The 72089-nt window shown below is 41.6% G+C and overlaps 1 pseudogene; it reads right to left on the bottom strand.

Annotated features, from left to right (window-relative positions):
• Positions 1-1951: 1951 nt before the first annotated feature.
• On the bottom strand, positions 1952-37503 carry LOC121300463 (annotated as a pseudogene).
• Positions 37504-72089: the final 34586 nt, after the last annotated feature.

Genomic DNA, 72089 nt, shown 5'->3' on the forward strand with positions numbered 1-72089 from the left:
ACTGTCGATTTCAAAATGGCTTGTTTTGGTCACATGGTTTGGCGGCCATATTGATAATTGAAAAACTGCTTTTATGACCCATAACAAGAACAGTGTTGCACGTATGCTCTTCAACGTTGGCACAGTTGTACGGCTGTCACAAAGACTGCTGTAGTGGATGACATCAGACCAGAACCAGGAACCAACAAATAAACAACAGAGAAGTGGAGTTTGGTGAAGCTGAGCAATTGTTTTCGCTCAGCATTTAATAATTGAGTAGACAGAAAATAAAAGGTTGTAAAGACAGACAAAACACAGGACACGGCACTAGCAGCCAAAACAAAGAAACAAACAAAACAAAAAAAATCAGAGTGAGCTGCTGTTACAATTAATCCCAGTCCAGTTCTCCACTCACTGAACACAACCCTGAGTGAGTGAAAACATGCTGCTTTTATGCAGCTTTACCGAGTTTCAATTTCTATTCAATCATTCAATTGAAGTCTCGGTATAACTGCAAGTGAATTAATAAGTGCAATTCCCTGTGCTCACTTATTACTACATTTTACCTGCACGTGAAGTGCTGTGCAATACTTGTGCCTAAATACAAACGTGCTAACAGCTCCCAGAACTACTCCTTCAGCCAGGGCAATTCCAGCAGCGGAAAAGCTGCTGGGGTTGGTGTTCTCCAGACCTTCCCCCCCTTCACAGCCGGCAGCTCCTTCTGGGGGGACTCCAGCCCCCAGAACTCCTGCAGCAGAATTACTGCAGGGGAAGGTGGTCTCCTGACCTCTCCCCCCTTCATAGCTGGCAGCTCCCTCTGGTGGGGTTATGGCCACACTGACCCCTACGGTCAAGCAGAGCTGACGGCGACCCCTGGCGAAGCAGTTCTGGCGACCCCAGACGATGCCAGGCGGGCATCCTTGGGCGATGATGTGCAGGGAGTCAGGACAAGCTGGGGTGCGGGTTTTGGCCCTCTTCTCGGCCACTGCGGCTGGGCGGTTCTCGTGTTTCCATAACAGCCTATGCAAGGGCTGCTGAGGACCGCCAGCATCCAGTCCTGGTCCTTCTGGTGAAGGAAGAGGCAGCTCCTGCTCCTCTCCCCTTGCTGGTGATGGAGGCAGAGGCAGCTCCAGCTCCTCTCTCGTGATGGTGGGGTAAGTGATACCAGCAGGCATTCATCCTCTGCTGGTGGAAAGGGACCCAGCAGGCATTCACCCTCTGCTGGTGCAAAGGGATCCAGCAGGCATTCACCCTCTGCTGGTGAACGGGGACCCAGCAGGCACTCACCCTCTGCTGGTGGATGGGGACCCAGCAGGCACTCACCCTCTGCCGGTGGAGGTGGCGGAGGCAGAGGCAGCTCCTACTGCTCTGTTCCTGGCGGTGGAAGCGATGGAGGTGGGAGCAGCGTGTAGTCTCCTGGCAACGGAGGTGGGAGCAACGTGTAGTCTACCCTTGTTACAGGGGACTGGTGTGGGTCTCCCTCACTTGCAGGGGACTGGTGAGGCTCTCCCTCACTTGCAGGGAACTGGTGCGGCTCTCCTGCTGGAGACAGCAGCGTTGGCTCCTCTCCCTCTGGCGCTGGAGACAGCGGCGGAGCTTCTCCTGATGAGACCAGAGATGGTGGGACCCCTCCCATATCTGCAGCCAGGTAGTTGAGCACCATGGCTGCGATGTCTCGGAGGGACACTGGGTGGTGTTGCTGTTCCCAGGTTTCCCAACGCTCTCCATCTCGGGCCCATAGCAGGTTAATCACCTTCGGGAGATCTGTTTTCAGGCCCCCTTCAGGATCCGTCACCAGTCTCAGATCTCCCTTGATGGTGGGCCTTTAGCAAGCAAAGCTTCTCCCACCGACGCTGGAGACGGAACCAGCAGGCACTCTCCCTCTGCTGGTGGAGACTCGGGCTGTGGATGCTCCGACTCCCCCTTTGCGGGCTGTGGACGCACTGACTCCTCCCTCTTGGGCTGTGGACGTTTAGCCTCCTTCCACACAGGCTGTGGAGGTGAAACCAGAAGAAACAGCATTCTTCCTCTGCTGGTGGATATAAGAACAGCTGCCTCCCGGGCTTCGGACTCCCGCGGTCCCCCCTTCTGGGCACTGGACGCTCATTGTTAAGCTGGCATAGGGGCATCTTGACCAGTCATGTACCCCTTCTTCACATCCCCCACACCAGCTCGGTGGCACTTCGGAGCAGTCCCTCCAGCGGTGATCCTCCTTTCCGCACCAGGTGCACCAGGGGAACAGGTTCTCCGGCTCCACTGGCCGCTGTGGCTGTTGCTGCTTGGGTGGTAGCAGCAGCAGTCTACCACCCCCTGCTGGTTGTAGAGGCGACCCCTGCTCCTCCCTCTCCTGATGGACAGGGCAGCGGGTCACGTAGTACTCACCTCCACAGATGACGCTGTCCGAGGGGCTACCAGGGACAGTTGTTACTGGAATGCTCCGGCCCAGCACAGCAGTAACACCTGAGCTGCTGCTGTTTTTTTTTTTTTTCTTCTTTTTAATCCAGGAGAAATATCCCTATGCAGTACCTGCTCTGACCTGAGTCCAGGAGGCGCTGTTGTTCCAGTCTGACACCATAAGAACATAAGAAAGTTTACAAACGAGAGGAGGCCATTCGGCCCATCTTGCTCATTTGGTTGTTAGTAGCTTATTGATCCCAGAATCTCATCAAGCAGATTCTTGAAGGATCCCAGGGTGTCAGCTGCAACAACATTACTGGGGAGTTGATTCCAGACCCTCACAATTCTCTGTGTAAAAAAGTGCCTCCTATTTTCTGTTCTGAATGCCCCTTTGTCTAATCTCCATTTGTGACCCCTGGTCCTTGTTTCTTTTTTCAGGCTGAAAAAGTCCCTTGGGTCGACACTGTCAATACCTTTTAGAATTTTGAATGCTTGAATTAGGTCGCCACGTAGTCTACTTTGTTCAAGACTGAACAGATTCAATTCTTTTAGCCTGTCTGCATATGACATGCCTTTTAAGCCCGGAATAATTCTGGTCGCTCTTCTTTGCACTCTTTCTAGAGCAGCAATATCTTTTTTATAGCGAGGTGACCAGAACTGAACACAATATTCAAGATGAGGTCTTACTAGTGCATTGTACAGTTTTAACATTACTTCCCTTGATTTAAATTCAACACTTTTCACAATGTATCCGAGCATCTTGTTAGCCTTTTTTATAGCTTCCCCACATTGCCTAGATGAAGACATTTCTGAGTCAACAAAAACTCCTAGGTCTTTTTCATAGATTCCTTCTCCAATTTCAATATCTCCCATATGATATTTATAATGTACATTTTTATTTCCTGCGTGCAGTACCTTACACTTTTCTCTATTAAATGTCATTTGCCATGTGTCTGCCCAGTTCTGAATCTTGTCTAGATCATTTTGAATGACCTTTGCTGCTGCAAGAGTGTTTGCCACTCCTCCTACTTTTGTGTCGTCTGCAAATTTAACAAGTTTGCTTACTATACCAGAATCTAAATCATTAATGTAGATTAGGAATAGCAGAGGACCTAATACTGATCCCTGTGGTACACCACTGGTTACCACACTCCATTCTGAGGTTTTTCCTCTAATCAGTACTTTCTGTTTTCTACATGTTAACCACTCCCTAATCCATGTACATGTGTTTCCTTGAATCCCAACTGCGTTCAGTTTGAGAATTAATCTTTTGTGCGGGACTTTGTCAAAAGCTTTCTGGAAATCTAAATAAACCATGTCATATGCTTTGCAATTATCCATTATCGATGTTGCATCCTCAAAAAAATCAAGCAAGTTAGTTAGACACGATCTCCCTTTCCTAAAACCATGTTGACTGTCTCCCAGGACCCTGTTACCATATAGGTAATTTTCCATTTTGGATCTTATTATAGTTTCCATAAGTTTGCATATAATAGAAGTCAGGCTTACTGGTCTGTAGTTACCTGGTTCAGTTTTGTTTCCCTTTTTGTGGATCGGTATTACGTTTGCAATTTTCCAGTCTGTCGGTACCACCCCTGTGTCAAGAGACTGCTGCATGATCTTGGTTAGCGGTTTGTAAATTACTTCTTTCATTTCTTTGAGTACTACTGGGAGGATCTCATCCGGCCCAAGGGATTTGTTTATTTTAAGAGCTCCTAGTCCCTTTAACACTTCTGCCTCAGTTATGCTAAAGTTATTTAAAACTGGATAGGAACTGGATGACATGTGGGGCATGTTGTCAGTATCTTCCTTTGTAAAAACTTGTGAAAAGTAATCATTTAATATATTTGCTATTTTTTTTTCTTCATCTACGATTTTGCCATTTGTATCTCTTAAACATTTAATCTCCTCTTTGAATGTTCTCTTGCTGTTGTAATATTGGAAAAACATTTTGGAATTGGTTTTAGCTCCCTTAGCAATGTTCATTTCTATTTCTCTCTTGGCCTTTCTAACTTCCTTTTTGACTTGCGTTTGCAGTTCCGTGTACTCTTTCTGCGTACTTTCTTTTTGGTCCTTTTTTAATGCTCTGTAAAGTGCCTTTTTTCGCTGAATATTTTTTTTTTAATTGATCTATTAAACCATTTTGGCAATTTAGTTTTACATTTAGATTTGTCTACTTTAGGGATATAATTGTTTTGCGCCTCTAGTACTACATTTTTGAAGAACAACCATCCTTCTTCTGTGGGTGTTTTCTCTATTTTACTCCAATCTACTTCTGTTAGTCTCTGTTTCATACCTTCATAGTTTGCTTTTCTAAAATTGTAAACCTTAGCTTTAGTCATTACTTTTGGGGTTTTAAAAAACACTTCAAATGAGACCATGTTGTGGTCTGAGTTTGCCAGTGGTTCTCTGACCTCTGTTTTAGTTATTCTATCTTCATTATTTGAAAAGACTAAATCAAGGCATGCCTCCCCTCTAGTCGGTGCCTTGACAAATTGTGTTAGGAAGCAGTCATTTGTCATTTCCACCATTTCTATTTCATCCTTCGTGCTACCCACCGGGTTTTCCCATTTTATTTGGGGGAAGTTGAAATCCCCCATTAGTATGGCTTCTCCTTTGCTACACGCATTTCTAATGTCATTGTATAACAGATTATTGTGCTCACCATCTGAATCTGGCAGTCTATAGCATGCTCCTATTATTATGCCCTTTGAATTTTTGTCCGTTATTCTGACCCATATTGATTCGGTTTTATTTTCTTTGTCCAGGTTTAACACCTGGGCTTCAAGACTGTTTCTTATGTATAGCGCTACCCCTCCTCCTCTTCTGTCCTGCCTGTCTTTCCTATACAGTGTATACCCACAAATATTATATTCGTCCCCATCACTCTCAGACAACCACGTTTCTGTAACACCTATCACATCATAGTTACCTGTTAGTGCAGTAGCTTCAAGTTCTAGAATTTTGTTTCTGATACTTCTAGCATTTAGATAAATACATTTAATGGTTGTCTTACCTGAGTTGTTGTTCTTGTTTTGATGCGGTCTCCCTTCTGTTTTTTTGTTGATTTCTCCCCCCTTCCTTTCTAGTTTAAATGCTTCTGAACCTGCTCGAGGATCTTTTCTCCGAGTAGACTGGTTCCCTTGTTATTTAAATGCAGTCCATCCCGTCTATACAGATAGTCCTCGTTGTAGAATGTGGTCCAATGATCAAGATAGGTGAAGCCTTCCCGTGTGCACCACATCTTCAGCCATGCGTTTTGATTAATTATTTCCAGCTGTCCATATGGTCCTTTGCAAGGTGCCGGTAGTATACCAGAAAATACCACAGTTTTGGTTTTCTCTTTTAATTTCCTTCCTAGCTCTCTGAATTTGTTTTGCAGGGATTTTGGTCTGTCTCTTCCAATGTTGTTTGTACCGATGTGGACGACTACTACCGGGTCGTCTCCTGTTCGTTCTAGGAGCCTGTCCACATTCTCAGTGATGTGCTTGACCAAGGCTCCCGGAAGGTAGCACACTGTTGTAGTAAGGGGGTCCAAACTGCGATTTGAACTTGCTGTGTTTCTCAATATGGAGTCCCCAACAATCATGACCTCCCTTCTTTTTGCTGTCTGGTCACCACTGTTAATGGGGTCCTGGATGTTGTTCCTTTCATTCTCTTGTTGTTGGTTCTGCTCATCAAAATTCTGAAGTGACTCAAATCTGTTGGTTGTTTTGATTTCTGGTGGTTGTGTTTGACGAAGTTTCTTTTTTGACCTGCTTCTGCCTACCTGAACCCAGCTGTTCTGACCTTCTATCTCCCTGGTGGCTTTCAGTCTGTTAGGGGTGATGCAGACTTCCATGAATTGTGGGTGTGCCAGTTTCTCAAGATCCTGTTGCTGTCTCACTTCTTCCAGCTCCATTTCTAGCATACTTACTAGTTTATGCAAATCCTGGATCGCGCGGCACTTTACACACACATGGTTTAGCTCTGCTGGGTTTTCTCGGATTTCCCACATCAAGCAGGTGTCACAGATTACTGGCTTGAAGACCATGTTGAGGGTTTTTTTTTTTTTTTTTTGAAGTTTAGTTTCTTCTGCAGCCGTCAGCCTGCTTTCTTACTGCTTCTAAACTGCTCTGTACTTTTCCACGCCTGTACTTCTCCCACTCACTGTCGCTGGGAAGACTGCCTCGTTTAACTGCGTTGTTCTGCTGTGCTGTTGGCTCCTCCCCTGGCCCGTGTCTCAGAACGGCGCTGAATTTGAATCAGCTGCTCCTGGTTTCAGCTTGTTTGTTATCAGAAAAACACAAGCGGCTGTTTGACTTTGAGCTGCTGCTGTGTTTCCCCAATGTCCTCTGTTTTCTGATTAAAGCAATTAAAGATGCAATTTCTCCTTTCTGCTTCTAAACTGCTCTGTACTTTTCCACGCCTGTACTTTTCCCACTCGCTGTCGCTTCCACTCGCTGTCGCTGGGAAGACGGCTTGAAACAAAAAGTAGGACTCACTTTATCCATTACTGTGTTGTATCAAATGAAAGCCTTTATTTGTGACAAAATGACCACTGAAAACACAACCTGGGAACGTAACCGTAACCCACCGTTACACACTCTGCTGTTTTAACATGAACGCTCTAATGCTTTAGCATCGGTACCAAACTGGCTTTTTTTTTTTTTTAAAGTTCAGAATAGTAAATAGTTTTTTTCAAGGAATATAATATTAATAATTGTCGACTTTAATGCTGCTCCACTACATCTTGTGGCATTAACTGACTGACTGGCTTAACACTTATTTACTTACCTATAAATGTATTATTTATTTTTTTTTTTTTTTAAATCACCCTGAGAAAAAGGAGAGTCACCCTCACATTATAACACACCAACTCTGCATTCATTTTCTCCACCTCAATTTAGAATTGCAAATTGTATTATTAATCCTGGAGGCTGAAACATGCATCCTCTGAAACATGTTCCTGCCAAGCTGTCATTTTTTGCATTGCAGATCCACAGTGAAGCCATCAGACCTATAGTGCTGGAAGACAACACAGATCTAAATGGCTCCACTGCAGACCCACAGGTGCACTCTTGGCCACACAGGTTGCTGGTGTATGGTGAACCATGGATTGTCCTGCCGACCTAAGCCCTCCCTACCCAGATGGCGCTCTGCCAATTCTTGCCTCCTCCCCTCCGAACCCTTGGTCACAGTAGGCAATGACATAGCCTGGATTTGAACCTGTGATCTCTGGGCTATAGGGCTATTGTTGCACTCCACAAGGAGCGCCTTTACTGCATGCACCACTCGGGAGTCCTTCCACCTCCTTGAAAAAAAGGTAGTCCCATTACTTTTTGCAACACTTTCATTACAGTTGCATGCAACAAAGGCCCTGTCGACACTACCAATCCCCAGAACTGTACTAGAAACCGTTCTAATTAATCCAGCTCAAAGCGTCCACGCTGAAGTACCGTTTCATGTTTAGTCGGGCTTAATGCATCCACACATTATTAAAATAGTTTGATTACAGTTCCTAGCAGAACAACAAAGAGTGGAAATTAATAGATAGTTTCCCACCATGCACTGTATTGTAGTTATAATACTATGTTATGCCCCATATTAATAGAGGTCTATATTGCTAAAAAAAAAAAAAAAAAAAAAAAAAAAAAAAATTGAAAACACACCCACAAGTAGGGCTTGAAATGAAAAGTAAATATGAACACACACCCACAAGTAGGGCTTGAAGTTTTCTGGTTTTATTTTTAATCAGGTGACATCCCTTTAAACAAATTTAGCTGATTCTGTTTCATAATTAAACCAATTAAAACAATTAAAGCTGTAAATTATAAAACAATCTTTTTTTTTACCTTCATATCTTACCCCGGCCTAGTTCTGATCCCCTGAATTTTATTTCAAACAGAGCTGACAATTGTTCATCCCTATTGCTACATTTGACTCGCATTTTATTTTTGCAGTCTCCTGATTTAACGTTGTGCTTTTGTTATTGTCCCCGCTTATTTAACAGATGTTCTGACAGATTTTTAAATTTTTTTTTAATTTTTAAAAGCATAGTGCAGAGTGCACACTGATAGCAAGTCTTTCAGGCACCAGTATTTCACCAAACATGCCAGAAGGCGTTCTGGGATATCGGATACCCTAAATTACTTCATTGGACCAATTTAGCTTCTAATAAGCACTTAATTGGTCCAATTAAGTAATTTAGGGTAGAGTTGGAACAAAAACCAGGAGGGACACCAGCCCTCCAGGACCAGGATAGGACACCCTGGTTTAAAGGTATAGCGTGGACAGGGCCAAAGCCTGAAACTTGTAGCTTGCATCTTGCATGTCACTTTCTACAAAAAAAGGATCCCTTTCTACATTTTTCTAGTAACATGTAGACTAGTGTGCCCTCAGCGTTAGACAGACAAGACTTACAAATCATGTCAGATTCCAGTATAGACAGACTCCAGATTGTAGAGGGGATCACACCATTCATTTCAATAGGGATTGTATTGAGGATCACACCATTCATTTCAGTAGTGATTGTAGAGGGGATCACACCATTCATTTCAATAATGATTATAGAGGGGATCACACCATTCATTTCAATAGCGATTTGGTCGAGATCCAGGAATCTGGCAGTTCTACAGAATGCCGGTATGTAGAGGGTCTGGATTAGACAGGTTTTACTCTACAGATATTTTTTCCATTTCACATAGGGATTTATGAGGGCCCGCTGATCTGATCATTGGTGTCAAAGGTACAATAAGAAATGTATGTGTTTAATTTCTGTTTTGTACATTCAAATTCAGATAAAGAAACGGTGGCAGCTTCCTCTGTGTTAGACTGGCAATATTAATGGAAATGTGAACTAGAAATTACAATTAACAACTTATTATTGAATCGTTGCAGAATGTGACCAGGTTCCTATGGATGGGGTTTAGCATGGCCTGAATTCTTAGCTCAGTCTTGACCATTTTAGTTGCACATTTTAACAAGGTAATGAGATACACGGTTGGGTGCATGACAGTGCAACATTTCCTCAGATACGCTACTGGGGGCTTTAGCTACTCTGTATTAACTGGGAATTAATGAGTTTAGAAGCTTTAGAGGTCATCTCTGTCCAGCTATGAAATGCTTATAACAGGTTCTTAGCAGCTTTAAGAAACTGCATGTGTTCTTAATAGAAGTACAGTTGTGTTTGTTTTTTATTGCTGAGGAATACAGTTTGGATACAGGGTTCAAAGCGTCTTTTTGTCTTGCTGTTTACGTCTCATCCAAAAGATGGAGCACAAGAACATTCAGTGATTAGGTCAGAGTCACACACAGTGAGTCAGTGGCTGAGCTGGGATTGAACTGGGACCCTTCTGGTAAGAAGCCCCTTTCTCTAACCACAAGCCTACATATGATCTAGCCTGTTGCATATATCTTTGGGAGGCAACTAGAACTGAAGAGCAGCACCTGAACTCAGGTGATAGCACCCTGACACAGATATACAAAAAGTAAGAAAATGTGTTCTTTGCAGATTACGCATTATAGTTAATAAGATGATGTGCTAGATTTTAGGATTTAAAACACTAGTTGGAAGTAACATGATGACAGTTCAGACCTTCTAAATGATTCTTAGAGAGTCCCTCTGCTGCTTGTGCTCCCTGGGGTCAATTGCATCATAAGAACATAAGAACATAAGAAAGTTTACAAACGAGAGGAGGCCATTCGGCCCATCTTGCACTTATTGATCCCAAAATCTACATATGATCTAGAATGCCTGTTGCATGATAAAGTCCCTTGGGTCGACACTGTCAATACCTTTTAGAATTTTGCAACTAGAACTGAAGAGCAGCACTGGTCGCTTCTTTGCACTCAGGTGATAAATTCAACACTTTTCACAATGTATCCGAGTATCAGCCTTTTTTATACAACAAAGTGAAGAATTTCTGAGTCAACAAAAACTCCTAGGTCTTTTTCATAGATTCTTCTCCAATTTCAATATCTCCCATATGATATTTATAATGTACATTTTTATTTCCTGCGTGCAGTACCTTACACTTTTCTCTATTAAATGTCATTTGCCATGTGTCTGCCCAGTTCTGAATCTTGTCTAGATCATTTTGAATGACCTTTGCTGCTGCAACAGTGTTTGCCACTCCTCCTACTTTTGTGTCGTCTGCAAATTTAACAAGTTTGCTTACTATACCAGAATCTAAATCATTAATGTAGATTAGGAATAGCAGAGGACCTAATACTGATCCCTGTGGTACACCGCTGGTTACCACACTCCATTCTGAGGTTTTTCCTCTAATCAGTACTTTCTGTTTTCTACAAGTTAACCACTCCCTAATCCATGTACATGTGTTTCCCTGAATCCCAACTGCGTTCAGTTTGAGAATTAATCTTTTGTGCGGGACTTTGTCAAAAGCTTTCTGGAAATCTAAATAAACCATGTCATATGCTTTGCAATTATCCATTATCGATGTTGCATCCTCAAAAAAATCAAGCAAGTTAGTTAGGCACGATCTCCCTTTCCTAAAACCATGTTGACTGTCTCCCAGTACCCTGTTACCATATAGGTAATTTTCCATTTTGGCTCTTATTATAGTTTCCATAAGTTTGCATATAATAGAAGTCAGGCTTACTGGTCTGTAGTTACCTGGTTCAGTTTTGTTTCCCTAACTGTATCATCATGATTCTCTGGGTTCAGCAAAGATCTCTGAAAAGTGGCTTGCAGATTCTAACGTGGACCTGCTGACATTCTAATTCCTACTGATTAACCAACCCATTGAATAGCCACTAAGTGGAGCACACACTCTATTTGAATCTGGATCACTTTAAGAACAAGCTGTGAAAACAAATTTGGGAGAATGAAGTAACTGTCCACATGCGCTGCCAAATGTTTCCATTGCTATTACTTTCAAACTGTATGCAGCCACCATAAGGAATGACGGCACACTGAGCAAGGTGTATTGGGGTGCTACTTCAAATTCTCAGCACCTGATTTCATGTTTACAAGATAAATACAATATAAATATACTTTAAACTCTAGAAGACGATTGAATTTTCGAAGATGATATTTATGGCTCTTATGAACAAATTGTTTACATTGTGTACAGATTTAGACAGTGAGATTTTCAGACAGAGTATTGGCATTCAATGAGAATGGCTTGCTTTGTCAGATTTACTCGTAACACTGGCAGCTACAATGTGTTTCTGTAACACTGCCCATACACTACTGCTGTTCAGAGAGCAGAGCTCTACACTCACTCACTCAATAAACACAACTTGGTTGCAGCTCTTGGATCCCGGTACTTTTGAAGAGCTGACCCTTCAAAAGTCTGGTTTATTTATTATTGTGCTTTTTATATAAAATGGAAAATCAAAGGTGGGTTTAGCTGTGTGTGATTGGAAAATCAAAGGTGGCATTAGATGTGTGAGATCTGAGAAATGATGTGAAAGCTTCATTTGAAAAAGTACATTTTTAAGTATTTTTGTTGTGTGAGGGCTTCTGTCTTTGTATCTTTGCATTACCATTTGTAAATGAAATGTAATAAAAGCTCGATTCTTTTCATCATACTGGTTGTTTTTTGTTTGCTTATACACACTGCTAATAATATACAGGTGTAGTCAAAAGTTTACATATCCCAATGGAAATGTATAATGTATATAAATGAAGAATTTTAGAACAAATCTTTTGTAGCAAAAGTTTTGCTTTTGTGGGTGAGGAAAAAAAATTACAAGTTACAAGAAATAGATGTCTACAATTATTTATTTAAGCAATTATTTTATTTATTTATTTATTTATTTATTTATTGCAAAACTCCAAAAATGCTAATTCAAAAGTATTCATACCCTTTGATATTATATATATTATATTTGTTATTATAGTATTGTCTACTGGATTGGACAGGTTTTACTGTAATTGCAATAAGAATCATTCCCAATGGTTGCAAATATCATATAAAGGCGATTTGAAGAGCCAGTTTGAAGCTAGTTATTCTCTAAATGACTGGGCCTGTTCAGTCTATTTCACACTAAATGATCAATTAATAACCATTTCATCTATCATCAATTAATAACTAATCTGAAAAAAAGTATTATGTTTATTGAACATTGAACAGGAAACTGTCATATAGCATTGTACAACAAAATATATTTTCAATTACAGTATAAGAAACAAACATTTCATTACATAATCTCATACAAACAGTTCTGTGAACAGGATAGAAATGGTAACAAATTAACCAGCAGCAATGTATTAACATGTTTAGTTTGAATTGTTTTATAACTGCCAAAAACAGACAAGTGAGTTGTTTAAAAATGCAATTTTAAAGGATTGTCAGCCTCCCTCTGTCTGTACAATCTTCAGTCCTGGAATTAGACCTGTTGAGTTCTGTATGTGTCAAAATCTTCAGGGAGGGTGTCTAAAAAAAGAAAACATAACCTGTGAAACTAGCTGCAGTCACCTGCGCTGCTCAGTTGCCTCTTTCCCAGGTTCCGATCCCTCCGATGGTTCCTGGTACCACAACACCAATGATTGCACATGAGCGGATGCGCTTAGCATGGTGGACGATGATGTCATTGACTCTGGCTTTGCTATGCCATTTCTCCCCGGAGTATATACATTTTACAGGGTGCCATAAGACCACAAGGACTTCCTTTTTAAACAGCTCGAGCTGAATTTCATCCTGGTTACATCAGCTGCGCGTGCCAGGATGCGTTACGGTCTCATAGGAAACAAAACAATTTTGAAAAACAAATCATAGAATATACACTCCAATGCATTCCATGCATCCATCTTCATCATCCTCAATAATATGCATTATATGCTGAAAACTACGGTAACTATGGCACTAGGAATCTCATTGCCATGCACTTTGACTGGGATTCCAAATCCTGTATAAATCGATGCTGTACAATTTGGATAAGGAGTCCATGAACAGCATAGCTGAAAGAAATGGCAAATTATTCTCTTGGAGTAAAAGCAACACTTAAATACCCTTTATTAAAAAACAAGAAAACAAAGAAAGCAATTAAGTGGTTTCCATTCTCTAGCTGATTAAATTGCCAACAAAAAAAGATCTGCCCTTAGTGATTTACAGTTCTTAGATCCACCGCTGTTGAGATGAAGCAAATAAACACCACAACATATTTCACAGGGTTGCACTTGGTACAATATTAAATCTTTCTTTTATTAACACTTGATGGAAAATCACAGGAAATGAAACCGGTGTCATCATATCTGACACTGTCCTATGGTTGGACACCAGTATGATGGAGTGTCAAAAGGATCTTGCCTAGTTATCCTTTTGTTCTAACTTGTTGCTTTATATAACATATATATTAGGTAAGATTTACTGCAGTAATTTTGTTTGCACCATGCACCTTCTCGTACATTTCTAAACTTAATTTCCAGTTCCTGTGCTAACTTTATGTACTATTGTGCAATGATAGGGGTGATAGTAAAGAGAAGGGTTCACATTTTCTATTGATTAAATGGGTATGGGGTCCTCAGTCAGAGTGCTTTAAGTTACAGGGGGCCACAAGCCAAGAAAGTTGGAGACCATTGATTTATAATGCCAGTTTTAGTCCATTCTGCTCCCTCCTGGTCTACCTTGAGCTGAATCCCAGGATCAGCCACTGCCCTGAAAGAGTTAGCCTGCCAGTAGATCTGCTCCACCTGCATCCACATCACCACGTAGAAACTGGAGCTGTCCTGGTATCCAAAATAAATCTGACGTAGTCGTCATCCGTGATTGTGTTCACTTGAAACATCCCTTTAAAATCCACCAAGTTGAAGGCACTGTAGCCTGCGAGTGACAAATCTCTGTGTCTGCTTAGCAATGCCGTGCTGCTCGCAGGCTTGTTCTTCTGCTTAGCAATGCCGTGCTGCTCTCAGGCTTGTTCTTCTGCTTAGCAATGCCGTGCTGCTCGCAGGCTTGTTCTTCTGCTTAGCAATGCCGTGCTGCTCGCAGGCTTGTTCTTCTGCTTAGCAATGCCGTGCTGCTCGCAGGCTTGTTCTTCTGCTTAGCAATGCCGTGCTGCTCGCAGGCTTGTTCTTCTGCTTAGCAATGCCGTGCTGTTCGCAGGCTTGTTCTTTGGATTTGAATTAATGCAAGATTCCAAAATCAAATCTGGTAAAGTTGCATTTATCACTCTGTAGCATTTAAAAGGAAAAAAGGTTAGACTGCTTACCAGCAGCTATTCCAGGGTCACTGTTCATGGTCTGAACAATTTCTCTACCCTGTAAAATTGAAAAAACTTACTTAGGAAAAGTGCTGTCATATCATTCGAGCACCCTACACAATAATACTACAGCGTATCGAGGACTACACAATTATACTACTGTCTCTGTACACAAATCTACTGAAAGCATTTTATTAGGACTGTCCAGTTTCCCCTTTAAGTGTTCTAAGTCAGCAGGTATAAATTCAATTAGAGAGAAAAATTATGTCTTTCCCATCATTTGCATTCTAAGTGTAAATCGGTGATAAAAACTGTCTCTGGTAGTGTGAATGGATATAAATGATCTAATACCTTTCAGAACCTAATCTTAAAACCAATCCTATTTTATGTGCAACTCTTTCTCCTACCTTAGATTAGGGTTTAACTCACTGGTTTTATTTTATGAATATACAGGAAGAGTTAACTACAATATTCAAGGAACGCAAGGAAATGTTTATCTATGTAATACAATCTAACAATAGTGAGTAAGTGTGAGTTTGTTTGAATCTTCAGAATAGAGTTTGTGATGGCCTAGATGCAGACAAAACATTATTGAAACATTCTGCATAACTTGTGTGAAATGCTTCAGGCCTAGTGTGTTACCTGATTGAGGACCACCCAGTTTGGATCAATCTGGATGTCTCCTTCAGGGTCAAGGATCACTGTCTGATATGCTCGGAAGTGTCACTGTGACCTCAGCGTTCTCCAGACACACATCAATAGTGTCTATAACTGTGTCATTGTCAAAGTCATACTCACATATATTACCAACCCCGTCTCCTGCATCAAAGAAGAGTAACACAATGTCACACCAATGTCTCGCTGCAATGTCTCAAAAACAAGGCACATGTATAGAGTTCTTCATTTTAATGATTTTTGAGAAAAGCACAAAAAGAAATCCCTCATGTTTTGGAGTAAACCTTGTTTGCATGCTCAGTCTGACCAGACTCCAGCTGCCTGTTCAAGGAAATGATTCCCACATGCTCTCTATATATTCTGCATGCAAACCAGCTGCAAGCTGCACCTGGCCTGATGGTTTAACAGTTTCTGCCATTTCTAACACACCTTAAAAGTTGAAATGATTTTGCTTCCACACTCTCTTATAACAATTACAGACTTTTCAAAACTTGGTAAGTATAGATTTTGTATTTTAACTTGCATTTGTTTTTTTGCTCAGCTAAGTGTTGCTCAAATAAACAAGCAAAACATCTACTCTTTATGGACTTCTGTGTGGTTACGTTTTGGTCTTTTATCAACAAACTAGGGTGCTACTTTATTAAACAACAGGGTGGAGTCAATTGATGGCAGACGGACACAGTCAGGTCAGTGTATTCAGCTGATAAAAATACTATTGAAATCATCAGGATCGCTAGTGTATTTCTGTCTGTAAGAATATGTAAAATGGTAAGGAGGCTCCTGCAATGTAAAGAGATGTAAAGCACAATCCTTCACTGTTATGTCAGTGGAATCAAGCCCATGGATTGTTACCAGCGGAATCCTCCTGCCTGGGATTCGGAATGAGTCTGCAGTTGTCAGGTCTGGGAGGAAGCTCGTCTGGAATTCTGTCTCCATCATCATACTCATCTCCCAGCCCGTTCTGGCCCATGTCCGGCTGGGAGCTGTTGATGACAGTGGGGCTATTATCCCGAGAGTCCTGGTGCCGTCCCCATCACTGAGGAACCAGGGACACACAATGCAGTGCTTAAAAAGTCACCTTCCCTGAGGAACCAGGGACACACAATGCAGTGCTTAAGAGTAAAGCAGGTATATGTTTGGAAGGTTTGTTACCTGTCCTTATTAGTGTCACATGAGTCTCCAACAAGATCACTGTCTACGTCCATCTTTCAAAACATATGAGAAAGGAATAGTTTCTCACACAGTTAAGAACATAAGAAAGTTTACAAACTAGAGGAGGCCATTTGGCCCATCTTGCTCATTTGGTTGTTAGTAGCTTATTGATCCCAGAATCTCATCAAGCAGCTTCTTGAAGGATCCCAGGGTGTCAGCTTCAACAACATTACTGGGGAGTTGGTTCCAGACTCCCTCAATTCTCTGTGTAAAAAAAAAAAAAAGTGCCTCCTATTTTCTGTTCTGAATGCCCCTTTGTCTAATCTCCATTTGTGACCCCTGGTCCTTGTTTCTTTTTTCAGGTCGAACAAGTCCCTTGGGTCGACACTGTCAATACCTTTTAGAATTTTGAATCTTGAATTAGGTCGCCGCATCGTCTTCTTTGTTCAAGACTGAATAGATTCCATTCTTTTAGCCTGTCTGCATATGACATGCCTTTTAAGCCCGGAATAATTCTGGTCGCTCTTCTTTGCACTCTTTCTAGAGCAGCAATATCCTTTTTGTAGCGAGGTGACCAGAACTGAACACAATATTCAAGATGAGGTCTTACTAGTGCATTGTACAGTTTTAACATTACTTCCCTTGATTTAAATTCAACACTTTTCACAATGTATCCGAGCATCTTGTTAGCCTTTTTTTATAGTTTCCCCACATTGTCTAGATGAAGACATTTCTGAGTCAACAAAACTCCTAGGTATTTTTCATAGAGTCCTTCTTTAACTTCAGCATCTCCCATATGATATTTATAATGCACATTTTTATTTCCTGCGTGCAGTACCTTACACTTTTCTCTATTAAATGTCATTTAAGAACATAAGAACATAAGAAAGTTTACAAACGAGAGGAGGCCATTCGGCCCATCTTGCTCGTTTGGTTGTTAGTAGCTTATTGATCCCAAAATCTCATCAAGCAGCTTCTTGAAGGATCCCAGGGTGTCAGCTTCAACAACATTACTGGGGAGTTGATTCCAGACCCTCACAATTCTCTGTGTAAAAAAGTGTCTCCTATTTTCTGTTCTGAATGCCCCTTTTTCTAAACTCCATTTGTGACCCCTGGTCCTTGTTTCTTTTTTCAGGCTGAAAAAGTCCCTTGCGTCGACACTGTCAATACCTTTTAGAATTTTGAATGCTTGAATTAGGTCGCCACGTAGTCTTCTTTGTTCAAGACTGAACAGATTCAATTCTTTTAGCCTGTCTGCATATGACATGCCTTTTAAGCCCGGAATAATTCTGGTCGCTCTTCTTTGCACTCTTTCTAGAGCAGCAATATTTTTTTTATAACGAGGTGACCAGAACTGAACACAATATTCAAGATGAGGTCTTACTAGTGCATTGTACAGTTTTAACATTACTTCCCTTGATTTAAATTCAACACTTTTCACAATGTATCCGAGCATCTTGTTAGCCTTTTTTATAGCTTCCCCACATTGTCTAGATCAAGACATTTCTGAGTCAACAAAAACTCCTAGGTCTTTTTCATAGATTCCTTCTCCAATTTCAATATCTCCCATATGATATTTATAATGTACATTTTTATTTCCTGCGTGCAGTACCTTACACTTTTCTCTATTAAATGTCATTTGCCATGTGTCTGCCCAGTTCTGAATCTTGTCTAGATCATTTTGAATGACCTTTGCTGCTGCAACAGTGTTTGCCACTCCTCCTACTTTTGTGTCGTCTGCAAATTTAACAAGTTTGCTTACTATACCAGAATCTAAATCATTAATGTAGATTAGGAATAGCAGAGGACCTAATACTGATCCCTGTGATACACTGCTGGTTACCACACTCCATTCTGAGGTTTTTCCTCTAATCAGTACTTTCTGTTTTCTACATGTTAACCACTCCCTAATCCATGTACATGTGTTTCCTTGAATCCCAACTGCGTTCAGTTTGAGAATTAATCTTTTGTGCGGGACTTTGTCAAAAGCTTTCTGGAAATCTAAATAAACCATGTCATATGCTTTGCAATTATCCATTATCGATGTTGCATCCTCAAAAAAATCAAGCAAGTTAGTTAGGCACGATCTCCCTTTCCTAAAACCATGTTGACTGTCTCCCAGTACCCTGTTACCATATAGGTAATTTTCCATTTTGGATCTTATTATAGTTTCCATAAGTTTGCATATAATAGAAGTCAGGCTTACTGGTCTGTAGTTACCTGGTTCAGTTTTGTTTCCCTTTTTGTGGATCGGTATTACGTTTGCAATTTTCCAGTCTGTCGGTACCACCCCTGTGTCAAGAGACTGCTGCATGATCTTGGTTAGCGGTTTGTAAATTACTTCTTTCATTTCTTTGAGTACTACTGGGAGGATCTCATCCGGCCCAGGGGATTTGTTTGGGACCCAAACATATAAAGCCTCTGTTCAATAACCTCTTAATCAGACCAACATGTTGTAAACTAGATTATTTTTAACAAACCCTCTGATAACTTGGATGAAACATAATGTAATACACTGGGTGCATTTTTGTTTAATAATCAGAATCCTGTGGTAAGTCATTCTCAGTCCCTTCAGCAGTAAGACCCTCCCCTATTAGACTCTTGACCGGCCCTAATAGCAAGTTGCATTTTAAATACAACTCTGGAATTAAAAGCTGTTGTTTCCTCGTCCTGTTCTGCGCTGTAGAGTATATCCCTCAGACCATGTGAACTACACCACAAGAATTATTTCTTTTATCAATAGGACCAAAAAATCCCAAACTGAAGTAAAAAAAAAAGTTGCAAAGAAGCAAAAAGATTTTAATCACATGACAGAGTTTTTAAGTACAGTTGTGTCTGCTGAATGTTTGTGAAGTGCTCAATAATATTTGTGCTATCCTCACAGTGCAGGTGACCACTCCATCTCTCTGAGTGATGCACTGTGTGTTCATGTGGCAGGGGCTGGCCTGTCCGTTCATACAGCCCTGCTTTGCCCGACAGCCGTGTCTTTGGTCTCCGCTATATCCAGATTTGCAGGGGCCGCACCTGAAGGATCCCTGCACAGAACATAGAGACACAAGCAGACAGGTGGGGAATGCTTTATTTGAATTAGACACAATGTAGGATTCAGAACGCCTTCATAAAGTCTACATATAACTACGTGCAGAATCCTTCAGAATCACTCTGAGAACTCACATAACATGCATGTAAGTAGGCTGAAAAAAATAAATCTATTTTGCACTTCCACCAGATACACAGGTCTTAGCAAACATGTTTATTTTAAAACCTGATACCTGGTATTATTTTAGGTTAAAGGAGGTGTAGCAGGCTGGTGAGTGGATAGAGGCCCAGAGACAGTATGCAGTTAAAAAAAATACTAATTTTATTATAAATAACACAAAAATAAAGTGCACAAGGGCAAAATAAAGGGATTTAAAACACAAAAAGCAAAATGTACAAAATAAAGGTTTCCAGGCTGGGCAGTGCCTTCACTGGATTCACAAATCTCAAAAATACACACAAACCAAAAACTACCAACCTACTTCCTCAACTCCCTCCTCCCAAATGAGAAGCAGAGGCCTCCTTTTATGTCAGGTGGCTGGGCGCTGATTGATCGTTAATTAACCTAATCAACCCCAGCCACCTGAACATAAGAAACCCAGGCAGGTAGGGGAAATTAACCCCATCCCTGCCAATTTAAAAAGGGCAGAGCTTTGCTCTGCCACAGGGGGTTTTGATTTTCTCTGTCTGTTTCACAGGAAATATCAATTTCAATATATTTTTATGAAGCACCTTTCATGCCATCCCAGATATGTAATACTAGCACTTCCTGAGTCATTTCACCTCAGCAGTGTATTCTAGGTTATAGCATGTACCTGGCTGATGGCATTTCAGTCAATAGGGGAAGCAGCTGGTTAGTTATTGACAGGTGAAAAGCCAGTGAAGAGGGTTAAGTGCTTGTATGTGAGTTACGGTTACAAATCACAAATGAGAAATCAACAAATCACATTGGAGGGTTTGTGACAATCCCAGTACATCTCATCCTGTGTATAACTGTCACCCCCTGCATAGAACATACAGCATGACATTAAATACACTGCTTCATCTGGCTAATGGTTCCTGGATATACCTTTGTTTTGTGATGTATAGTAAGTTAATGCGTCGAGTGCAGGGTCTTTTATTGTATAAGAGATTCACAAGATGACATCTCTCAGACACCTTACACACAACATACTAACTTAACCTCCTTTTACTAGCACAGAGGGAGAGGCAGCCCTTCAATTGAAATAACAATAATAATAATTCTAATCAGTACATTTTGACCAGGCACTGACCCTAGTGTTTCCCTTTATTACTTGTACCTGTGTGTTGGAACAGATAGAGTTGGCAACACAACCCCCATTGTGACCATTCTCACATTAATTCACATCGCTGCAAACCTGCACAGGAAACAATGTCACACAAGCATTAACATGGCTATTTATGCTTTTTTTATTCACAAATATTTGCATCTTTGACAACCATAAACAAATATAGGTGTTTCCAAAATACATCACTTAGTCATCTCCAAACAAATACACTTCTTGAACCTTTGTTAAGATATGTACCTAATATTGGGTTGGGCAGAGTTTGCCCAGACCACAGCCTTGACACAAAAACGAATCTATGCTTTCGTCTTCCAGCAATGCTCTATTCGCTGGGCTTTGTTAGGAAATGTACTAACCAAATGTAGGACCTCCCAGAGACAGGTGTATTTAACCCAAAATCATGTGAAACACCTTAATTGCACACAGGTGGACTCCATTCAACTAATTATGTGACTTCTAAAGACAATTGGTTGCACCAGAGCTTATGTCATAGCAAAAGGGGTGAATATTTAAGCAATCAAGTATTTTCTGTATTATATTTGTAATTAATTTAGAACAATTTGTAGATTTTATTTTTCACTTTGACATTATGGACTTTTTTGTGTTGATCAGTGGCAAAAACTCCTAATTAAATCTATTTTGATTCTATGTTGTAACACAATAAAATGTGGGAAAAGTCCAAGGGGGGGTGAATACTTTTGAGAGTCACTGTATATACCCAAGTATCTGGTGTGCAACGAGCCAGCACACGGGCTGCGATGAGCCAGCATGTGGGAATGTAACAAGCCTGCATGTTGGAACTGCTGCCACCCTGTGCACTGCAAAAGTTCCAATGATGTGCCTTGTTTTTTAAAGGATTGTAAAGAGCTTTAAACTGCATTCTCTTGGTTAATTTTTATTGTGCCCTGTAGGAATTCAGGAACTACTCTTTAATTTTAGTTGCCACATACATAGATAGCTGTGCCTTTGCAATAAAATAGTAAAACAAATATGAAAATGTACTTTGAAGCTTATTGGAGATAAAACATATTATGCAAATACAAACAGTAACCTGTTTTTATATTTCCATTTTAACCTGAAGAAACATTACATTAAAAATACATTGCCTATAGAAAGTCTACAACCCTTGAACTTTTATACATTTTGTTGAGTTTCATGCATTTATTTTCAACTTATCTACACACCATACTCCACACTGTTAAGGGGAAAAAAACGTTTTATTGAGAAAAAGTTACATGTTAAAAATACAAACCCGAAAGATCATAATTGGATAAGTCTCCGCCTCCCTGAGTTAATACTTGCTGGAAGCACCTCTGGCAGCAATTACAGCTGTGAGTCTGTTGGGATAGGTCTCTACCAACTTTGCACACCTAGATTTGGCAGTATTTGACCATTCTTCTTTACACAACTGTTCAAGCTCTGTCAAGTTCCTTGGGGAGTGTTGATGGACAGCAATCTTCAATTCATGCCACAACTTTTCGATTGGATTTAGGTCAGGGCTCTGACTGGGCCACTCAAGGACATTTACCTTTTTCTTCCTTAGCCACTCCAGTGTAGATTTGGCTGTGTGCTTTGGGTTGTTGTCATGCTGAAAGGTGAACTTCCGTCCCAGTTTCAGCTTTCTTGCAGAGGGGTCTTCCTCAAGGACTTCTCTGAACTTTGCTCCATTCATTTTCCCTTCTATCCTGTCAAGTGCCCCAGTCCCTGCCGATGAGAAACATCCCCATTACATGATGCTGCCACCACCATGCTTCACAGTAGGGATGGTGTTCTTTGGGTGATGCGCTGTTTTGGGTTTGCACCAAACATAGCGCTTTGCATTTAGGCCAAAAAGTTCCATTTTAGTTTCGTCAGACCACAAAACTTTTTGCCACATGGCCTCAAAACCTCCTGAGTGTTTTTTTGTATACTTCAAACAGGATTCAAGGTGGGCTTTCTTGAGTAATGGCTTCCTTCTTGCCACCCTACCATACAGGCCAGATTTGTGGAGTGCTTGGGATATTGTTGTCACATGTACACTTTGACCATTCTTGGCCATAAAAGCCTGTAGCTCTTGCAAAGTTGACATTGGCTTCTTGGTAGCCTCTCTGATCAGTCTCCTTCTTACTCGGTCATCCAGTTTGGAGGGACGGCCTGATCTAGGCAGGGTCTTGGAGGTGCCATACACCTTCCACTTCTTAATAATCATCTTGACTGTACACCAAGGGATATTCAAGGCCTTTGATATTTTGTTATACCCACCCCTGATCTGTGCCTTTCAACAACTTTGTCCTGGAGTTCTTTTGAAAGCACTTTGGTGCTCATGGTTGAGTCTTTGCTTTGAAATGCACTACCCAGCAGAGGAAACCTACAGGAACTGCTGAATTTATCCTGAAATCATGTGAATCACTACAATTTAACACAGGTGGAGGCCACTTAACGTGGTGTGTGATTTTGAAGGCGATTGGTTACACCTGAGCTAATTTAGGATTGCTATTACAAGGGGGGTGGACACTTATCCAACCAAGCTCTTTCAGTTAGGGATGCACATCCAGGATTCGGTTTTGGATTCGGCCCGAATACCTACTTTTTGAGCAGGGTTTGGATTCGTCTGAATCCGAATCCTACATCTATACATCCATTTTAATACATCCCTCCAATGTGTGCAGTTCTTTTTTAAATAAAAGACACTAATCCTGTATCGAATGTAACCGTTGTGCAGTACTAATAACAAGAACACGTTTTATAAACTCTGGCGCTGCTCTCAACTCCCTTACTGGTGGTGCGGTGGGGTTACATCCCCAAAAGTAATGACTAAAGCTAAGGTTTACAATTTTAGAAAAGCAAACTATGAAGGTATGAAAACGGAGACTAACAGAAGTAGATTGGAGTACGTGGCGACCTAATTCAAGCATTTAAAATTCTAAAAGGTATTGACAGTGTCGACCCAAGGGACTTTTTCAGCCTGAAAAAAGAAACAAGGACCAGGGGTCACAAATGCAGATTAGACAAAGGAGCATTCAGAATAGAAAATAGGAGGCACTTTTTTACAGAGAATTGTGAGGGTCTGGAATCAACTCCCCAGTAATGTTGTTGAAGCTGACACCCTGGGATCCTTCAAGAAGCTGATTTTGGGATCAATAAGCTATTAACAACCAAACGAGCAAGATGGGCCGAATGGCCTCCTCTCGTTTGTAAACTTTCTTATGTTCTTATGTTCTTATGTGCACTCACTAAAGACTATTTGCTGACAGTTTTGAATGATTTCATTGTACAATACATAATATACTCTGAATATTAGCTAATAAATAAATAAATAAATAAATAAAACAAACAGCGGTTCTGGTATTTTAAATTGTGACTAACATTAACTACCAGTGTTTTTATTTTATTTTAAATAGTACACATCGTGTAGCAAATATCAATTTATATATTATATATATATATATTATAGATATATATATATATATATATATAATAATAGCCTATATATATATATTAAATCTTAAATGCAAGGGCAGTCGTTCACTCCAACCCCCGGGTCTGTGACCGACATACAAAACAGTTTTAAACCGTTCTTTATGGTCACAATCGTAGCATGCACTTCTGCTGTCAGACGTCGTCGGCGTTTTTACAAAAAAAAAAAAAGTATTACCGTTCTTAAAGTAGTACTGTAGTTTGTAATAGAAGTACTAATGTTCTCTTCAGTGCATCACAAGGACGACTGAATCAGACAATCGCGGGAGATTTGCCTAAACACATTTTAAACAGGTGCTATTCAGAGACTCAGATTCTGAACGCACCATCAAAACTGGTATGTAGGGAATCGGACCCTGTTATATTTGTTCCTAGTGCTTATTCAATGGAAAGACAGAAAACAGATCGCTTCATTGGTGCCCAGCCATCGAAATTACAGCGATCTGGCTCTATATAAGCATTTTCATTAAAAAGAAAAAATGGTAAATGTTCTAAAAGTACTGGAACGTTTTTCCAGAGCGACGATGATGCTTTCCTTTCTTATAACGATAAACAGTTCTGTATCTTGACATCTCAAGGGGGGAGGGGGCGGGGGCTAGCGGTAAATTGTGTAAGTTTCAAACTGAAATCTTATTCAGGGATATATTTCCATTCGGTAATAAAACATACTATTAACTAAAATGTTCAAAACAGACTTTCTATAGGAACTGTGTATACATTTGGCTATTGCAGTTCATAGTAAAATCCGTAATAAAACAGACTGCTTTATTTCCACCCCTGTGGTAATGGTAGACACTCTACCTCATCAATATCAGTGCAGTGTGTTCCGTTTCCCAGCATGCCATTGGGACAGGCAGCACACTTAATCCCTGCAATCGTCTCCACGCACGGCACGCCGGGGTGGCACGGACTCGGCACACAGGTCTGTTGGGGGGCGGGCTTTGGGGGTGGTTGACCCAGTAATTCCGAATCCCTGCAGGAAACAAATGTCAGAAACAGTGGGAGCATTTTTTCCGTTTTCCAGGTGACAGAACCCCACCTGACCTCGCTTTATAACCCAGGTAACGGGACCCCACCTGGACCTCACTTTATAACCTAGGTAACGGGACCCCACCTGACCTTGCTTTATAACCCAGGTAACGGGACCCCACCTGGACCTCACTTTATAACCCAGGTGAGGGGACCCCCCTCTCACAGTGACCACCGGCCCTCATCCCCAAACCACCGCCACCAGGACCCCCCCACCCCGGTATCTCCCCACATTTATAACCCCCGTCCCCAACGTTCAAAACTATAGATCCCACACCACCTGGACCTCACTTTAAAACCCAGTTCACGGGACCCCACCTGGACCTCACTTTAAAACGGGGTGCATCTTTTTGCGAAGCCGAGAAGCCACTGCTCAGAAGTTATATAGCAATAGGCTTTGAAAAGAAGAATTAAGTAACAATGCATCTTCCAGCAGAGCAGAAGTTCAGTAACACCACGTACGATCTGGGATGAGGTAGAGGAAGGCCACAAAAACCAAAAAACCTTTGGCAGACCGTACATTCATTTTAGTGGGCTACAACATAATGCATAACTGAAAAATATTTGCTACAATGAATGCAACACGTCAACATACAATTAACCATGTATTAACAGGGTACAACTATACATGTCACTTACAGCAAATAAACTTTGCAGATGAGTAAGCGATAAATAATTTATCATAACAAAAATTTAAATAATGAAAAAAAAAACATCTTTGTAAATGTTTTTTTCTCATGTTGTGTTGAGACATGTTTAAATGGAAGCCCTTACAAGGACTCCTCGGAACTAAACGATCACACTGATGTGACTGGCAGCAAAGAACTGGGCAGACACATGGCAAATGACATTTAATAGAGAAAAGGGTAAGGTACTGCACGCAGGCAATAAAAATGTGCATTATAAATATCATATGGGAGATACTGAAATTGAAGAAGGAATCTATGAAACAGACCTAGGAGTTTATGTTGAATCAGAAATGTTTTCATCTAGACAATGTGGGGAAGCTATAAAAAAGGCCAACACGATGCTCGGATACATTGTGAAAAGTGTTGAATTTAAATCAAGGGAAGTAATGTTAAAACTGAACAATGCATTAGTAAGACCTCATCTTGAATATTGTGTTCAGTTCTGGTCACCTCGATACTAAAAGGATATTGCTGCTCTAGAAAGAGTGCAAAGAAGAGCGACCAGAATTATTCTGAGTTTATATGCAGACAGGCTAAAAGAATTTAATCTATTCGGTCTTGAACAAAGAAGACTACGTGGTGACCTGATTCAAGTATTCAAAATTCTAAAAGATATTGACAATGTCGACCCAAGGGACTTTTTCGACCTGAAAAAAGAAACAAGGACCAGGGGTCACAAATGGAGATTAGACAAAGGGGCATTCAGAACTGAAAATAGGAGTCACTTTTTTACACAGAGAATTGTGAGGGTCTGGAATCAACTCCCCAGTAATGTTGTTGAAGCTGACACCCTGGGATCCTTCAAGAAGCTGCTTGATGAGATTCTGGGATCAATAAGCTAATAACAACCAAACGAGCACGGTGGGCCGAATGGCCTCCTCTCATCTGTAAACTTTCTTATGTTCTTATGTTCTTAAAAGACTGTCTGACTGACTGACTGAGCGACCCCCACTCTCACAGTGACCACCGGCCCTCATCCCCAAACCACCGCCACCAGTCGTCCCCCCCCCCCCCCCCGGTCTCTCCCCACATTTATAACCCCTGTCCCCAACATTTAATTACCCCCTTTCCTCATTTATATGCTACCTGTGATCCTATGCACTATGTAACTATTTTGCGTAGCGCCAGTCACTCAGTGAAATGTGTGGTTCAGGCTATATTCCATTGGCACTGCCACGAGGCATTGGATTTATCTCCATTTTCACGTTGGAAGACTTGGTTTTCTTTATCTAGCTTTGTTTTATGATAAAACGATGGTTTGTAAATGCTTCGCTTCCCATCTGATTTGCGCCGCAGGGGTAAACTGTAGTGATATGGACCAGGTAATACAGTATGTCTTCCTGTTTTGCATTGGCCTGTTATTTACAGTTATAACATGTCTTGTTCAATTAAATGAAGCTAGCACTGTATGCAACTGCAAAACCAGGACATTGTACACAACATGGCAGGTTCCAAGTTAGTTAGGTTAGCCTGTAAGCATCTTGTTTCAATAGCTTTACTCACCGCATGCTTCACATTCCATGACCTTGTTCTTCAGAAAAATGATCTCCTTTATCTGATAAAACACAATAAGAAACACAATTCAACAAAAAATAACCCCATACTGGTAACATGCAGTGTGCATTCTGTGTGTAGAGGCTGCACAGCAGGAATCTGAAAATGAGGGGGCCTACTTGTGATTGATCCCTAAGTAAAAAATAAATCAATTTCTGAAAACGTCCTCTTCTACGGGTGAAACTTCCATAGTAAATATTTCATTCTTGGCCGTCACGGGGAGGGAGAATTCTATTCTCTATACCCTTGTCCTTTCTGTGTGGTACAACACATTAACAATTAATTACAAAAGCAAATCACTTTTAAAATAATACTGTCAGCTCTGATTGGTCAGCTAACATGATGTGATTGAATATGATTTTAAAGCTCTCATAGTCATTGATTTATTATTTTTTTCCGGAAACATCTTGTTAGTGTAACTGGTAGTTGTGTACCACACTGCCATTCCGGACTATGTCCCCTGTTGATGAGATGAGATGAGGTTAAATGCTCTAAAACCAGCAATGCAGACGAGCTTGACTATTTTGTATAGCGGTTAAGACACTTGTTTGCAGTGCGCGGGATCGCTGGTTCGCTAATAATGGCCATCCAAAATTACTAAAACAAAAAGAAAAATCCATATTGCAAAGTGAGGAGGTCCAATGACATTCCAGAGACAGTTACCTTTCATGCCACACATGCAAGAATATAATGTGAGGAAAGCAAACCTCTAGCTTGTGTATCAAGGGTCTACAAGATGGTCCATGATGAAATATTTACTATGGAAGCTTTCTTCTTTAATGGAAGTACCATAGAGTATCTTTACACAAAGTAATGTGTCTACTACCACGTGCTTAAACAACTGCAGTCTCCCGCATGTTGTTTATCATTATGAGATGAAGATGCAAAGATTATATTGTTTAAAGATGGCACTCGCATTAAAAAACGGGTGCAAAAATGAATAAATAATTTGTGCCTACAGAGGATTCTATAAACATGGAAAAAATAAGACATGCAACAGACAAGGTCAATTCTGCAGATATACCATATGGTACTTCTACTAAAGGTGAAACGACTCCCACAGGAAATATTTAATTTTTGTCCGCCACTTGTAGACAACATTTCTCATCTTATAGACCCTGAGAAAACCAACCCATTCAAGTGCTCAGTTAGGACATTGCTTGTATTGTAAGCACTGTATTCATTTGCTTACCTGTTGCTTTAAGAGTTCTTTGATTTCAGACAGCTTAATTTGTCTCCTTTATCTGACTGACAATTTGCCCTTCTGTTTTTGGAAGGAAAAAAAGAACATTTAAATGTGAAATGTTATAGTTAACCAGAGTTCCATGTCTGAGTTCAAAGGACTGGGTTCAAGTTCAGCTGAGGGGATGATTTTGGTGTCCTGGTCTTCTTATTTCTATAAGCACAGTTTGGTTTCACACAGAGATCAAATGGAATTTAAAGGGATACTTTGCAACATCTTCTTTTCCTCACTGTGTCATGCCTTACTTTTTTCAGATCCTATTGCTTTATGTATGTTCCATATGATTCTCCTTGGTTTTTCTCAGATTATTTTCTGGAATAGTCAAGGTTAAGGTTGATTGCAGGGAAGGGAAGACAGTTGTTGAATTTTCAAGTATCATTCCTAATTTTAGCACTAGTGAGACACTGAGCTGAGGAGGCATGTTGGTGCTGTGCATTGCATTAAAGTCGTACGTGCTGCATTGCACACTGTGCCACACAACTGTGCTTCCACCACACCACAAAAGGAGCCTTAAAGAATAAGTAGCCGGGTTCTGCAAAATACTACCGGAAGCCATAATAGTAGTATAGTATTTCACGTTGGATGCAAGTATATGGAAAACTATAAGGCGGCATGTAATTCAATATGTTAACGTTACATTATTCAGCAGGTTTCATTTGACTTTATGAAGCAAAATTAATTCATTCTATGGCGTGATGCAAAACTTTTAACCATAGCTGTAGAAAAAAGTGTTCATTTCATGTCACCCTGGTTGAGAGGCAGAGAGATGACAGAGTACACCCACAGATGTTACAGTAATCACTAGAGGTCTGTAGAATGTGTTACAAATGCCCCATTTATCATTGTTAGTACCGTATCCAAAGCAGCTACCTGTTGGTTCCCAAAGACTATGTTACTAATGCTAATTGGAGGTAAGAATTGAAAGTCTCATTAGAACCCCTTTAAATGATGTCCCAAAAAACTTAATGAGTTGTAGCATAAGGTGTTTTAAATATAAATGTTTAAAAATGAATATGTTCGATACACCCTACATGCCACATATTAGCATTATCAATTTGGCTAATCTTGATCCCTGATTTCTATTACAGTAGGAACTATTAACAATATGAATAAAAGAGTTGGAATCAAGTTTACCCCAATTGTGTCTACTCAGAGTTAGATGCACATAAAAAAAATGCAATAGACAATAATAATATTTCATTTCTGGCCATTACCTGTAGGCAGAATTCTCAATTTCTAGCCAATTGTCCTTTAACTGGTTTAAAAGTTCTGGAAATGGTCTGAATTTTCTATGTGCTGTTCTGTTATGCATTGTTTGGAACCAATACAAATGATGCAGCTCTTGCTGTTGCGTTGGTGTTTCTGTCTGTCTGTACATGTTTTCATCTGTGTGTCACACTTACATACAAAAGCATGTATTAAATTATGAAGGAACTTCATTTTGCAGGTATTATTGGGAGTGTCAGCTTGCAGGGGTGTATCGAGCCTGTCTATCAGTCTGTCATGCTGTGTCATGGTCATCAGCAGATGGTAATACTGTCAGTACTAACTCTCAGTGTTTGCCAGTGATATACTCAGCCCTTGTTGTCTCAGCACTAACTCTCAGTGTTTGCCAGTGATATACTCAGCCCTTGTTGTCTCAGCACTAACTCTCAGTGTTTGCCAGTAATATACTGAGCCCTTGTTGTCTCAACACTCCCAAGGGGATTGTGTACTGATTTCTTCAAGCCACTCTGTTTCCCTTCCAGCGCGTACACTATCATCCTGCTGACATGCTGCCTTCCTCTACCCCCAGTTGAGCGAATACCCCCTGGGTGTTCTTATACTAAGATGTTTCCATTCAGAAACACTCTATTTTCCTTTTAAACACGGAGAATGTATTTACAGGGTGATTTTCAACAAGGGCTAGCTGCCAGACTCTCTGTAGAACAGGTTTGTAACCTGAATCCTTTGGGACAGGTGAATGACTATAGACTGACTGGGGTTGGCTCAGTCATTTTACCCCCTATCTGCCCCTCATAGTAAATAGCATGGCTTAATTTGTATTGTATTTAAAGTAAATGGATAATATTGGGTGCCTCTTCATTTGTGGGACTTATTTTAGGGCACTTTTTTGTTTATAAACTATTAACAACTAGCTTAACAACATTAACAAATAGTGTTCATTTTGTGTTACAGTTCATATTAGTGCTGGGACAAACGTGTTCAGTTATCGGTTATACCTTGGTTTACGTTTGATTCAGTCATTTATTGTATTTATAAAGCGCTTTTTATAGAAAAGTATCAGAAAGCAGTGTATAGCACATAGCAGGAAAAAATAGCAAACCACGATATATTTGTATAGCATGTCACAAAGACAACTGCCACAGTCAGACCATTTAATTAACATTATACACATAATAATACAAAAGCAGCAATTTCAAAATTACATTAAAACCCACTGTGATAAGAAATCCATTTTATAAAAGTGTGTTTTTAGTCTTGACTTGAAAACTGTAATGGTCCCAGCTTCCCTGTCAAACGAAGGCAGAGCATTCCATAATTTAGGAGCTACGAGAAAAAGCCCTCCCTCCCATGTTGCTTTTGTTGACCCTAGGAATAACCATCCGCCCCACATCCTGTGATCTCAGAGCGCAGTTTAGAAGATACGGGAACTAAAACAGTCTCCCATAAAATAAAGGGTGAGCATCATTTTTTATTTATAATATTTTGTGAAAAGATGTACTTTATCAAGGTAATTTAAGTATTGATACTGTCAGATGAACTACAAAATATATTTAGATTAATATAATGTATATAATATTTTGCAAATACAAAATACAGGCTTGGTAAGATTATGGCAGATATTACGTCTGAATATAAAATTGTAAATGAAAATCAATTAAAAAAAAAAAAAAATCAGACAAAAGTTTATATAATATTAGCTCAGATTCTGTATTATTCAATATCAACTTTTCAATAAACATCCTAATTATTTCTATTGGAATGTGTCAGTGGTGCCCAGTATTAGGCAATGGAAGATTCATTCTCTATTAAATATTGTCTGCTACAATCCGACAGAGGGAAATTAAGTCTGTGATAAATCCTGCTGATTAATAAACATAAGAACATTCAATTCTTGTAATTGAAAACTGGTGGTAAAACCAGTGACTTTCCTAAAGCTTATGCTACCAATTACGGAACAACCTTTCATAACATTTTAACATTCATTTAGTCATTGTCCGTGTGGCAACAATGTGATGCAACACCCCTACCTTCTATTTATTGTGTAAAATAATGACTTGGTGGTTTTATTTGAGTGTTCCAATGTAGCTGCTTCAGAATCTCTTCAGGGAAGCAGAAAGCTGTAAGTTACAGCAGATCTGCAGCACGGATGACAGGGTAGCTTCGCTGTAGTGCTCGCCAGGGTTTGTTTTTCAAGACTGCTCCTCTTCTGTGTGGCTTGCATTCTGAAACTGTTTCTTCAGACTCCTCTTGTGATAATAATGAGCTCTGCAGATGTTTGACAGATCCCTGCTGCACACCGCTGCTCTCAGCTCATGCTCCTTCCCTCCTGGGAACTCTCATGTGGGGATCCCATTCAGATGCAGCTCCTGGAGAACTAGTACACACTCCACAGGAAAACCTCACATTTTTCCATTGCTAATTTAAATACTTTAACAAACAGTGAAATGTAAAGCAAAACACCAGAGGTAACCCACACAGATGACCAATGGGTTATAGCAGCCTTTCTAAAACTTAGCAGTACAGCTTTCTATAGTCTTTAGCTTTCCAGATTCACTCCCTCTGCAGCAGGTAAAACCACAGAATAAACAAAATGAAATAATGTCGGTCCTTCAGGATATTGGGGCTGCAATTCTTGCTTTGTTTCCTTTTTCATTCTTGAAACTTTTTTTTTTAAAGACGTTTCAGTTCAGCAACGTTCATAGCAATATGTTTTCTGCCAAAGACCATTGCAAGATAGTTAGTTCTCCACAAGGGCTTTTTGTAATACTAAAGGTTAGAAAGTGAGACTAGTTTGTTTCATCACTCCTTCAACACCTGTGTGAGCTTCCTTGTACTGAAGACCTCCCGGCTCCACTGTGAATCACAATCAGAGCTCTCAGGATGATGAATAAGGCAATGACCAGGATATATAACAGTGTTACAGAATAGAATAAGGATTAGCAATCACATGTGTAATCATAATTTCGTAAGCAATTCTCCAGATGAAAGCAAAAATGTAAGTATGACAATATAGACAAATGGATGAACTGACAGACATCCCTTTATATCCTCACAATCTGATACTCTCAATAACTTCTGCTATATAATGTTCCATCCCGACTGGATCAGCAGTTGTCCGAACATATGAACCAATCCTCGCTCCCACTTATCATTCATGCTATTTGATTTCCAATTCTTGTTTGTTTTCTGTTTTTTCACTGCTGTATATGCTTGAAACTTGTAGCTCAGCATGGTTCTTAGGGATATTTTGTCAACTTAAGCCATTACAACATGATTCTAGTTAGTTCCTCTGAAGGGTGTTTGCGTTGTCCATCTTCCATTCAATCCATGTGAGCTTCCTTGCAATAAAAAACGCAAGAAAACTAAACCAGCAATAGAATATGAATTAGCAATGAAATGTTGAAACGATTGGAGAAGCTGCTCCTCAGGTATTTCATCCCCTGCAGGGATAATTAAGAACTGGAAACTAAACACTATGAACAATGAGGGTTTCAGATGAATAAATAATGTGCACAATGATGTTTTATTTAGATGAAAAAGGTGATTGTGTCAAAGGATGTATGGATGCAGCTTGTAGTTCAGCAGTTTTCTCTTCTTATTAAAATGCAAAACAATCGAAACTCCAGGTTCCCTTTGCAAAATCAACATACGGAACAAAGAAGAATGAGAATTTTTCTTAAACAAATATGTTCTCAAGCCAGACACCGCTAACATATTAGTGGAAAATATCCCATTGCTGCAATGCAGGCAGACTGTCTATATTAGCTCATTCCAATTTAGTTGATATGGTTACTGGAGTTTATGTAACTTGTAGTTCTACCAAGAACTTTCACAAGCACAGACTACTATTGCTCAGATATACTTTTTTCAGATGAACATTAAAGGCGACAAACTTTTAGCTAATGTCTTCATCAGTGTTGTAGGAGGTTGAAAGCATACATGACTTTCAGTGTCAGGGGAGTTACATCAAATACCATGCCACACTGCCCAGCAATTCAATATTGGATGGCATGGTTTATGCCATGGATGTTTGCATTTTCTATGAATAAGATACCAGTAAGAATACTCTAGCTACTCAAATGCATTTGAAGGTATTATCTTTTACAAGGCAGTATGGAGCTGATCCCATCCAACAGGTGAGCTGGGTGTAGAGAACGCATTCTTCCACCATTAAATCATTGTAATCTAACTTCAGTCAGGGAACTCATGCGATAGAGCAAATATTTATTACAGATTAGACACGAAAACACTTTTATGCATATTATATGTTCTCGAATAACATGTTTCATATATAATGCATCTTTGGCCTTTGGCCTTGCCTCTGGGAAACTCTGCCCATAAATTGTTCCACTGATAAGTGGAAAGGCTGACTGTAGGAACCCATGGCCAGGGGGCAGGATAGCTTCCTTCCCCCTTAGACAAAACCAAAAAACAGGTGTAAGACTGAAATTCTTTCCCTGACGACCACTGGACAGTAATTACGTTGTTAGTGATGAGGTACTGCTATTTCGATTGACAATTGCCTGGTTGTCAACACTTAATAAGCTTGATTTGATCAACTGATTAAAAGTGAGTTCCCTGTCTGAACCTCAGCTTTGCTTCATTAAATATGTAGGTCAATGTTTACTTCCATTTTCCATCTCCATTTTGCGAATATCAATTTTTTGCAAAAGTGTTGGTTTTAAATGATACACCGCCTGCTTAGCAAAAGAATGTATTTGTATAATAGATTGTCCTGAATAAATCAAAACAAACTTTGTGAACTTCATGACGTAACATTAAAAACAGGAATGCAGCCACATTACTGCAGTTCACCACTACATCAGAGCTGGTCAAAGAAAGCTGTCATTTTAAGAGCCATACCAATGAACAAAACATGGGTAACAGAGTACAGTCAAAACAACTGCATGGAAAAGTAATAAAAGCATTAATTTTGTTCAGGAATGCATTAACAGATGCAATCAGACATTTTTATTAGGCACAGATATTTATACTGCCCATTAAAAGTGACCTTAAAGACAGGGCCTGGGGTGAGAGGTAAAAGGTTACAGACCCCAAGTGGGGGAAGTAGTTCTACCTCACCTGCTATAAAATATTCTAAAAACATATTCTTTTAAAAATATATAAACTTTACCACTGCAAATGGTCATTTTGCAGTTTTCCCATGCTTTTTGATATCCATTACCTCTCAAGGCTTTACAATGCTTACCTATGCTTTACCATGCTTTCACTGTACAATCTTTTACTAGGGAGGGCTCTTGAATCGTAAGATACATTAACAAGAGTAGAAAAACACATTAATCAGCCAGGCACAAGGTATTTTGCTTTATTACATCAGCTTAGATTCACTCTTGTACCAGTTCTTTTCATGTACGTTATTCTTGTGTAAATGTATCGAGTTAAAAAAAAACAAAGTGAAGTACTGAAGTGCAGCATTAGTTATAGTTAAGAATAAACACGCTCATTAACATTTACACCTGATATACGGGTTTCCATGCGAAACTGAGCGTGGATTTCCTGTGTGTTTCGTCATTTACATGAGTAAATGAGATTTAACCTATCCTTCTCTTTGGACGTTTTTTCGGCCAAAAACCTGATTTACCCGAGTAATTCTCCCAAACATGTATGCGCACCACCATTTCACATGTAAACTGACCCACATGGAACCCCCACGATTGTTGGTGTGTATGTATTGTTTGTGTTTTACGTGGGGTGATATTGTTGGTGTGTATGTATTGTTTGTGTTTTACGTGGGGTGTTATTTTTGGTGTGTATGTATTGTTTGTGTTTTACGTGGGGTGATATTGTTGGTGTGTATGTATTGTTTGTGTTTTAAGTGGGGTGTTATTGTTGGTGTGTATGTATTGTTTGTGTTTTACGTGGGGTGTTATTGTTGGTGTGTATGTATTGTTTATGTTCTATGTGGGTGTGAACAGGATGGCTTGCAGGGGTGACGTCAGACCAGAACAGAAACCAAAGCAATGAATGTGACAGCGCTCTGTATTTTATTAAATAATAAAACAAAACACCACAAAACAAAAGGTGCGTTGGCAAAACAAATAAACAAATAACAAACAAGTATCATGCAGGTGTTTAAGCATTCCTTCATGCATGTGATTCTAATACTGACGGTTTTGCATGCTTTTCAATGAGCATTCCTTCATGCATGTGATTATAATACTGACGGTCTTGCATGCTTTTCAATGAGCATTCCTTCATGCATGTGATTCTAATACTGACGGTCTTGCATGCTTTTCAATGAGCATTCCTTCATGCATGTGATTATAATACTGACGGTATTAGACATGAGCGTTTGTGACGGTGCGGTGGGTGTGGGTGTGGAGCAGATGTCACAGAGTCACTTCTGAATTTGCAAATACCCTACCACAATGGTAGGGTGAAATTTATTAAGAAAAAAACACAGTTCAAAGCAACAAAAATATAAATCATAAGTTCCAACAGAGCGAGTCCTTCTGGGGTGGTGAAAAGTGCAGGTGCTCAGGTGCTTAAGTTCTGTTGTCCGGGGTGTGTGGTGTCCAAGGTGAAAAGTGCTGGCAGTGGTGCGGCAGCTCCTTGGCATCAGGGATCACTCTGACAATAAACACAAACACGTAGCACAAAAATAACCAAATAAACAAACACACAGCTCAGGAACCTAGCTCCAGTATTACCTCAACAAGCCTCGCACTAACAAAATGACAGCCCTTATATAACAGGGGACTCCACCCCATGATCAGCGCGACTCAGCACACCTGCCAGTTGTCTAATGCAACACAGCTGATCACAGTGATTTTGTCCCCTAATATGGTCATTCCGCCCTGCACCAAGATGGCCGGCCCATCTCTGAACAGGCATGCAAGTACCTCTGCTTAGTGCCCTCTTGGGTCAGGAGGGAGATTTGCAGCTCAGATCCTCACGCTCCCTGTCACATATCCCTTTCCTCAGAGTGCAGCTGAAGGGCCCCCCTCCCTAGAGAAAAAGTCTGCATTTGAGTGCTCCTTACCCACACGATGTTTCACCTGAAAGTTGAAGGGTTGCAATGCCAGATACCACTGAGTTATCCGAGCATTGTTATCCTTCATCATGTCTAACCACTTCAACGGAGCGTGATCTGTGACAAGGAGGAAATGACGCCCCAGGAGATAATACCGGAGAGATTGCACGCCCATTTAATAGCCAAGCACTCCTTCTTGATAACGGAATAGTTACACTCCCGAGGGAGCATCTTCTTACTGATGTATAAGATGGGGTGTTCTACTCTGTCAATCTCCTGGGACAAGACCACCCCCAGACTTATGTCAGACGCATCAGTCTGCAGGATGAATTCTTTGCTGAAATCAGGAGATATTAGTGCAGGAGCTTGACACAGTCGCCTCTTTATCACATCAAAAGCCCCCTGACACTCAGCTGACCACTTTACCAAATTTGGAGCCTGCTTCTTAGTGAGATCCATTAACGGGGTAGCAATAGTGGAGAACTCGGGGAGGAACCTACGGTAATAACCCGCTAACCTGAGGAGAGATCTCACCTGGGTTTTGGTCTTCGGAATCGGAGTGTCCACCAAAGCCTGGACTTTAGAGGGCATTGGCTTCAGCTGACCATTACCCATAATATAACCCAAATATTGCGTTTCTAGTTTGGCAAAAGCACATTTCCTCAGGTTGGCTGTTAGCCCCGCTTTCCTTAGAGACTGAAGGACGGCTGCAAGTCTAACAAGATGCTCTTTCCAGGAAGAGCTAAACACTACCACATCGTCAATACGCGGCCGCATATTTCTGATGTGGAGCTAGCACTTGATCCATCAGTCTCTGAAAGGTTGCTGGAGCCCCATGCAGCCCGAACGGCATGGTCACAAAATGGAACAAGCCTTCCGGAGTTGAAAATGCGGTCTTCTCGCAAGAGCTTAGAGTTAAGGGAATCTGCCAGTATCCCTTCGTCAGGTCGAGGGTGGAAACGAACTGCGCCCCTCCTATCCGGTCCAAGAGCTCATCGACTCGAGGCATAGGGTATGCGTTGAACTTAGAGACGGCATTCACTTTGCGGAAATCCACACAAAAACGATTGGTGCCGTCCTTCTTGCCAACCAAGACAATCGGGCTGCACCACTCGCTCCGTGAAGGCTCTATGACTCCAAGCTCTAACATATCCGCTACTTCTCGGCTTACCATGGGGTGGAGTCCCCTGGTATGCGGTACGGTCTCTCTCGCACCCTCACACCTGGGGAAGTAACAATAGCATGTTCGATTATATTCGTTCTACCTGGCAAATCAGAAAAAACATCACTGCACTTCCCAATTAACTCTTGTACCTCTCGCTTTTGACTGGGAACTAATTGATCCCCCACTACCATCTTTGCGTTGCTAGGGGGATGAATGTCAGGACCAAAATCATCCTCGACACTATCTCCCACAATGAACAGGGCCTCCCTTTCCCTCTAGGGTTTCAACAAATTAATGTGGTAAATTTCAGTTTTATTCCGGAGGTCTAGTTGCCGAATATCATAATTTACCTGTCCCATTGTCCGCACCACCTCATAATGGCCCTGCCATTTAGCAAACAGCTTTGATTCGCTTGAGGGCAGGAGCAACATCACCTTATCCCCAGGTCGAAAGGTTCGAATCCGTGCATTTTTGTTATAATGTCGCTCTTGGCAATGCTGAGCCTGTTTTAACTTATCATGCGCCAGTTTGCCAATTATTTCTAGCCACTCTCTCAACAGCATTACCTGCCGGACTACATTTTTGGTTTTATTTTGAGGCTCCTCCCACCCTTCTTTTATTAGGTCAAGAGTGCCTCGGGGATGTCTTCCGTACAGCAGCTCAAACGGGGAGAACCCAGTTGAGCTCTGTGTCACCTCTCTCACTGCAAAACAAAAAGTATAGGAGAAGCCTTGCCCAATTTTTCTGTTCTTGGTTTACAAACCTCCTCAGCATCTGTTTTAAGGTCTGATTAAACCGCTCCACCAAGCCGTAAGTCTGGGGATGGTAAACTGACGTGCGGATGGAGCGGATTTGCAATCATTTATAAACTTGAACAAGATATTTAGACATGAAATTAGTCCCATGATCAGTCAAAATCTCTTTGGGGATCCCTACTCTAGACATAATCTTTACTAATTCAGTTGCAACCGCAGCTGCACTAGTGGACCTCAAAAGGTACTGCCTCAGGATATCGCGTTGCATAGTCCACCACTACTAAAATATGCTTATATCCTGAGTCAGAGGGAATCAATGGGCCCACTATGTCCATTGCAATACGTTCAAAGGGAACCCCCACCAAGGGCAGTGGGACCAGCGGGGCAGGGCGAACTCGACCCGGCACCACCTTTTGACACTCAGGGCATTCCGCTACATATTTCCTCACTTCGCCACATACCCGAAACCAATAAAACCGAGCCAATATTCGCTCCAGCGTCTTTTCAGAACCAAGGTGCCCCGAAAAAGGTATATCGTGTGCCAACCGCATCACCTCAGCTCGAAAAGGCCCCGGAACCAATAATTGTTTTACAGGAGAACCTGTGCCCAGGGCTTGAGTTACCCTATACAGTAACTGCCCGGATATGACATAGTGAGGAAATGTGAGCGGATGTGTATCATCAATAGCCTTCCCCTCAACAGACCAAACCTGCGCCCGAATGCTAACTAAGGTGGGATCATTACTTTGCTCCCACGCCAGGTCAACATCCCGGTCCCAGATCTTCATGCACTGGGGTTCTCAGTAACTCTGCCCCGCAGGTCACATTGCACCCCTATACCCTTTCCTCGACTTTTAACAGACACAGAAGTTTCTCCAATCAAGCCCCACCCTTGTCTCATTGCTATCCCCTCCCGCTTCTCAGCCCGTCGCTCTCGTTTTGTTTTTCGGGGCCGGAAGCGAGACGGGAACACTTCAGCTTGCATCGGAAAAATCTAGCCAATACAATCCTCCTTTGCAACTACTACCTTACTTGGGGCTGGCCCTGTTTCACCCAATAACAGCTGTTTGAAACATGGCCAGTCCCTCCCCAAAAGACTGGATAGGGCAGACTATCTGCGACAGCCACGACTATGCGGTCTGTCCGACTTCCCACGGTCACATATAATTTTGTGGTCGGATATACCTTGGTTTTTCCATGAACGCAGGAAATAGCCACCTGTGCATGTGGCTGCCAAGATGTACCTTCCACGAGAGCAGACCGAATCATAGTTTGCCCACATCCTGAGTCCACTAAGGAGTGGGTACTCTTATTACCAATCTTCACAGCAATGACACAAGGCCCCTCCCAACCCTTTCCACAGGACTTACCTGCTTCGAGAGCTGGGTAGTGAGAAGCCACATCACACTCCATCGCTGCAGGGCAGAATCGCTGAATGTGACCTGGCTCGTGGCATCTCCAGCAGACCGGGGCCGAGGACACCAAGGGAGCCGACCTGTCCCACTGCCCTTGAGCAAGCGGGGAGGATGAACCCCCTGTTATACCCCAGCTAGGGGCCATCCTTGGCCTCCACTGTTTGGGAGGGAGGTGGCCCATCGGGGCACGTGCTGGAACGGGTGTCAAGGATGGTCTCGGTGAAGGTGGAGGTGGGCTGGGGAGCTGGATCCGACTCTTGGGAGGGGGAGGGGTTGATGCTGAGGAGGGCGACAATGTGTCTTCAAAGGCCTCAACCTGATCGATGGCCGCCTCCAGCGTGGTGGGCCGGTGCTGTAAATCCAATTCTGGGTCTCTGCCTCCATCATGCTTGTGAACTGTTCGAAGTTAATCAGCTCTGCCACTTCCTGGCCTGATTTTTCAGTGGGGCAGAGCCACTGGTCAGATTGATCTTTCAGCTGTTGTGCTACCACGCGGGGGTGGGTAGCCGGAGGCCTTCGGTACTCACGAAACCGGCGGCGGTAGGTCTCCCCAGTGATGTTGTACCGCCTGAGGATGGCCTGCTTAATCAGTTTGTAATCCTGAGCGGCGGTGTTGTCCAGAGCCCGGTAGGCTGCCTGAGCTTTTCCTGTTAAGCACAGGGCCAGTTGCAGGGCCCACCACTCCTGGGGCCACCTAGCCATTAGTGCCACGTGCTCAAACATGACCAGGTAAGACTCCGGGTCCTCCTCCGGTAGCATCCTCTGCAGTTTTGGCTTGGGGACCGAACCTATGGGGAGTCCATCTTCCCCTACTGCCGCTGGCCCCGCGCCAGGTTGGTGCAATGGGGCCACTGTCTGGATGAGTGAAGTGTAGTGGGCAGCGAGCTCCTCCTGCCTCTTCACCTCCGGGCTTCCCTCCTCCGCTCAGCATCCTCCCTCTGTTGGTCCAGCGTTGTCAAGGTAGTCGGATCCATCTCTAGTGATCCCTCTTCTGAACACCAAATGTGATGGTGCGGTGGGTGTGGGTGTGGAGCAGACGTCACAGAGTCACTTCTGAATTTGCAAATACCCTACCACAATGGTAGGGTGAACTTTATTAACAAAAAAACACAGTTCAAAGCAACAAAAATATAAATCATAAGTTCCAACAGAGCGAGTCCCTCTCAGCTCCTTGGGTGCACTTCTGGGGTGGTGAAAAGTGCAGGTGCTCAGGTGCTTAAGTGTCCAGTTCTGTTGTCCGGGGTGTGTGGTGTCCAAGGTGAAAAGTGCTGGCAGTGGTGCGGCAGCTCCTTGGCGTCAGGGATCACTCTGACAATAAACACAAACACGTAGCACAAAAATAACCAAATAAACAAACACACAGCTCAGGAACCTAGCTCCAGTATTACCTCAACAAGCCTCACACTTACAAAATGACAGCCCTTATATAACAGGGAACTCCACCCCATGATCAGCGCGACTCAGCACACCTTCCAGTTGTCTAATGCAACAAAGCTGATCACAGTGATTTTGTCCCCTAATATGGTCATTCTGCCCTGCACCAAGATAGCCGACTTCCTTTTCCGCCCCTCTCTCCAAGCCGGCCCATCTCTGAACAGGCATGCAAGTACCTCTGCTTAGTGCCCTCTTGGGTCAGGAGGGAGATTTGCAGCTCAGATCCTCACGCTCCCTGTCACAGCATTCCTTCATGTTTCTTTCCTCTGAAGGTGCAGTGTTGGCTACATCTGATCTGCAGAGTTCTTAGGTTATCATGACTACTAAATAAATACATGTTTTAACATAACTTGTGCTTTTCAGTGTTCTTTATACTCTCTATCTCTTATTTTTTTAAATATAAAGTTAAGTGTAAAAACAAATGGGCTGGATTAAATCAGAGCTTTGAGATCGAGCAGCAACTCTGAACCAGCCCATATTAAATGAGTCGAATGGCTTCCCCTTGTTTAAATATTATTTTTAATAAAATGATGGTGCCCTTCTAAAATACAGCTGTGTTGAATGCAGGGTTGCACTGAGGAAACCATGGATCTAGGATCAACTTGCCTTGTTAGTCGTCAACACAAGTTTCATAAGAATCAGAAAGGCAGTGTGACTGATAGCTCTGTACCCTGCTTGGCCTGTGGCTTTATGTAGCCTGAGCAGGGAAAGCAAGCCCACCATGTAACATATTGCTGTATTCAGACCACCAGATGGCGCTAAATAATCACAACATAAAACTGGTCACACTGAACAAAAGTTAAGTATATTTAGGCTACCTATAGAATAAGGTGTTTCTTAGTAAAACCAGGCACGTATCAAACTGCTATACAACATGAGTCTTATATCTATCCAAGAAGATGGGTAATGTTGTCATATAGAATATAAAACAATAAAGTAATATTACAAATATTAATTCAACTATATATTAGTATCTAAAGCTATTATTTATAGGTCAGCAACAGAGGGTGTTTAGCATTATTTTTACAAGGTGAATGAATAACAGAATACTAATCTTTCTTAATATATACATACACACACACACATGCAATCTACGAAATCACCCTGTATAATTGAAGTTAACAAAATAATAAATAACCTCCAATTTGCACAGTAATGGTTTTATTACAACAGTGAATGCAATTGTGTGCTTGTATAAAACTTTGTTAATTGCAAATTTCACAAAGCTTACAATTAAAAAATCTTTAACCGCATGGTATGTGCAAACATGTCAGTGTATGTTAGTATCCCAAGCCGAAATACGACCCCATCAGTAAAACTGAGACTGAATTATTCGCCAGGGAAATACATATAATTAAAAACATTTAAAATTAAATCTTTAAAAGACCCGTTATTGCTGTAATAAATATTTGTATTTAATAATAATGTATTTTTTACAGAAATTAATGTTTTATAATCAGTTTTAATAAACACGTAATAGCACTCACTGCAACCGATGAGACGCTCACTTTGATACCCCGTGGAATTTGGTATCCCTTGTGATTTCACGCCTGCACAGGTGCGTTTTTTCTCTTTTTTTCAAAAGACGGCTGAATTGGAATGTCAGATCTATCTGTCTGTACGCGCCACACTTAGTTACCGTGATGTACTCAGGCTTAGTGTTTTACTTAGTTTGAGGCACGAAAGCGTCACATTATATTTATTTTTTAGCATTTCTGTATATTGTTTTTGACGTGTAATTGTGTATCTGGAATGTAAACTAATTAATGAGGTATCGCTGCCCAGAAAGACTTTGATAATTGATAAGCAATTAATAGAAGTCAGACCAAGTAAAACATAACACAAATACTGGGCAGCGTGTCTTTTTTGATTACATTGTGAAGGGATACGGAATTCTATGGCCTCTCAATGGCTATGTAATACTGTACCCCCACCCATGTAGAATACTGGGGGACCCCAGTGTTTAATACAATTGAACGCCTCCTCACAGGACAGTCTATACAAAAAAAAAACAACAACATATGACTCCCGACTTCAACGCAGACTTTCTAGGAGTAACGCGAGCGTAGCCAAAGATTCTATACTGAGGGATAAAGAGAGCTTTAACAAAACAGAAGAGTAAAATCAATCAAAAAAGACACGCTGGCAAGTATTGGTGTTATGTTTTACTTGGTCTGACTTCTATTAATTGCTTCATAAATTAGTTTACATTTCAGATACAGAATTTCACATAAAAAACAATATATAGAATTGCTAAAAATAAATATAAAAATGGAATGTGACACTTTCGTGCCTCAAACTAAGTAAAACACTAAGCCTGAGTACATCACGGTAACTAATAGTCTGGCGTGTACAGACAGATATATCTGACATTCCAATTCAGCCGTCTTTCCCGATTCGGCACCGGTGGACCTCTTCAGAACCGCCTATAGCCTGGCACTGACCGTAATGACCTCGGAACCGATTGCCTTGGCACTGACCTCTCGGCACCGATTATTCTCTTCTCAGCGCCAATCCCGGCACTGACTGGTTTGGTGCTGGTGAATAGCTTCGGGGCCGTCTACAGCCCGGCACCGACCGCGCTACTATCGGCACCAAGCGCAGCAGCTTCGTCTACGACGCCATGTCGGTACAATCGACTGGGTCCTCCGCTGGGTTCCACCACTGCGACCAGTACACGGCGAAGCTGCCCAGGCAGGACAACCACTGGTCCTGCGCCAGATGCTTAGAGCCAGAACATGCGACCAAAGCACTGGCAGGTGAGCTGGATTGCTGTCCGTGTAGGAAGTTCTCGAGAAGAACTAAGCACCGGAGAGCAGCCCTATCCCCAGCAGAGTCTCTCTGCCCGAGCCAAGGGAGAATGAGGTCAGTGGTCCAAGGCCCTCCACAGAGGTCCACTAGGACTCTCCCTGCTACAGTGACCAGAGAGCTCTCCCGCACACCTGAGTCACCCTCCCCTTCCCCACCTCCGGTACAGAGATGCAGACACCTCTCAGAGGAGGCGAGATGGTCACCGCCGAGGCAGTGTCGCTCAAGGGGATGCTCAGGCACCGCTCCCTTTCTCCACGCAGGCGCAGACGATCCCCGTCGAGCCGCCTCGGAGGTGCCCAAGCTTGGCCTAGAGGCGCTTTGCTAAGCTGGCAGAGACTGTAAGGGCTCAGCAGACCATGCTAGAAACCCTACTAAAATCACAGGGCAGACCGCCCCCTACCACCGGGCAGCCCCATCCCCCACAGTCTCTTCCCCACTACCTAGACCTCCTAGCCCAGACAAGCTGTCCTTCATGACATCCAGATCGGACGTCTTGGACCCAGCCACTCCATCGGGAAGGCCATTGGGGGGGGGGGGGGGGGGGGGGGTGCTCCTTACCACCCTTGCCACATTGGTCGGATGTTCCCTAGCCGGCAGAACAGGAGGGAAAGGGGAACCGCTTCCTCCAGCAGAGAGGGCACCCACAGCATGCCCTCCCTTTATGCCAGGACTTCCTGGAATTGGTGCGCTCCTCCTGGAGTGACACCGCGTCTGCACCGTCAGCCTCCAGAACAGCAGAGTCTTTGCTCCACACTGCAGGAGCCAAAGAAGCGGTCCTAGGCACATTCCCCACTATCGGGGACACGGTCACAGTATTGGTGCAAGGTTCCACCTTCACCAAGCCGGATAAGTACCCAACCTGTCCGTCCAAGCCTTGCAGGACAACGGATGAGATGCTTAAGAAGGCGTATGCATTGGCAGCGCTGTCAGTCCAAGCAGCGAATGCCATGGCTATGCTCTACCAGAACCAGTTAGCAGACAGGCTGCAGGAAAGAGCTACAGCAGTAGACACAAGGGAGCTCCAGGCAGTAGCAAAGGTGATGACTGACCTAATGGGGGAGTTAGGCCAGGCATCAGGGAGGTCACTGTCCGCGATGGTGGCCGCCCGCCAGCATTTGTGACTAACGCAAGCCAAGGTCGTGGAAACAGAGAAGGTGGCGCTACTGGATGCCCCCATTACACCGGGGCAGACATTTGGGGCAATCATTGATGTGAGCCTTGAGATGTCCCACAAGACCTTCAAGTTTTCACGCCTTCCGTCTTACCGTCAGCGCCCAAGGTAGCATTCGCAGCCTGCTGGGGTAAAAGGGTCTGAACACCGCCCTCCACCCCAGAGCAGGCAAGCAGACAGAGGCAGAGCCAGTGGCAGGGGACCACCAGGAGTAACCGGTTCTCCGGCTGAAGACCGAGGCCGGGGCCTAAGAAAGCCCAAAGGAGAATGCCCTGAGGGGCCCCGGCTGCCACCAAACCCCCCCACAACCGAACTGAACAACGGCCCATGGCAAGGCTGCACCCAGGACTCCTGGGTGCTATCGACAATGAGACACGGATATCTACAATTCCGCATAGGTCCGACACCTTCCAAGGGTTTGCTCCTCACCACCGTCGAACCAGCGAGAGTGAAACTCCTTCAACAGGAGATCGCCACTCTTCAATAGAAGAACGCTGTATGCTTGGAAAGTCCAAGCGATGCCCTCAGTGGCTTTTACTCCAGGTATTTCATGGTGCCCAAAAGGGATGGCGGTTTCAGACCAATTATGGACCTCAGGGTCCTCAACTTGTTCCTCAAACAGAGGAAGTTCAACATGTTGACAGCACAGCGTATCCTCCAGTCCGTCCATCCGGGTGACTGGTTCACATTGATCGACCTGTAAGATGCCTACTTTCACCTAGAGATCCGTCCCGCGCACAGAGAATATCTGCGCTTTGCCTTTCAAGGCAGCGCGTATAAATTCTACGTGCTGCCATTTGGCCTCTTGCTGGAGCTGTGCACATTTTCAAAGTGCATGGATGCTGGCTCCACCTAAACTATCTGGTCGATTGGTTATTTTGCGCGCATTCCAAAGCACATGCAGTGGCGCACACAAAACAGGTCATAGATCATGTGACGAAGTTAGGGCTCTCGGTACATCAACAGAAGAGCAATGTCGTACCATCTTAGTCCACAGTGTTTCTGGGGATCAAACTGAACTCTGTGAGCATGCTTGCCTCACTGCCCGAAGACAGGATTCGGTCATTGGAGGCCACACGCTCCCAATTCAGAAAGGACGCTCTCCTATATGTCAAAGTATATTAAAGGTTGTTGGGGCTGATGGCAGCCGCCTCAAGAATCCTTCCACTAGGGCTGCTGAGAATGCGCCCGCTTCAAGCCTGGGTAAATATGTTCAAGGTGCACCTGGTCAAAGATCGGTACCGGCTGATGTGAATGTCCAGACAATGACGGAAGACACTGGAGTGGTGGCTCTGTCCCTGCAATCTGCGCCTCGGATCTCCCCTCGGATCCCCTCACAGAAGGGAAGTGGTCACTACAGACACCTCCAGCCTGGGCACATAAATGCCCAATAGCTGCAAGCAGTGATCCTGGCGTTATCCTATTTTCACCAGCAATTAGCGCACAAACATGTGCTGATCCGGACGGACAATACCACAGTGGTAGCCTACATAAATCGCCAAGGCGGCCGGCGCTCATCGGATTTTAGCACGCTGCCCTGAGACTCCTGTCCTGGGTGCACAGAAACGCACAGAGTGGACAACAAGGCAGCAGACCTCCTGTCCAGAAGAGTTTCAGAAAGCTTGGAGTAGAGACTGCACCCTCAAGTGGTGAAACAGATTTGGGAGAGGTTTCGACTTACACGAGTCTACCTCTTTGCCACAGCCGAGTCCACTCACTGTCCCCTCTTGTTCTCCAAGGAGAGAGACCCCTGGGAGTAGACGCGCTAGCTCACCTCTGGACACAGGGGAGCCCTAGAGCCCAGTACTAGGGACACTAGAGCCCAGTACTCGTACAAATGGAATACAAATACTCATACAATTTCCAAGACTGGTGCATTGCTGAAGGTCACGATATGTTGACCTGCCCTATTGAGATGATACTAACCTTCTTACAACACTACATGCCCTTAGGCGTCATGTGGGCTCTGAGGCTATCGCCGTGGGGCTGTACTGTCAATAATCTGGAGCCACGACAGCTTTAGTACAGCTTTCCCATTCGGTAATGGTTGTCATTCAATTGAAAGGGAACCATTACTCTTTGAGGTTGTATCCCCAGCTGACCTCTGGTTTTGAAAGAAAATTACGATCTGCTACTGTGAGGACGCCCCTCTTCAACAGGAGGTGGGAGGGACTTCCCCCTCACAGCAGGGCCCTGATAGGGCAGCTTTTTATATATATGCTCAGTGATTGATGGTCAGAGAGGCTCTTTCCCATTCAGTAATGGTTGTCATTCTCTTTCAGGAAACCAGTGTGTGGCAGGCTGGTGAATGGATAAAGGCCCAGAGACAGACTGCAGTTCAAACAAATATACTTTTATTATAAATAAACACAAAATAAACATGCACAAGGGCAAAATAAATGGATTTAAACACAAACAAAACAATACAAAAAACAAAACTTGCAAAATTAAGGTTTCCAGGCTGGGCAATGCCTTCACAAATACAAAAACCCACAAACACCAACCTGCTTCCTCAGCTCCCTCCTCCCAAGTGAGAAGCAGATGCCTCCTTTTATGTCAGTTGGCTGGGTGCTGATTGATCATTAATTAACCTAATCAACTAATCAACCCCAGCCACCTGAACATAATAAACCCAGGCAGGTAGGGGAAATTAACCCCATCCCTGCCAATTTAAAAAGGTTTGCTCTGCCACACAGGGTTATGGTAATAACCTAACATTATGAGCACTCCACTCCGCTCACATGCAGTGGTCCAGAATAAGCTCTGAAGGGATGCAACATTACTATTTATAAGGTTTTAAAAAAAAAAATGTTAGTATACCAATCACCACGAAACACAATACTGTATTCAAAACGCTAGGGGGAGGCTCCATGGGTCATTTGCAACAAACTGAAAGCACCATACTAACTGGGGATTATCCCATGGTTAGTACACAGCTCCGTACTAAACTAGTACGCAAGTTAAATACCAATTGCAACGAACTTGGTGTGAAGTTAGTCTCCAGCTCTCAACTGCAACGAACCCACAAAAAACTGCTGCTGCCCTCTACAGAATATTAAGTTTGAGACTAAGTTAGTCAAACCCTTTCTATAGACAATGATTTATAGAACAATACTAAATGGAACAAATGTGAAAAACCCCAAAATGTATTGACAACTTTTGTAACTGAACAATTCATAATCACAAATCCATGTACCTATATTTGTATATATATATATATATATATATATATATATATATATATATATATATATATATATATATATATATATATATATACAGTACCAGTCAAAAGTTTGAGTACACTTGCTGGAAACTAGGTTTTTTCCATAACTGACAATGTTTTACATCGTATATGTTGCTGTAAATACTTGAAAATGAAAATATATATAATATACAAATATACAAAACAAAACATAAGGAGTATCAAAGCAATGTTCAAGAAAATGGAAAATTGCCTCTAAATCTTGGATTCCTCAAAATAGCCACCCTTTGACTTAATAACAGCCTCACAAACATGAGGCATTCGGTTATCAAGTTTCAGCAGGAAATCACCCGACATGTCTTCCCAGCTGTTCTGCAGCAATTCCCAGAGATGTAGGGCACTTGTGGGTACCTTTGCTTTGACTCTTCTGTCCAGTTTGTCCAATACGTTCTATGGGATTGAGGTCTGGAGACTGGGCAGGCCAGGTCATTAGATTGAGTTGTCCTTCACTTTCCTTCTAGTTCTTGCACAACTTTGAGGTGTGTTTCGGATCATTATTTTGCTGAAGAATGAAGGACTGCCCAACTAGCCGTAATCCTGATGGAATGGCATGCCTCTGAAGTACGCTATGATAGCAATGCTGGTTGAGCTTGCCATGGACTTGGTAAAGATCACCAACTCCGTCACCAGCAAAGCAACCCCAGACCATGACACTGACACCTCCATGCTTGACAGTGGGAACCACACATGCAGAACTCATACGCTCACCCTCTCTGCATCTTACAAATACTCGGCAGTTGGACACAAATATTTCAAATTTTGACTCATCAGTCTATAAGACCGACTTTCACTCCTCAAGTCCAGTTTCTGTGTTTTTTGGCACAGGCAAGTCTCTTCCTCTTATTCTGCACTCTTAACAATGGTTTCTTTGCAGCAATTCTTCCAGTTAGGCCAGCTTTACGCAATCTCCTCTGAACAGTTGATGTTGAAATATCTGTACTTCTTGTAGCATTTAGCTGAGCTTGTACTTCAGGGGCAGTTAATCACCGGTTTCGCAGACTTCTTCAGTCCTCAAGAGTGCCAGTGTCTTCAAATCGTTTGATGGTCTTGGCCACAGCAGTTACAGACACTTGCAAAGTTCTTGCGATTTGTCTTAAAGATTGAGCTTCATTTCTTAAAGTAATTACAGTCTCTTTGCTTAACTGAGCGTATTTTGTCATTTTCTGCTCCCTTACATTCAGGAATGACAAACTTGTGCCTATGCTACCTATATTAATAGTAATCATGGACCCTCACCTGTTAACAATAATTGGTGACAAAAGGCTAATTAGGTAACATGCTAGTTAACTCAGAGAGCATCTAACAAAGACACTTTTATACTTAGGCCAGTGTTCCAACACCTTGTTATACACATTTCAGACTTTTAACTGACTTGGACTTCAGACTGAAATCCCCTTGCTTTGGGTGACCATTTCATTGAAATTGACAAGATTAACATTTTCATTTAAAAATTAAATTTTTGAATGCAATTCACTTATGATTATCAGCTTATATAAGTACATGTTCGGAAGCATTTAAACTAGAAAGGAAGGGGGGAGAAATCAACAAAAAAACAGAAGGGAGACCGCATCAAAACAAGAAAAACAACTTGGGTAAGACAACCATTAAATGTATTTATCTAAATGCTAGAAGTATCAGAAACAAAATTCTAGAACTTGAAGCTACTGCACTAACAGGTAACTATGATGTGATAGGTGTTACAGAAACGTGGTTATCTGAGAGTGATGGGGACGAATATAATATTTGTGGGTATACACTGTATAGGAAAGACAGGCAGGACAGACGAGGAGGAGGGGTAGCGCTATACATAAGAAACAGTCTTGAAGCCCAGGTGTTAAACCTGGACAAAGAAAATAAAACCGAATCAATATGGGTCAGAATAACAGACAAAAATTCAAAAGGCATAATAATAGGAGCATGCTATAGACCGCCAGATTCAGACGGTGAGCACAATAATCTGTTATACAGTGACATTAGAAATGTGTGTAGCAAAGGAGAAGCCATACTAATGGGGGATTTCAACTTCCCCCAAATAAAATGGGAAAACCCGGTGGGTAGCACGAAGGATGAAATAGAAATGGTGGAAATGACAAATGACTGCTTCCTAACACAATTTGTGAAGGCACCCACTAGAGGGGAGGCATGCCTTGATTTAGTCTTTTCAAATAACGAAGATAGAATAACTAAAACAGAGGTCAGAGAACCACTGGCAAACTCAGACCACAACATGGTCTCATTTGAAGTGCTTTTTAAAACCCAAAAGTAATGACTAAAGCTAAGGTTTACAATTTTAGAAAAGCAAACTATGAAGGCATGAAACAGAGACTAACAGAAGTAGATTGGAGTAAAATAGAGAAAACACCCACAGAAGAAGGATGGTTGTTCTTCAAAAATGTAGTACTAGAGGCGCAAAACAATTACATCCCTAAAGTAGACAAATCTAAATGTAAAACTAAATTGCCAAAATGGTTTAATAGATCAATTAAAAAAATATTCAGCGAAAAAAGGCACTTTACAGAGCATTAAAAAAGGACCAAAAAGAAAGTACGCAGAAAGAGTACACGGAACTGCAAACGCAAGTCAAAAAGGAAGTTAGAAAGGCCAAGAGAGAAATAGAAATGAACATTGCTAAGGGAGCTAAAACCAATTCCAAAATGTTTTTCCAATATTACAACAGCAAGAGAACATTCAAAGAGGAGATTAAATGTTTAAGAGATACAAATGGCAAAATCGTAGAGGAAGAAAAAAAAATAGCAAATATGTTAAATGATTACTTTTCACAAGTTTTTACAAAGGAAGATACTGACAACATGCCCCACATGTCATCCAGTTCCTATCCAGTTTTAAATAACTTTAGCATAACTGAGGCAGAAGTGTTAAAGGGACTAGGAGCTCTTAAAATAAACAAATCCCCTGGGCCGGATGAGATCCTCCCAGTAGTACTCAAAGAAATGAAAGAAGTAATTTACAAACCGCTAACCAAGATCATGCAGCAGTCTCTTGACACAGGGGTTGTACCGACAGACTGGAAAATTGCAAACGTAATACCGATCCACAAAAAGGGAAACAAAACTGAACCAGGTAACTACAGACCAGTAAGCCTGACTTCTATTATATGCAAACTTATGGAAACTATAATAAGAGCCAAAATGGAAAATTACCTATATGGTAACAGGGTACTGGGAGACAGTCAACATGGTTTTAGGAAAGGGAGATCGTGCCTAACTAACTTGCTTGATTTTTTTGAGGATGCAACATCGATAATGGATAATTGCAAAGCATATGACATGGTTTATTTAGATTTCCAGAAAGCTTTTGACAAAGTCCCGCACAAAAGATTAATTCTCAAACTGAACGCAGTTGGGATTCAAGGAAACACATGTACATGGATTAGGGAGTGGTTAACATGTAGAAAACAGAAAGTACTGATTAGAGGAAAAACCTCAGAATGGAGTGTGGTAACCAGCGGTGTACCACAGGGATCAGTATTAGGTCCTCTGCTATTCCTAATCTACATTAATGATTTAGATTCTGGTATAGTAAGCAAACTTGTTAAATTTGCAGACGACACAAAAGTAGGAGGAGTGGCAAACACTGTTGCAGCAGCAAAGGTCATTCAAAATGATCTAGACAAGATTCAGAACTGGGCAGACACATGGCAAATGACATTTAATAGAGAAAAGTGTAAGGTACTGCACGCAGGAAATAAAAATGTACATTATAAATATCATATGGGAGATATTGAAATTGGAGAAGGAATCTATGAAAAAGACCTAGGAGTTTTTGTTGACTCAGAAATGTCTTCATCTAGGCAATGTGGGGAAGCTATAAAAAAGGCTAACAAGATGCTCGGATACATTGTGAAAAGTGTTGAATTTAAATCAAGGGAAGTAATGTTAAAACTGTACAATGCACTTGTAAGACCTCATCTTGAATATTGTGTGCAGTTCTGGTCACCTCGCTATAAAAAAGATATTGCTGCTCTAGAAAGAGTGCAAAGAAGAGCGACCAGAATTATTCCGGGCTTAAAAGGCATGTCATATGCAGACAGGCTAAAAGAATTGGATCTGTTCAGTCTTGAACAAAGAAGACTACGTGGCAACCTAATTCAAGCATTCAAAATTCTAAAAGGTATTGACAGTGTCGACGCAAGGGACTTTTTCAGCCTGAAAAAAGAAACAAGGACCAGGGGTCACAAATGGAGTTTAGAAAAAGGGGCATTCAGAACAGAAAATAGGAGACACTTTTTTACACAGAGAATTGTGAGGGTCTGGAATCAACTCCCCAGTAATGTTGTTGAAGCTGACACCCTGGGATCCTTCAAGAAGCTGCTTGATGAGATTTTGGGATCAATAAGCTACTAACAACCAAACGAGCAAGATGGGCCGAATGGCCTCCTCTCGTTTGTAAACTTTCTTATGTTCTTATGTTCTTATTTCAACTTCCCCCAAATAAAATGGGAAAACCCGGTGGGTAGCGCGAAGGATGAAATAGAAATGGTGGAAATGACAAATGACTGCTTCCTAACACAATTTGTGAAGGCACCCACTAGAGGGGAGGCATGCCTTGATTTAGTCTTTTCAAATAACGAAGATAGAATAACTAAAACAGAGGTCAGAGAACCACTGGCAAACTCAGACCACAACATGGTCTCATTTGAAGTGTTTTTTAAAACCCCAAAAGTAATGACTAAAGCTAAGGTTTACAATTTTAGAAAAGCAAACTATGAAGGCATGAAACAGAGACTAACAGAAGTAGATTGGAGTAAAATAGAGAAAACACCCACAGAAGAAGGATGGTTGTTCTTCAAAAATGTAGTACTAGAGGCGCAAAACAATTACATCCCTAAAGTAGACAAATCTAAATGTAAAACTAAATTGCCAAAATGGTTTAATAGATCAATTAAAAAAAATATTCAGCGAAAAAAGGCACTTTACAGAGCACTAAAAAAGGACCAAAAACAAAGTACGCAGAAAGAGTACACGGAACTGCAAACGCAAGTCAAAAAGGAAGTTAGAAAGGCCAAGAGAGAAATAGAAATGAACATTGCTAAGGGAGCTAAAACCAATTCCAAAATGTTTTTCCAATATTACAACAGCAAGAGAACATTCAAAGAGGAGATTAAATGTTTAAGAGATACAAATGGCAAAATCGTAGAGGAAGAAAAAAAAATAGCAAATATGTTAAATGATTACTTTTCACAAGTTTTTACAAAGGAAGATACTGACAACATGCCCCACATGTCATCCAGTTCCTATCCAGTTTTAAATAACTTTAGCATAACTGAGGCAGAAGTGTTAAAGGGACTAGGAGCTCTTAAAATAAACAAATCCCCTGGGCCGGATGAGATCCTCCCAGTAGTACTCAAAGAAATGAAAGAAGTAATTTACAAACCACTAACCAAGATCATGCAGCAGTCTCTTGACACAGGGGTGGTACCGACAGACTGGAAAATTGCAAACGTAATACCGATCCACAAAAAGGGAAACAAAACTGAACCAGTTAACTACAGACCAGTAAGCCTGACTTCTATTATATGCAAACTTATGGAAACTATAATAAGATCCAAAATGGAAAATTACCTATATGGTAACAGGGTACTGGGAGACAGTCAACATGGTTTTAGGAAAGGGAGATCGTGTCTAACTAACTTGCTTGATTTTTTTTGAGGATGCAACATCCATAATGGATAATTGCAAAGCATATGACATGGTTTATTTAGATTTCCAGAAAGCTTTTGACAAAGTCCCGCACAAAAGATTAATTCTCAAACTGAACGCAGTTGGGATTCAAGGAAACGCATGTACATGGATTAGGGAGTGGTTAACATGTAGAAAACAGAAAGTACTGATTAGAGGAAAAACCTCAGAATGGAGTGTGGTAACCAGCGGTGTACCACAGGGATCAATATTAGGTCCTCTGCTATTCCTAATCTACATTAATGATTTAGATTCGGGTATAGTAAGCAAACTTGTTAAATTTGCAGACGACACAAAAGTAGGAGGAGTGGCAAACACTGTTGCAGCAGCAAAGGTCATTCAAAATGATCTAGACAAGATTCAGAACTGGGCAGACACATGGCAAATGACATTTAATAGAGAAAAGTGTAAGGTACTGCACGCAGGAAATAAAAATGTACATTATAAATATCATATGGGAGATATTGAAATTGGAGAAGGAATCTATGAAAAAGACCTAGGAGTTTTTGTTGACTCAGAAATGTCTTCATCTAGGCAATGTGGGGAAGCTATAAAAAAGGCTAACAAGATGCTCGGATACATTGTGAAAAGTGTTGAATTTAAATCAAGGGAAGTAATGTTAAAACTGTACAATGCACTTGTAAGACCTCATCTTGAATATTGTGTGCAGTTCTGGTCACCTCGCTATAAAAAAGATATTGCTGCTCTAGAAAGAGTGCAAAGAAGAGCGACCAGAATTATTCCGGGCTTAAAAGGCATGTCATATGCAGACAGGCTAAAAGAATTGAATCTGTTCAGTCTTGAACAAAGAAGACTACGTGGCGACCTAATTCAAGCATTCAAAATTCTAAAAGGTATTGACAGTGTCGACCCAAGGGACTTTTTCAGCCTGAAAAAAGAAACAAGGACCAGGGGTCACAAATGGAGTTTAGAAAAAGGGGCATTCAGAACAGAAAATAGGAGACACTTTTTTACCCAGAGAATTGTGAGGGTCTGGAATCAACTCCCCAGTAATGTTGTTGAAGCTGACACCCTGGGATCCTTCAAGAAGCTGCTTGATGAGATTTTGGGATCAATAAGCTACTAACAACCAAACGAGCAAGATGGGCCGAATGGCCTCCTCTCGTTTGTAAACTTTCTTATGTTCTTATGTTCTTATGTATCATATAATGACATATACGTGTTTATAGACAAGTTTATACAGTTAAAAGCATAGATAATCATGAAAAACCTGGTTTCAAGCAGGTGTACTCAAACTTTTGACTGGTACTGTGTATATATATATATTCATGTAGTGTTGGAATGACTTTCGTGACATTATAACAATACGGAAAATGATACCCCACACTGATCAAATCGCTTCCACAATGAAAAAATGACAAATGGCAAAATATTACAATTATGGTTGAAAGGGTTTATTACAAATATCATGAAATAATTGAGAATATATTTAAAGCTGTACAGTGAGTGTACAAAACATTAGGAACACCTGCTCTTTCCATGAAATAGACTGATGAGGTGAATCCAGGTGAAAGCTATGATCCCTTACTGATGTAATCTGTTAAATCCACTTCAATTAGTGTAGACAAAGGGGAGGCAGTAAAGAAGGATTTTTAAGCCTTGACACAATTGAGACATGGTTTGTGTATGTGTGCCATTCAGAGGGTAAATGGGCAAGACAAAAGATTTAAGTGCCTTTGAACGGGGTATGGTAGTAGGTGCCAGGCGCGCCGGTTTGAGTGTGTCAAGAACTGCAATGCTGCTGAGTTTTTCATGCTCAACAGTTTCCCATGTGTATCAAGGATAGTCCACCACCCAAAGGACATCCAGCCAATGGCAGGCCTGTGGTCGAAAACGGCTCATTGATGAAAGAGGCCAAAGGAGGCTGATACAACCTTGACCTGCAAAGAGATCCTTATAAAGCCCTACAAAAGACAAGTGTTCATTAGCCACGTTGTTCGCTACTAAATCCTGATTGTACAAATGTGCCAAATTATTAACCCTTTCTACTGAGTTGATGTAAAAAACAATGCTTTGGATTGAACACCAGCAATTCCTTTGTGGTCGCTCTGAAGTCTGAAAACCTTTCTTCAAACGGATTTGAAATGATGTCTAGCACACAGTAAAACATAACAACTTTCAAACGTTGTCTGTTGTCCATAATAGATTCTCCTGAAACCAGTTCATCAAAATGTTTTCTCTTTTATTGTCCATAATAGATTCTCCTGAAGCCTGTTCATCAAAATGTTTTCTCTTTTAACTTGCTCTTTTCTCTTTGTACAGTGTGGTTGTGTTACACTCTGTAGCCAAGTCTTTCACAGATATCTTCATCTAATCAAAGGCTTTTTCTGAGCATGTTTTTTTTTTTTTTTATCTCTGTAGCACATGTATTAACGAGCTCAAGGGCTGTATTCAGGTCAATGGATTCTTGTTGAAGGTAATTTAATAGGGCAAATGTTTTTTTCAAGATAATGTTCCAAAATGTTAACATCAACTTGAATTCAAAAGTATCCAATGTTGTCAATAAACCCTGAGCCTCAGCAGCTACTTTTGGTGTGGTCCCTTTGAGCTCTCCACTCACAATTCTGTGAAGAGCTTCAGTAATTGCGGTCATACTTTTCAGCACTGCCTCGGTGGCACGTTTACTTGATGCCCACCTTGTATCAGACAGCCTTTATAGCATAAGAACAGTACTGTTCAACATTTTATCTTGTTCTTCTTCCAAAATTCTACATCTTGGAAGACTTGATGCCAGAAATGAGTAAAGCGTTTCTAGAGTCCCGAAAAAAAGTTTAGCGCTGGTGGAAATGGAGACTGCATCAATTAAAATAAAATTCAAGTTGTGTGCGCAGCAGTGAATACATGTTGCCTTTGAGCTGCAACCTTCCTTTACTCTTGCTTGTAGGCCTTAAATGTGGCCAGACATTGTGCTGGCTCCATCGTAAGCTTGCCCACGCATGAAGTTAACATCAGGTCCAAGTTTGTGAGTGAGTATGTTTACCAGTAAGTTATAAAAAGCCTCAGCACAGCTGCTGGTGGAATTTTATGAAGTGTTCATGCTGTGTCCAGTTTTAGTAACATACCTCAACGATAAAGAAAATTGGTCCACTCTGGCACTATCAACAGTAGAATCCACAATAACTGAAAAAAACATGACCTCTTCAGTTATTACTTTTAAAATTTACTGTGCAAGACACGATATTAACTCATTCTGTGTGTGGTGGCTTAGATACATTGGGTTTCGGTTGGAAATTTTAAATGCTGGTCCAAGAGAAAGTCGTATTTCGACAACAGTTTTAAAAGTTCAAGAAAATTGCCCTCTTTGGTGCCCTCATTAGTTAGTTTTTAATCTGATACTTGGTCACGAGAAACATTTTTTCAGCTTTGCGATGGATTAAAGATTGTTCATGCTTTTCTATCTTTTCTGTACCCTTTCAGAATTTTGAAAATCCAAGATTAGGATCTGCCCAGTTATCAGAATAGTGTACACTTTTTCTGTAGGCAAAAAGCCAGCAACTGAAGCAATTTTGGTGGCCTGACTTTGGCAAGTAAATGAACCAGTGCCTGTCTACATTGTGCATTCGCCTGGCACTGTACCAAGAAACATTAAATCGTTGATGATCACTGTCATAAGGAAAGCCTATATAGCTGTATTTAAGGCCAGGCTGACATGGGCCAAATTCGATAAGAGCACTGTGGCAGGCTGGCGAGTGGATAGAGGCCCAGAGACAGACTGCAGTTCAAAAAAATAACTGTTTTATTATAAATAAACAAAAATAAAGTGCACAAGGGCAAAATAACAGATACTCAAACACAAATAAAGCAAAAATAAAACTCACAAAAATAAAGTTTCCAGGCTGGGCAATGCCTTCACTGGATTTAGAAAATTCAAAAACCACAAAACAAACACCAACCTGCTTCCTCAGCTCCCTCCTCCAAATGAGAAGCTGAGGCCTCCTTTTATATCAGGTGGCTGGGCGCTGATTGATCGTTAATCAACCTAATCAACTAATCAACCCCAGCCACCTGAACATAATAAACCCAGGCAGGCAGGGGAAGTTAACCCCATCCCTGCCAATTTAAAAGGGCAGAGCTTTGCTCTGCCACAAGCACGCACTGTGGCAGGAGTCAGAGGCTGATCTTTAAAAAGGTAGGGTGGCCCTGGGCCGGGTGAAATTTAAACCAGCTGCAGCCTAAAGTACCAATACCGCCTCAGGGCCGGCCTTAACGCATCAGTGCGGTAACGTATCTCAAACCACTCCCCTACTAGGTCGAGCGTAGTAGATCAAAACAATGTCGGTTTTAAGGAGTAGCACCTGGGACGATTCAGAAATGAACCCTTTGCGGTCCATTTATTTAGCTCTTGTCAGGCGCGTCAGGTCCAATTTATTTTCACATGCGCTGTTTTAAATATTTTTTTTCTCAGAGTAAAGCAGGTTTAAAATGTATTGAATCGCAAAAGGACAGTCCTGCATCTCCAGTCAAGCCCCACCTCTTGTTCGTTGTATTTTTCACATACCTCTTTATAGATGTAGATACTCTCCCGATCCTTCGTTTTATCACCAAACTCCTCAATAATGTGATCCAAGTCATTATTTTATTACTATAACATCTCAAAAAGCTCTGCAAATGTCCATGATATGTCCTTTGAGCGCTGGATGCAGAAGCAGCTATCTCCTTTATGTCCGTGTTATGCAAGTTTGTCCGAGAACTACAAGTTTGTTTCAAGCGAGGACGATGTTGTAAAGTGACAGATGAAGGAGTGATTGTAGTGTAGTTTCACAATAAACTTCAATCTTGTACAGTAAGTTAGAAACTGTTTATCTTTATTCTTGTTTAAGTTTGTTTACAACCTTTATTAATAGAAACTTAATTGAAATGTACGAGTATGTGCTGAGCTCCGCTCGAAGGGCCCGCCAACCTTCATATTTGGAGCCAGAAGGGGCCAGCTCCATACTAACTCTGCAAGTTTGTTGCAATTGACCCCATATGATCACATACAAGTAAACGTAAATGTTTAACGCACTTCTTAGGTTATTCTAGTTTGCAATGCGTGGTACACCCAGCACATTACATAACGTGTGGGGTGACCAGATTCTATGAAGTAATCATTTAATACATATAAATATTCAGATATGTAATGTTTTCATTCATACTGGAAGGGCCTGGTTTGCAGATTAGACACTGGAGAGTAGCATAGAGAATGAGAGAGACGATGCAGTTTCTTAGGCAAAAAAGGGACTAGATTTGCAGCAGTAACTACCAGTAAAATAGATTTTTGCTTGTCAAGCTTTAATAGGTCATTTAAAGACAAATAGTGAGGAAAATACAGAAATGATTGGTTTATTTATGAAAAATAGGTTAAAACGTTACTGTGTATTACCTTTCAGTTCAGGACAGTAGGTGTCAGGTGTAGTAGCCACTAGAGACCGCTAGAGGGTACAAAAGGTGTTGAAATGATAGTAAGAGTTAGTGTTGAAATAATAGTAACAGAGTTAGTGTTGAAATAATAGTAACTGTGTTAGTTTGATAGCGACAGTTAGGTTTAGGGGTTAGATGTGATGGTTAATTTTCGGGGTTAGTTGTTAGTCACATATGATGTGGTGTGGTATTTTCCTATTTTTTTCCCATTAAATTTATATAATAAAGGTGAAGGATGAAAAATTTGCTAAAATTGTGTTTTTGAGTGTGTAAGTGTTAAGTTATTTTGTACCCACTAGCAGCCTCTAGTGGCTACTACATCAGGTGCCATACCCCTACTGTGTAATGCAATAACTATACTTGTTGTGTAGAAATGAAAATACAAAGACATTTATCCAAAATATTGAAAGTAAAAGATTCAACTCTGAATATCACCAAGAGTCTCTGTATTCACTTTCAATATGATATTAGATCAAACACTGTCAAAGTGAAAATAAAAACCAGAGATCTTCCCCCTAGCTTGGAATTTGGAAGTTATTCACAATGTCTTGATTAAGGGACTTACAAATCTGCTCAGCTTAACAATAGGCTACCCTACTCACCCACATCTCCCACTACATAATATTCTTATAATAGCAATAACACAGGAGACCACGGGCCGAAGTTCCAGCTATGCTAATTTAATCATTTTGAGATACAAACATGACTTTTTTTGTCCCTGATACCCGTGACAGATGCTATTTAATTGTACAATGAATGGCATAGTATTACCAAGAGACAGAAAAGTCTAGGCTTAAAGCAATCAGCTATCCGATAGCCAGACATGAACGATGAAAAATATTGTTCTGTGCGGCTTCGTTCTTTATGAAATTATTTACTAATTGCAAAGGCCTGCATTTAAAAAAAATGTAGTAGCTTCAGTATTTTTGTTATAACTTTGCTTATAAAACAATTCAGATATAAAGCACTTTCAATTTTATGAGTTGAAAGGCAATCACTTGAAAAGTTGAATAAATGGTGTCACATAAAAAAAATACTGAATTAGAGATCTCTAAACCTGTACGGTATGCTTATTTACTGTATGTTTATTTATTTTTTTGCTATTTGGTCAAGATTTCCAGGGCTACTTCCAGCAGATCTCGATTGTTAATAAAGAATCATTTGGATCGTTTGGTACAGCCTTTAGTTCTAATACTTCTAATTCTAAGTCTAGTGAACATATGGTATGTCTTTCAGACACATTTACATGCAGAAAAAAAAAAAACAACTTGATTTTTGGTCAATTTGCTCTGCTTTTTAGCGTGAGAAGACAATTTACTTGTGGTTTTAAGTCATACAATGTTTTGGCTGCCACTTCCTATAGTGTGAGGAACCTATGTGTTAATGTGCTGCCATTTCACATTCTCTCAATAAAGGAGAGTTCCCTTTCAATGGAATGACAACCATTACCGAACGGGAAGAGCCCTCTCTGACTGTCAATCACTGAGCATATATAAAAAAGCTGCCCTGTCAGGGCCCTGCTGTGAGGAGGAAGTCCCTTCCCCATCCTGCTAAAGAGGGTCATCCTCACAGTAGCATATCACCATTTTCTCTTTCACTTTACTGAGACAGGTCACAGATTACCTTGTGCTTTCTTGTCCGAAATTGGCTGAATTTAAGAACATAAGAACATAAGAAAGTTTACAAACGAGAGGAGGCCATTCGGCCCATCTTGCTCGTTTGGTTGTTAGTAGCTTATTGATCCCAAAATCTCATCAAGCAGCTTCTTGAAGGATCCCAGGGTGTCAGCTTCAACAACATTACTGGGGAGTTGATTCCAGACCCTCACAATTCTCTGGGTAAAAAAGTGTCTCCTATTTTCTGTTCTGAATGCCCCTTTTTCTAAACTCCATTTGTGACCCCTGGTCCTTGTTTCTTTTTTCAGGCTGAAAAAGTCCCTTGGGTCGACACTGTCAATACCTTTTAGAATTTTGAATGCTTGAATTAGGTCGCCACGTAGTCTTCTGTTCAAGACTGAACAGATTCAATTCTTTTAGCCTGTCTGCATATGACATGCCTTTTAAGCCCGGAATAATTCTGGTCGCTCTTCTTTGCACTCTTTCTAGAGCAGCAATATCTTTTTTATAGCGAGGTGACCAGAACTGAACACAATATTCAAGATGAGGTCTTACTAGTGCATTGTACAGTTTTAACATTACTTCCCTTGATTTAAATTCAACACTTTTCACAATGTATCCGAGCATCTTGTTAGCCTTTTTTATAGCTTCCCCACATTGTCTAGATGAAGACATTTCTGAGTCAACAAAAACTCCTAGGTCTTTTTCATAGATTCCTTCTCCAATTTCAATATCTCCCATATGATATTTATAATGTACATTTTTATTTCCTGCGTGCAGTACCTTACACTTTTCTCTATTAAATGTCATTTGCCATGTGTCTGCCCAGTTCTGAATCTTGTCTAGATCATTTTGAATGACCTTTGCTGCTGCAACAGTGTTTGCCACTCCTCCTACTTTTGTGTCGTCTGCAAATTTAACAAGTTTGCTTACTATACCAGAATCTAAATCATTAATGTAGATTAGGAATAGCAGAGGACCTAATACTGATCCCTGTGATACACCGCTGGTTACCACACTCCATTCTGAGGTTTTTCCTCTAATCAGTACTTTCTGTTTTCTACATGTTAACCACTCCCTAATCCATGTACATGTGTTTCCTTGAATCCCAACTGCGTGCAGTCTGAGAATTAATCTTTTGTGCGGGACTTTGTCAAAAGCTTTCTGGAAATCTAAATAAACCATGTCATATGCTTTGCAATTATCCATTATGGATGTTGCATCCTCAAAAAAATCAAGCAAGTTAGTTAGTTTAGTTTTTTTGTTGGTTCTACCTGCAAATTTAAAACTTACATGGTAAAATGAGTGCTTTTGACCATTGTTAGAGAGTGCTCCTGCCTTATTCTCGCATCAGTTTACTGACTAGAGCTGGTTTCGACCCCTCTGTGGAATTGGCAAGTGGCCATTACTCTCCATACCACTACCTTATGTAATTTTTCACACCTTGTTTGAGCTGTTGTGGTGCTGTAGGTTGACCCCTCAGACTCGCCACGTCGTCCTCTACATCGATGCACTCGGCTTCACCAACCAAAAAAAAAAAAAAAAAAACAGCATGGGCCTATGCGTCCCTCTCAAGCCTCGGGCTTTCCTAGCACAGCTGTGCTCGTCTTCGGCGCCGACGTCGATTGACTCGGCTATATCAGCTTGGCATCCACCGCGTTTATCTTCGGCGCCAACTCTGACGCTGATTATTTGGCACAGGCTTGCAACACCCTTGAGATACCTGTAAGTCTTGAGTTCCCACAAGGCCACGGAGGTCGCCTCCAAATTCTCGCACCTTCCGGCTTACCGCCAGCGCCCAAGGTGGCCTTCACAGCCTGCAGGGACAACGGGGCATGAACACTGCCCTCAACCCCAGAACAGACAAGCAGACAGTGGAAGAGCCGGTGGTAAGGGTCCACCGCCGGCCAGAGATAACTGGTTCTCCAGCTGGAGACTGAGGCCAGGGCTTAAGAAAGACCCGCTCCCTCCTAAGCCCAAGAGAGACCACCCCTGAGGGGCCCCGGCTGCCACCATCCCCCCTGTGATAGAAATATGAGTCCTGGTGATGAATCTTCCCCCCGACCTGTGAGGGCGCTAAAGAACGAGAGGAGAAGTATCCGGAAGGGCTGGCTTGACAGTTTGTTTCCGGGTCAGGGAAGTGGGTCAGCCTGGATGGAAGCGAGACTCTGTTGTAAGACCGTATTGGTTTGAAAGGTAAACGAGAGGCAGCTGCAAGTAATAAGGCAGCTGCAACAGTTTACCTAGATATCATGTGGGATTACATATAGGGGCCAGGGTAACGTTGATCTTTTCCTTCGTTTGGGTAAACGTTTGGAGAGAGAAGGATCAAGAGAGGAACTCTCAGTAATTAAAAGAGAAAATACGTGTTGTGTGTGTATTGTAACTGTCTGTGTTTTGTCACTGTAGACAGTTAAAGCACTTCACCAGAGCTGTCGGAAAAAGGGTCAGCACTATCCGGAGCACCACTACACTCCACACAAACCTGTGTCTGCACCGAGCACCTGCACATCTGCACGCACCCAGGACTGGTGACCGCGTCTTGCATTTTTGTTCGGGACTGTGCCCAGTTTTTGTTATTCCCGCGCTTTACACATTGTTATATATAGTCAGGGATTTATTATTTAACGGTCACCAGACCTGGATTACCAATTAAAGCACCTTATTCACTGAATCACTGTTGTCTGTTCATCACTCCTGCACTGCATCACCGCTACACCTGTTCCCCTTACCAACAACTTTGCCACACCCCCTCACAACCAGACTGACCCAAGGAAACAACCAATAGCAAGGCTGCACCCAGGACTCCTGGGTGCTATCGACAATGAGACAGTGATACTCTCTACAATTCCACTTAGGTCCGCCACCCTTCAAGGGTGTGCTCCTTACCAGTAAGCGTGATACTCCTTCAACGGAAGAATGCTGTGCTCTTGGTAAACCCAAGCTATGCCCTCAGAGGCTTCTACTCCATGTATTTCCTGGTCCCCAAGAGGGAAGGCGGTTTCAGGCCTATTCTAGACCTCAGACTGGCGGTGGACCCTTGCTACCGGCTCTTCCACTGTCTGCTTGTCTGTTCTGGGGTTGAGGGCAGTGTTCATAAACCACCAAGGCGACCTGCGCTCGCCGGGCTTTCACCACTCAGTGCACAGACTCTTGTCCTGGACGCACAGAAACTTGCGTTCCATCAGGGCAATTCACCTCCCCAGTGTGGACAACAAGACAGCAGACCTTCTGTCCAGAAGAGCTCCAGACAGCTCGAAATGGAGACTGCATCCTCAAGTAGTGAAACAGATTTGGGAGAGGTTTCGTACTGCACAAGTTGACCTCTTTGCCACAGCCGAGTCCACTCGTTGCCCCTTATGGTTCTTCATGTAGAGAGTTGGGGGCCCCCTGGGAGTAGACACGCTAGCCCACCCCACAGGTACTCTTGTATGCATTTCCTCCACTACCAGTACTACCACTGACACTTGAGATGATCAGGGTGGAGAGAGCACAGGTTCTGTTGGTTGCACCCAGATGTCCAAGGTGCCCCTAGTTTGCTTTCCTTTCCGACATGTTGTCGGGTCAAATGTTGGGGAACCCGAACCCAGCCCAGCTCCAACTCTGGGTCTGGCCATTGAACTGAGCCATCTATTCAGACGAAGTTTGCCAGATGCAGTGGTAGAAACACTACAGTCTGCTAGGGCGCTGAGCACTAGAGCCCAGTACTCATACAAATGGATAATTTTCCAAGACTGGTGTCTTGCAGAAGGTCACGATCCTGTGACCTGCCCTATTGAGGTAATACTAACCTTCTTACAACACCTGTTTGACGCAGGAAAATCAGCGTCCACTTTGAAGGTATACCTGGCAGCAACATCAGTGTGCCATGACAAAATTGACTCAGTGTACCCTGTGGCACATTTGCTGACAGCGCAATTTCTTAAAGGGGCTCGGCGGCTTCGTCGTCCCAAGTGGGATCTAGAACTGGTACTGCGGGACCTTACAGGTCCCCCATTTGAGCCAATAGCGTCAGCAGAACTTCGTCCTGTTTCCCTGAAGGTGGCGTTTTTAATAGCCATTACGTCTGCCAGACGAGTAAGTGAGCTCCATGCACTGTCCATTTCACTGGAAATGACTCATGGATAACACTCGCGGGTAACATTCTTTCGAAAAAAAAATGGGATATGCTACTATGAGGATGACCCCCTTCAGCAGGTTGGATGAGGGACTTCCTCCTCACAGCAGGGCCCTTATAAGGCAGCTTTTTTATAATGCTCAGTGAGTGATGGTCATAGAGGGCTATTTTGGTTCTGTAATGGTTGTCATTCTCTTTCAGGGAACCAGGGTTATGGTAATAAACTAATGTTTCTAACCTGCATGGAAACCCAGCCTGTTAAGCAACGTTTGGCCACCAGAGGATTATTCAATAATATTGTAACGACTGCTGGGTCTGCTGTAACCACGTTCAGGAAGGTTCTGGCCCAGGGTCAACAGCTCAGTGTAGTAGGTGTTCAGGGGCGTCAGAGACGTCAGAGACGGTAGAACCACAACCAATCAGGGCCCCAGCTTGCCGCGTGAGGGTCCCCAGTTGCAACATTGTTGACAGAATGAAGGGAGATGTTGCAATTTCAAGGGATCAAGGGCAATAAGCTGTGGCTGCTTGGGATTGGTGGCTGGTGCCACAGGGGCATGCCCTGGACAAAGATAAGTGACATGAGAACATGAGAGAAGCGGGACTACAGTAAAGAGAGGAGAACCAGACTGCTAGTGGCTGTAACACACGACTAGAACAGAGTGGGATGTGCTGTGGACTTACTTTTCTTTGCTTGTATTATTTTTCACAGTCTCAGTAGCACCACGCTGCTCAGATGTATTGGTACTACTGTCTGGTAAAACAGCTCGTTTGAACTTCAGTGTAGAGTCCTGGTGTGGGATCCAATTCAGTGTAGAGTCCTGGTGTAGTATCCAATTCAGTGTAGAGTCCTGGTGTGGTATCCAATTCAGTGTAGGGTCCTGGTGTGGTATCCAATTCAATGTAGAGTCCTGGGGTGGTATCCAATTCAGTGTAGAGTCCTGGGGTGGTATCCAATTCAGTGTAGAGTCCTGGTGTAGTATCCAGTTCAGTGTAGAGTCCTGGTGTAGTATCCAATTCAGTGTAGAGTCCTGGTGTGGTATCCAATTCAATGTAGAGTCCTGGGGTGGTATCCAATTCAGTGTAGAGTCCTGGTGTGGTATCCAGTTCAGTGTAGAGTCCTGGTGTAGTATTCAATTCAGTGTAGAGTCCTGGTGTGGTATCCAATTCAGTGTAGAGTCCTGGTGTGGTATCCAATTCAGTGTAGAGTCCTGGTGTGGTATCCAATTCAGTGTAGAGTCCTGGTGTAGTATCCAATTCAGTGTAGAGTCCTGGGGTGGTATCCAATTCAGTGTAGAGTCCTGGTGTGGTATCCAATTCAGTGTAGTGTCCTGGTGTGGGATCCAATTCGTGTAGAGTCCTGGTGTAGTATCCAATTCAGTGTAGAGTCCTGGGGTGGTATCCAATTCAGTGTAGAGTCCTGGTGTGGGATCCAATTCAGTACCCTCTCAAATATGTGTCCCCTGCAGGGTTTTTACAGAGAAATAGCGATCTTGTTCTGCCAATCTTTAAGGTGCAGTGGGTAGGGGAGAAATCTGCTATTAGGCCTACTTTTTGTTGATATGTGTGTTGAAATATGTGCTATATCTAGCCTCAGATGACTAGTGTAATTTTGAAATATGTATTTAGAGACTAAAATGAAAGGTAAACACATTTAAAAGCATCAAAAGTATACATCTTTTGCCTTTTTCCATACACTACATGTGCAATAGTAATACAAGTACAGTATTAGTAGTAAGCTGTAGTCTTTAACAGTGTATTACACCACAGTAACTGATTGCGAATATCAGTATGTTTGATGCATAATCCAATATATTTAGCATAATAAATACAGTAATGAAACATGGTAACTCAGACACGTACCTGTGGTGACGCAGGCACATATATATATATTGTAGCATTGCATGAAATTGCTATTGGAAAAAGAAGGCAGTCTTGACAACAGAGCACGGTTAGAATCTGAGCACCCTGCTGCATGGTGCAGCAATCAAGTCCCGCAAGTTAACAGTTGAGGAGCAATACAGCAACAGCCAAAGCCGGTCCGCCTGCACCTGCCTGAAGGTATATATAGGTTTGAAGGAGGTATATCTGCAGTGCACAAAAATGAAAGATATGAAGAAAAAAATAAAAGGTGTTTTTGGATGCACATAAATGGTTTCAATGACTGAAAAATATATTTGAGGACGTTTCGGTCCAAAATATGATGCCCAAAGTGTACATTAAATTTGTAATACCGAAAGTTCACAATAAACCACGCAATGAATACATTAATAGCTTAAGTAATCACAAGGACAAATCTCAACGAAACAATGACCCATGCACATATCTCAAAGTAGTGCACAATTCAGCAATGGGCAGAATTTGGCACGACAGCGGTGCGAGAAGCAGACCAGGGGAGGAGTCTGAGGCTGATAAGTGTGCAAATATAAAAACATAAGAAAGTTTACAAACGAGTGGAGTGCATTTAAACCAACTTGCTGGTTTGGTTGTTAGTAGCGTATTGATCCCAGAATCTCATCAAGCAGCTTCTTGAAGGATCCCAGGGTGTCAGCTTCAACAACATTACTAGGGAGTTGGTTCCAGATTCCCATGATTTTCTGTTTAAAAAAAGTGTCTTCTATTTTCTGTTCTGAATCCCCCTTTATCTAATCTTCATTTGTGACTCTGTCCTTGTTTCTTTTTTTCACGTCGAGAAAGTCCCTTGGGTAGACATTGTCAATACCTTATAGGATTTTTGTTCCTTGAATTAGATCGCTGCACAGTCTACTTTGTTCAAGATTGAATAGATTTAATTCTTTTAGCCTGTCTGCACATGCCTTTTAAACTAATTCTGGTTGCTCATCTTTGCACTCTTTCTAGAGCAGCAATACCCTTTTTGTAGCGAGGTGACCAGAACTGAACACAATATTCAAGATAAGGTATTACTAATGCATTGTACAGTTTTAACATTACTTCCCTTGATTTAAATTCAACACTTTTCACAATGTATCCGAGCATCTTGTTAGCCTTTTTTATAGCTTCCCCACATTGTCTAGATGAAGACATTTCTGAGTCAACAAAAACTCCTAGGTCTTTTTCATAGATTCCTTCTCCAATTTCAGTATCTCCCATATGATATTTATAATGCATATTTTTATTTCCTGCGTGCAGTACCTTACACTTTTCTCTATTAAATGTCATTTGCCATGTGTCTCCCCAGTTCTGAATGCTGTCTAGATCATTTTAGATGACCTTTGTTGCTGCATCAGTGTTTGCCACTCCTCCTATTTTTGTGTCTGCAAATTTAACAAGTTTGCTTACTATACCAGAATCTAAGTCATTAATGTAGATTAGGAATAGCAGACACCTAATACTGATCCCTGTGGTACTCCACTGGTTATAGTGGAAGATTATAGTCCTGTGCTGCCCACTGAGTCCGGGAACCTACAGTTTTTATACCTGCATTGACCACAGACATTTGTTATGTATAATACAGATACAAGCTTGATAGCTGACATTTGGTGAGTGCTTGGCGTTTGGTTATTTCATTGGGTTTGGGTATTTTACTTTTGACATAAGCGACAAGCAACAAAAAAGCCCAAAATATGTGCTAAAAGAGACAAAGGAAAATTTTAAACGACTGCCTGCATGAGCAAGCCCATTTCCGCTAGTTTTAAGCAGAACTGGCAACCCTGGTACCCTGGCCCAATGCGCATGTATGAAATGAGATCGGGAAACTGGCAACAGCGGAAAGGAATATCCACCAGAAACTGTCCTCAAGGCATGAAATGATTCTAGTGCATTTCCAAGCACTCCCACCTTTCACTTCCTGAGCTCGGCACCTCAAAGACACTCACTCAGAAGGGGCTCATAACGAACTAAGTGTGTACACATCGCGATACATTTCAATAGAAAATGTGTGTATCTATTGTAACGACCTTGGGAGGGTTGGCAGCCCCTTTAAGATCCTCAGTGGACCTCTGTGATGGACAGTTACAGAAGCGTTGATTGGAGCGAGAGGCGAAGGCTACCGAGAGGTCTCCACTAACCAGATTCTCAGAAGTGAGAGGGGTGGGCAGTATATAAGTGTGGCAGGCTCGCTGTGAGGGGGAGAAGGAGATGATCGCTAGGCTTTTTATTCATTGTTGTGATCCCCTAGTAGAGCCTCCGCTGAGGGAAATGAGAGAAAAAGGACAGACAACCCATCTGGATAAAGGGAACAACTGAAATTGACAACTGTAGAGCGTGTAATGAATGAACAGTCAAAACACTGCTGCGCTTTGAATTCAAAACATCCCCTTTCAAGACCAAAATACTATAGCTACGTATGCAAAAAACACTCCCCTGTAACTCAATCAAATCAATGAACAGTTTAATAGTGATACGTACATATACCATATTTTGTAAAAACAGCTTAAATAAATAAAAATAGCTACATTTAATACATTAGGCTGTAGTTTTATTTCATCAATGTATTTTGCTAACAGTCTATATATTTTCTTCTAAACATGCGTAAAATGTGTGTAATAGTACTGCTAATCTAAATTTGTCTAAATGAAACTAAATATAAATGTCATTCTGCACTTGACTAAAAATTTAAGAGCTATTTACTATTTAGCTAACTAAACAGAATGCAATTCTGCCTCAGGTTTACTGTTGATATTATGTGCAACATTACAATCCAACCATGTGCAGAGTTTCAACAGGATTGGTAGACATGTTGGAAAAGGAGATCCCAACTTTCAATAAATATTCAGTCATTTATCAAACGGGAAATACCCAGATGCACTTAAAGGGAACATAGAACAAGGGCTAATTTTCAGAGACAATGCCAGCATTTTCATTACAGATGGCCAACTAATGTACAAACACAAAGTACACAAAAAACGACAAAGGTGAGCCACAAAATAGACACAGTCTATCAGTATGTATATCAGTATGTTACTATTTGTTATAATATTAATTAAACATTTGTTTTTGTTCATTAAAAAAAAAAGCTTTATTAAACAAGATAACATATTCAAAACATGTTGTATAGTGAAAACATTTATAATCTCTCGAGAATGATTGTTGTTTTTGGAGCAAAATAACTCAAACCAGTATGCTTGAAAGAATGTCATCAGTTAGCCATAGATCCCAATTTACAACTTCTGTGTCGATCTCCTGTCTTTTACAATGGTGCCACAAATGGGGGCTCGCAAACATGTTTGGCACCAGGCCCACAAAAGGTTACTCCGGCTCTACCCATGGATATTCCTTTGTGATGCCCATGGATACGGCTTATTCTTCTTTTGCTCATGTCTGAGGTAAAATATGAATGGTGTGCACGCGCAACAGTGTCATATAATCAGCTATGGTTTGTTTTTATTAAAAACGTCTGTGACGTGTTCTTTAATAAGCAACATATCACAATACTCTTACTGGAGCAACCTGTTGAGTTCTGTCTTCATAAGAACGAGTCAAGCTTTTTTTTGTTTGTTTGTTTGGTAATACAAGCCTATTATCCACATCTAAAACAGTATACCGTACTGATTATTATTAGTATAACGAATAAATTCTTAGTGTATTAACTATGCGACCGACCTGTTATATAAACAATTGGGATGATTTGACATTTCTAGGAGCACCATTGCCTGAAAAATATAGGGGATACTAAATAATACAGCCATATACGGTACTACGATCTGTCAGCTAATTTGTATCCAGTGTTTCTTATACACCCAAAATCAAGCTTGTGTGTATTGTGTGTTCTGATAAATATATAAACAAATATCTGTAAACAGTAGCGATTCATCTAATATATTATGCATTTTAATATCATTTACACGACTCGTTTTATTTCTAGACATAACAGCACGAGGCACAGAGCTACAACATTAAATTCTTTCTCACGTTACACATTAGAAAACTTTTCTGATCATTTACTTTTAAGTTTTGAAATCCAAAAAATATATTAAAAAAAAAAAGGCAAATTTTTATATGAAAAAATTGGGCTGTCAGGGCAACAATCTAGAAGTTGTTTATTTATTCCCGGTTCCTTATTCGCGGTGTAGTTGACAAAGCAGCGTGTCCTTTTTCTGTGTGTTTTAACTCACCTACACATCATGCACAATTAATATATTGCTACTATTTAAAGAATAATCGCTCCTTCTTTTAAAAAGAACCAACAAAATACTAATAACAATACATTCTGTAATGGTTATAATGGGCTACACTTTGGGGTGCTGCTAGACGTGGGGTATGGGTTTCTCACTAAAACCGTTAGTGTTTTTGCAAAGAGACGATACCATATCTAGGGATACCTCTGTATTTAGTGAGCAAGGTGTCTAAGGGGGGTAATGGGGCATCCAAAGACG

Source organism: Polyodon spathula, chromosome 26, assembly GCF_017654505.1.
Source record: "Polyodon spathula isolate WHYD16114869_AA chromosome 26, ASM1765450v1, whole genome shotgun sequence".
In the NCBI taxonomy this organism is placed as follows: Eukaryota; Metazoa; Chordata; class Actinopteri; order Acipenseriformes; family Polyodontidae; genus Polyodon; species Polyodon spathula.